The following is a 72089-nucleotide window of genomic DNA, read 5'->3' as shown; positions in this document are numbered from 1 at the left end:
ATAAAAATACAAATCAATAACGTTAATTGTTTTATGTAGTTCACAGTGCATCAAGTAATGTTAACAGATACAACTTTTAATTAAAACAAATGTGTTATTAAAAGATGATTACTATAGAAGTATTGTTCATTTTTAGTTCATTTTTTATTTTTTTAACAAATGAACGTTTATTGTAAAGTTTCACCCATAAGTCTTCATTATGTGTGAACAGTTTAGTGTTCTATAGCAGTGGATCTTACACTCTTTTCATTTGAAATGGCCTCACTTTCACCAGTGCATAAATTTGCAAGCCTATTCAGATCTTTATTTTAATTATCCAATCAAGTCACAATGATTTGTAGACCACAGATGAGAGCCACTACTTTACAGACTATTAGTATTTTTATCAAGCATGCCGCTGGACTTTTTGCTCTTGTAATTTACTATTTTGCATCTTGTTGCTGTGTGTTTTTAGACCCTAAACCACAGTGAATGTAATTTTAGTCTTTTTTAGTCTTGTGAAAAAGAAGTGCAAAAAGTATATTTTTAAAAAGCTTTACTTGCAGATAATGGTATTAATGAAATAAAAGGCCATTTAAAGGGAGCAGACTTTAATGGCCGTTTCTTAATCCACTTAAGTACACCTTTAAAGTGCATTTTGTAATAATGTCAGATTAATTTTTACTTTAAAGTTCATTTAAATTATGTTTTAATGATCATTTGCCATGCTTTAAAGTACATATGTTGACTAACATACATACTAAAGCACATATAAAGTACTTGATTATAATTTTAGTGTGTTACTTTTAAAGTTATTAAAGTTACAATTTAGTACATTTTAAATGTACTTAATTGCAATTTCTTAATTTCAAAGTGCTCTTTTTAAAAAGTAAACTTCATTTTTCATAATAATATATATCTGTTTAGACTCCTTTCTTATTAACATGAGTAAAATGTTGGCTATTGTTATATTGCATAATGCAAAAGGAACAACCTTTTTTTTCTTTTTCAAGTGCATCTGTATTAGTAAGTGGCGTTTGCAAGTCAAGCATCACTATTACTATTACTCATAGTGTTCTGAACAAACTGCTGCATGTAACTCATTCTGCAATATGTCAAAACGTGAAGATGAAAACATCCGATGAAACAACAGGCCCGGGGAATGCAAATGTGCCGAAGGTTCAAACGCTTCTGAGACGCTGCAGCCGAGCGGCCGTCTGTTTGCAATGAAGCCTGTTGGAGGATTGTGGAAACAAATGGGTAAACAAACCCAGATGCCCCTGAATAAATGCCACCTGATTTATCAAGGCGGGTTCTGATAGTTCAGTGGTAACAGCAAAAGTAGGGCAACAGCCGCTTTGAGGCTGGTGCAACAAGCAGGAAACCGGACAAAGACAACTTAGGACTTCTGTTGGTGTACTGTATTTGAACTTCATAACATGAAGCATGCAGATTCATGCTTGGAATCAGACTGGTTTAACTGTGTCTTTTTCAGCCAGCTGTGACCATGGCGGACCCTCCAACAGGCCAACCTGAGGATCTAAACAAAATCAGCTTCTGGATGGTAAGAAAAACGCTGTTCCACTGCCTAGTGAGCTGCCTTGCTGGGACAGAACCTCAGAAGTGACTGATTTGGATCGCACTACATAGGATGTGCCTCACAAAATAGCGCTTCTCATGGGACACTCCCACGAGACTTCATTTTGGTGTTTCTAAGCTAACAATGCAATGCAGAATGCATGCAGAACCTTCAACATCAATGGAACCTTTTAACTGCACAAAAAGGTTCTTCAGATTATTAAAATATTTTTCTTACTAAGAAAAAAAAAAAATCTTGTAAGAACTGTTTACTGAAAGGTTCTTTGGGAAACCAAAAATGGCATCACAGTGAAAAAAGTGTAGCACACAAAAATATCTTTTTTACTATTAAATATTTATTCAATATTCATACTCCCTAATTCATATTTTTTCCCTTTCTAAAAAAGCCTATTGCTTATATAGCTTCGTGTTGGATATTATGCAAAAGTGTTAAAGGGATAGTTCCCCCAAAAATGTAAATGCTGTCATCATTTACCCACCCTCAAGTTGTTCCAAACCTGTATAAATGTCTTTGTTCTGCTGTACACAAAGGAAGATATTTGGAAGAATGTTTGTAACCAAGCAGGAACAACTTGAGGGTGGGTAAATGATGACAGAATTAAAATTTTTGGGTGAACTATCCCTTTAATGTCCGACAGCCTCTGTAGTCCCATTTAAGCACTTTTTGTTAGCAACCACCTTTTTCAAGAAAAGTAGCTTTATCACAAGGGGGTTTTACTGATGTATTTTAGAATAAAACAAAAATATCTTGAGCTTTTGTTCACCACAGACCTTATTTCAGGCATTTAAAAAAAAAACAAAAAAACATCCACTTTAGGACGATGGAACCGGAAGTGCTAAAATGCTTGTTTCTGGGTTTTGGCCTACATAAATACGTCACCTATTTCCTTCTGTTCTTGTCTCTTAGCCAGGAAATTATGTGCGGACCGTGCAGAGGACACCAGAGTCGTACCAAGCTTGTAAAGACATCATAGCATGTATGAAGGACCGGGCTCATGTAGAGCGACAGTACGCCCGTCAGCTGACTGAATGGAGCAGCAAGTGGAAATCGATCACCGAGACTCGTGAGTGCTACGGTCTGACCTGTCACTTATCATCAATAAGTCATTGGTTTTTAACACAGAGTAGCTCCGGTCACAGTGAAATCTCATTGGTCCAAAATCCTGCTCCACATTGCACTATTTTCAGAAGCGTCACACCCACTGAAACTTCCGTAGCCTTATGGAATCTTTGCAAAAACTTTTGTAATTTTTTTGTGGAATTTATGAGTTTTTGTATTTGATATCTTTGTCAGACAGTTTACGCCCTTATTATTTGCTTTAATCTGAAGATTATCTACACAGCCTTATTTTGTTGCTCTTGTACATACCAGGGTTATTATAGTTAACTAAAACCAATTAAAAAACTTTTCCGTTACATATATGGCGCTCTCTCTCTCTCAGGGCCGCTGTACGGGTCCCTCTTGCGGGCATGGCAGTGCTTTTTCTCGTCCACCGAGCGTCTGTCTGCCCTTCACACGTCAATCTCCCAGTCTCTGGTTTCAGAAGATGGAGAACGCATTCGTTCGTGGCAGAAGGAGACGTTCCCGCGGAAAATGTTCTGCGGCTTCAGGGAGTCACATGACCTCGGGACGGCTTTCTCACGTGCTCAGAAACCCTGGGTGAAAAGATTAAAGAAGGTGATAGTACTGACGATGATATAATCGCCAACTATTTCAAATTAAAGGGTTAGTTCGCCCAAAAATGAAATTTCTGTCATTTATTATTCACCCTCATGTCGTTCCATACCCGTAAGACCTTTGTTCATCTTCAGAACACAAATTAAGATATTTTTGATGAAATCCGAGAGGTTTTTATCCCCCATAGAAAGCAACGAAATTACCACATTCAAGATCCAGAAAAGTAGTAAAGACATTGTTAAAATAGTAAACGTGACTACAGTGGTTCAACATTAATGTTATGAAGCGACGAGAATACTTTCTGTGCGCAAAAACAAAACGTATTTCATCAAAAATATCTTAATTTGTGTTCTGAAGATGAACGAAGGTCTTACAGATGTGGAACGACATGAGTAATACATGACAGAAATGTCATTTTTGGGTGAACTAACACTTTAATAGGTGTTAACCAAATAAACTTTTTGGTTCAAAATCTGACTCAGTATTTTCAGTATATTAAAGCAAGATAAAAGAAAAACCAGGGTCAATTTGGAGATTTCAGGCTATTTTGCTTACATGTCTTCTTTCAGACTAGTGGAAGGAAAACATCCAAAATACACATTTATTACACTTTATCTGTTTGCTTAGATTACACAATACATATCATTGAAGGCTGAGTTTTTTCTCCACCACCAAATTTTACAGTTTTATTCATATCTATATTCTGAAGGTTTTTATAGAAAAGTTTGTTGAATATCATTTGCCTAATTTTAAACAATAATTTATTTCTATAAATATTTTTTTTCTGTCTGTTGACAGTATTTTTTAGTTTATGGGGTGATAAAAATAGATATCCAAAACCCCCTCTGTAAAAACCTTCAACTCTAATATGTCAATAACGGGAAAAATTTATTTTTCAGATTTCATTTCTGGAAATGTATGTGCATAGACAGCATATTTAAACAACATTTCGAGAAACTTGTCATTCAGAAACAATTGTCTTAATATAGTGTAGAAATATCTATTAGTTCACATTTTTATGTTAATATTGCCTGCATTTATTTCCTTTCATACAGTATTCAGCTTTTAGTGAGGAAAACAATATTACTTGTCATTGGAAACATCCCAGTTAGAGAGAGAAGATGACATAGTTGTATTCCCAATGTGAATATAACTTAAGTTTTTAATAATAAGTTTTTGTGTATCCATTAGCTGGAAAAGGCCCGTGCGGCGTATCATAAGTCATGTCAGAGGGAGCAGATCGCTCAGGAAAAAGAGAATCAAGCCAAACACAACACCAACCTGAGCGAGAGCAAACTGTCCAAGATTCAGCAGACGAGAGAGAAAGCCACACAGGAACACAGCAAGGTCAATGAGCATTGAGACTTTCTACACAAATACTGCAGTTAAAAACTATTATGTATGAATCATTTACGGCTGTTTTCGCAGGCACGTGATCGTTATGAGAAGGTTCTAGAGGACGTCACTGGATTTGCGCCGCGATACATGGAGGAAATGGAGTCTGTGTTCGACCAATCACAGGAGGAGGAGAGGAAGAGGATCAGCTTCCTGAAACAGACCTTCCTGTCCATTCACAGACACCTCGACATTACCAACAATGAGAGGTTTAAAACGGCAACACGCATTTCATTAAAATATCGCGTTAGACCTGTTAAGAAGGGTTTCTGTATTCTGCATTGCTTCCCGTTCGTGTCTTTTGTATGTGCTTCATTAAATATAAAACCTATTAACTGCAGTGATGTTCAAAGCCTGAGAGTTTTTGTATGTGTATTGCGTGTTTCAGTATAAAAGCAGTGTACGGTGAACTACATCACTCGCTCATGTCCATCAGTGAGCCTGATGATCTCCGCTGGTGGAAGAACAACCATGGGCCAGGCATGCCTACTGACTGGCCCAAACTAGAGGTGTGTGTCATCATGTGCATTCAGATATTGTGAGGGAAACTATTATACATTTATTTTTATGTCAAAAACACTCGTAATTTAGTGTTTTACGGCTCTCTGAGTTTTAAAATGACTGCAGGACCCATTTGATTCTACTTTCTTATTGTTGGCTTTGTGTGTTTTGGGTGAAGGAATGGAATCCTCCGATTAAAAAGCAGAAACCAGGAAAGAAACCAAAAGCACACAGAGGAACTGAGGAGAAAGGGTGAGCTCACTACACACACACACACACACACACACACACACAGGCAAGAAAATGTCTATAAGTGTTTATTTTTAAGGATCAATTCACTTTTCCTGATAATTTACTCACCCCGTCATCCAAGATGTTGGATGACAAAGGTTTTTGAGGAAAACATTTCAGGATTTTTCTCCATATAGTGGACTTCACTGGTTGAAGGTCCAAATGTCAGTTTCAGTGCAGCTTCAAAGAGCTCTACATGATCCCAGACGAGGAATAAGAGTCTTATCTAGAGAAACCATTGGTCATTTTCTAAAAAAGTAAAAATCTATACACTTTTTAACCACAAATGCTCGTTTTGCACTGTTATGCGCCACGCATTACGTAATCATGCTGGAAAGGTCACGCGTCTTTTTTTTCTCCAACTTCAAAATCGTACGACATCGTTGTTTTGCCTTTTTTTGTAAAGGTCGTTTGACTTAGTCTTTGCACATTCACTTTGTAAACACTTGCATGGTACTTGCGCCTACGTCACGCGTGACCTTTCCAACGTGACTGCGTAATGCGTGGCACATCGCAGAGCAGTACAAGATGAGAACTTGTGGATAAAAAGTATATACATTTTTACTTTTTTAGAAAATGACCGATTGTTTCACTAGATAAGACCCTTATTCCTCGTCTGGGATCGTGTAGAGCTCTTTGAAGCTGCACTGAAACTGACATTTGGAATAAACTTCAGTGTCACTTACATACACCAAACTTTTTTCTGGCTGTTGACAGTGTTTTCTGATTTATGGAGTGATAAAAAGAGATATTCAAAATGCTCTTTGTAAAAACCTTTAGCTCTAATATGTCAACAAAATGAAGAAACCTGGCGTTATCCAGTGTTCACATTTGTGAATACATGCAAATTAGTGAATATTTAATTAGATAATGTTTTATTTAAACATAATATAAAAAAAAAAAAACTTGTAATAAATAACAGCTGTCTTGATGTAGTGTGATTAATCAACTAGGGAAAGTATGGTATCTACATTTTTACCCTATTCATCTGTCTTGCCTTAACTGAGAGTTTTTGCACGCGACATGCTCTATTATAATGTCAGGTAATATTAATTAAATCAAGTTAATTAGAAAATGAATCAGATTACGAAATGAAATGCGTAAGTATTGAGCAGCGCAGCAATTAGAGCGGCGAGTCTCTTTGGGTTTCCTTCTGTCAGTGTTTCAAATCCTTCTGGGTAGACTGATTCAGGCTGGATGAGGACTGATTGTGAACTGCAGTCACAAAGGTGAAGTGTGTCTTTTGCCAAAATGTGCAGTATATTGTGTGCATTACTGTGGTGTGTGATGCAGGGCGCTCAGCTTGACCTTGATGAATGAACTGGAGCTGATTTCATCTGATCAGCCTTCAAAAGAGTGAAGTAATGTTTTTACTTTTTACACACCATGCATCAAAAATGCAATTTTTTGTTTCTAGCATGATAATGAGACGGCATTCACTGAATTAAACATGAGGTCATGTGAAAACAGTGTAGCATACTACTTGTAAATATGCTCATTGTTGCACAATGCATACTTTTAAAAATAGTATGTAGTGCATGCATTATGCAGTAAACAGTCTGTGAACATTCCATTCTTTTTTCTTTTATGATGTTCAAAAATAATGATGTATATAGAATGGAATGTCATAGAATTTCTAACCCGAAAATGGTCACATTTAAATGACCTGGTTTTATTCAAGTCAAAAATATTATTGAACATCACTGAATCGACCTAAATACATACATTTATACCAACAAAACACATTTTTATGGGTTAAATCAGGTAGAAATAGTTATTTTCGTTGTCACACCATGTTTTGGTTTCAAACCTCTATAGTTTACTTTCTGTATTGTGTATCAGGTATCAGGACATTGTCCCGCTGCAGGACATAATATTTTAAATTGTCCCTATTATGCCATTTTTAAATGTTACTAATTTTGTTTTGGAGCGTCCTACAATAGTTTTACATGCATAAAAGGTCAAAAACTATAATTGTCTCATTATATACAATGCAGCATCAGCTCTTTTCTCAAAGAGTCTGAAAAAAGTTTGTTTTAACATTCAGTCTCTCTAAACCCCTGCATGCAACAACCAGCTACAACTACAGCGTTTGAGAGTGGGGCAAAGGAGACATTGTTCGAAGGCAGCCAATGAAGACCATAGGCTAGCATTATGAAAATTTGTAGGCATTTTACATTCTCAAATAGCTATATTATACAAGTGAATAAAAAAAATGAAATAGGGGCAGCCAGTCAGGTGCTTTGTGGATTGCAATGTGACTTTTCCTCCAAGATTTTGTGTGTTCCGCTCCTTTATGAGTTTTGTAGTCCCTTCCTCAGAAACGCATCTATAAAACATGCTGCTGTCACTAATGTTTCACTGCAGGGACGCTGTGTGTTCATTGTGATGTGCTGACAATCTGTAGCACTTAAGCGTGAAGGCTCAAATGTTGGTTTTGTCATCTTCTTCCAGTGTGCTTTTGGCTGAGCTCTTATTTTTGTGAACTGTTGTCTGGTGCCTTTTTTCTACCATGAGGACTGTAACTCCTTTAGGCATGATTGTCTCCCTTAAAACAGCTTCTCTTATGCTGTGGACACATTGTTTTGGAGGGCAGCCAGCCCTGGGCAGATTCACACTTGTGAATGTCACCTTTTTAATGATGGTGTTCGGTGTGCTTTAAGGTATATTCAATGTTAATGACTGTAAGTTGTGTTTAGTGGGCTGAATGGATGTTTTTGGGGAAGAACTAATCAGTGTTGGCGAGGACGCATTTAGTGTTGTTTCAAGGCATTTAGTAGCAAGTAAGATTCATGCATTTGAATTGCATATAACATTTCCATCTGTTTGGATTACACTGCATATAATATAATAGTATACACTAAGTATAATATTAAAATAGCACTAGCTTCCAAACCATTTAGGACACCTCAGGAGCTCAGATCTCTCTCCCATCTTCTCCCGCAGGGTCATGATCGGAGGCGTGCGTGTGCGAGCGCTGTACAACTACACCGGAGAGGAACCCGATGAACTGTCCTTCAGAGCAGGTGATCCTCTGACCGTTCTGCAGTTAAAGGATCAGTTCACTTCAGAATGAACATTTCCTGATAATTTACTCACTCCCATGTCATCCAAGATGTTTATGAGTTTCTTTCTTCAGTCAAAAAAAAAAAAAAGGTTTTTAAAGGAAACAATTCCAGGATTTTTCTCCATAAGAAAAAAGAAATGAAGGTTTTTGAGGTTTTTTCTCCATATAGTGGACATCACTGGGGTTCAGCGGGCTGAAGGTCCAAATGTCAGTTTCATTGCAGATTCAAAGAGCTCTACATGATCCCAGACGAGGAATAAGAGTCTAATCTAGAGAAACCATTGTTCATTTTCGGGAGAAAAAAAAATAAAATTATATACTTTTTCACCACACATAATCACGTTGGACGCGAAAAACTCATCTCATTTTCTCCTCCAACTTCAAATTTACCTTTTACCTTTACCTTTTTCTTAAAGTGTGTTTGACTTAGTCTTTGCACGTTTGCTTTGTAAACACTGAATCGGTACTTCCCCGTGTGACCTTTCCAACATGATTGCGTAATGCGTGGCACATCGCAGAGCAGTGAAAAAGTGCTTAAAAAGTATATAATAGTTATTGTTTTTAGAAAATAATTGATTTTTTTGGTTAGATAAGACTCTTATTCCTCGTCTGGGATCATGTAGAGCTCTTTGAAGCTGCACTGAAACTGACATTTTGACCTTCAACCTGTTGAACCCCAGTGAAGTCCACTATATGGAGAAAAAACCTCAAAAACCTTCATTTCTTTTTTCGACTGAAGACATAAACATCTTGGATGACATGGGGGTGAGTAAATGATCAGGAAATTTTCATTGTGAAGTGCGCTGATCCTTTAAACGGTGAATCTCACTGATGTGCTGTCGCTCTGTCTCACAGGTGAAGAGTTCCTCAAGGTTGAGGAAGAGGACGATCAGGGCTGGTGCTGGGGGGTGAAGGAGGGCGGAGTCGAAGGATTTTATCCGGCCAATTACGTGTTGCCTGTGAAATGACATCCGGAATCATTGCTGAGGCACAACTATACTTATGGAACACATTTATACGGTGGCCATCAAAAAGTATATAAATGTCTGAATATCATTTCATTACAACTAACTTTTTCAACACTATATCTATCGTTTTGTCATGTAAAACTGTCTTAAAGTCTTTGAGATTTTTTTTTCTTCTTGACAAGTGTTTTATTTTCTGTAAATGAACTGCTACTTAGTTTGATATTTCATCTAATGCAGTGACATTCAAATATGTTTAAGTGTCCAAATACTTCCACCGTATGAATGGCAAAGAATTAAGTTGTGTGTTCATCGGAAAACAACTACAACCAGTGTTACAGACCAAAATGAAAATAAAATATTAATTCTCTTTCATGAATGGAACCTTTACCTCTTTATTTAATAATATGGGATGTCATTAATTTTAATTAAGACATTTCTGCTTTTGGAAAACCTCCAAGAGTGCCAGAGACCTGCAAACGATTCATGCAGAGTCAAGAAACGGCCTCTTTGTAATTTATATATTGCTTAATGAGGGGTTGTACAAAAACCAGTAGGAGCTTGTTAGAAAGATTACGGTGCACTGGAGAAAAAGCCTCTATTATCATCAGAGCCAAATCCATATTATATTTCACCTACAGGCATTCACACCTGACAAAGTGGAAGGAATAAAACTAACATTTCTGTGCATTGAAAGCTTGACTATCAGCTCTGAAACACTCCAGGACCGAACGAGCAAAGGAGGGATTTTAACAGGTAACTGGATAAACATCAAGGAACAGGTGCGTAACTATAGCAACCAGTCATTAATCCTGGAATGACAGGGACCTCTGGTGGTCGATCTGAAATCACATCTCTCCATGTGTTTTAATGTTGTTTCCAGGTGTTTTCTGGAGAGAAGTTAAGGTTCAAAGCTTGTTTGTTAATCTGAATATTATTTTGCGCATATGAATTATTGTAAATGCAGTTTAAAAGTTTTTGAAAGAAGTCTCTTATGCTCTTTTAAGGTTGCATTTATTTGATCAAAAATACAGTGAAAAACAGTAAAAATGTGAAATATTATTACCATTTAAAATGACTGTTTTCTATGTGAATATATTTTAAAATATAATTTATTCCTGTGATCAAAGCTGAATTTTCAGCATCATTACTCCAGTCTTCAGTGTCACATGATCCTTCAGAAATCATTCTAATATGATGATTTGCTGCTCAAAAAAACATTTCTGATTGCTTAAAATTTTGTGGAAACCTTCAGAAATCCTTTTTTACATTATAAATGTATGTCAATGCGTCAATGCTGAATAAAAGTATTGAATTCGTTAAAAAAAAATTAAAAATACTGACCCCAAATTTTTGTTTGAAAATGTTATTTCATAACCGCATTGACTGCATTTTCTTAGCATATAAATAAATAATTAAATCTGTGAACACAAACTTCAAAAAAATTTGAAGCATCTTTAGTTCACTAACAAACTGTTTTTAATTGCAAATCATTTATAAGTCTCTTGTGTAGCAAGTTGGTGCCACTTTTTTTTAATTTATTCAGGCCCAGAACTGCCCACAAACACAACAATAAACTGACCTATTGTTAGATAAAATTATGGACCTCAGCAATAAAGTCAAATGTTGTCTGCAGAACAGAGTAGAAGGCTGGCGAAGAATGACACAAACGCGGGAAGTGCTGTTTATTCGAAGCCAAAATTTATTGAGCTAACTGTAACTTATATAGCAAAGTCTGGGGCGTTAAATGGAACAGTGTGGCTCCTATAGGAAATAAGACATTTATCACAGGTGCGCGTGAACAAATTAAAAACTGGAAAAGAGAACTTCAAATCAGGAGAAGAGAGCAAGGACAAAAGAAGCAAAACACATCCTTTCTAACTCCCAGCATTCGTGTCTGCGCTTACGTACTTGTGTTGATTATGTGTCTGGCCTATATTACAGCCTAAAAGTTCATTATCTTACTGCTGGGTTAAAAACAACCCAAGTTGGGTTGAAAGTGGACAAATCCAGTGGTAGGGTTAAATGTTTGCCCAACATGCTAGGTAGTTTTATTTAACTCAACTATTGTTTAAAAATGACTGTATTGCTTGTTTAAAATGATCCCAAAGTATGTTGGAAATTAACATTTGTTAATGTTTATTAAATGAACATTTATTAATAAGTGTAATGATTAATATTTAAACAATAAACATTTATTAAATTGCTTACACTCTAAAAATGCTGGGTTGTTTCAACTCAATTTTGGGTAAAATATTAAACTGTTGGGTTAAAAAAATTAATTTAGAGATTTAATCCAATGGTTGGGTTTGTCCATATTTGACCCAAAATTGGGTTGAAACAACCCAGCATTTTTTAGAGTGTATTAATAAATGTTCATCTTTCGGTTATTATTGTTGCCTCTAATAATTATGTGTCTGATTTTTAATTTCCAACCTATTTTGGGTTCATATTAAGCCAGACATGCAGTCATTTTTAAATTTAAATAAAACCGTCCAGCACGTTGGGCAAACATTTAACCCAACCGCTGGGTTAAAAACAACCCAATTGCTGTCCATTTTCAACCCAACTTGGGTTGTTTTTAACCCAGCATTTTTTAGAGTGTAGTAATGGGAAAGTTTGGAGTTAGTAAACCGTGATAACACCAAAACCCTTCGTAATGCACGTTTGGATGTAAACATAAGCATCTATAGCTAAATCCATTACATTACAATTAATTCATGTGATTAAATTTTCATTTAAAACCAGAAATAGTACCTTTAGATATATTATTTTCAACATGTTCCAGTCTTGCATTGGCTACTATTTAGGACACATAGCAACTGAACGGGGATGCAGTGCAATTTTTGATATAATTGTTGAGATTATAATGACTAATAGGATCAACGTCTTGCATATAAAGTGTCCAGTCCATATGTAGCAGGCCATAGCGTCAGTATTAGTAACAGAAGCACATAGCGTGTCAGTGAGGCAGATACAGAGAACTCATTCACACACAAACACAGTCCTCCACATGCACGCACGCACACACACACACACACACATACATACGTGAAAACCCTTACATACACAATAATACACCACAAGATGTTGAGGCACATATGCACTGGAAGAAAAACGAACGCGCAGAAAGACTGAGGATCATATACGCGCAGCCGTGCGCCGTGACATTGTGAGGGCAGAAACCTACCGCACGACAGCTGCGTTTAAGACATCAACAAAACTGATGACACAGCTCGAGCTTAAACGAGAGGGAGTGATATAGATGCCGCCAAACCGGGGACTTGTTTATTGTTTGTTTGTTTATATTTGTGTGCGCTCGCGTCTGTGCGTGTTGTACGGAACGGAGTGAGGTGAGGGGAGGCAGAATATCCACTGCACCACTGTGTGACTGGATTCTTAATGGGAGGGGGGATGGAGAAAGAGAGAGAGGGAGGTAGATGGCTTATCATTAAGTCATAATACATACTGGAGGACACAAGTGTGTGGGACGCAGACAGAGTTCAACACAGAACCACAGGAGAGATCAAACAGGGCCGCTAATGTGAACTAACTACCACAAGCATGTTCAACATGCAGGCCGAGCACCATTACGACAGCTAGATCTGGTCAAGACGCCCTGTTTATTCATTTATTCCTTTTGCCGAGAGAATCAGCATTTTTAGCGGCCATCAGCATTTACCAGGGCCTGCAAATGTAATAAAAAAGAAAAAATGTTTAAGCTGAAATTGCATGTAGCTAAGCATCAGCGTAGAAGTACACTCAAAATGCTGGGTTAAAAACAACCCAAGTTGGGTTGAAAATTGACTGATTGGGTTGTTTTAACCCAGTGGTTGGGTTAAATGTGCTAGACAGTTTTATTTATCTCAACTATTGTTTAAAAATAACTATATGGCAGGCTTAAAGTGAACCCAAAATTGGTTGGAAATTAAAAATCAGACACATAATTACTAGAGGCAACAATAATAATCAAAAGGTGAACATTTATTAAAAAGCAATTTACTACATGTTTATAGTATAATTACACTCTATAAAATGCTGGGTTAAAAACAACCCGAGTTGGGTTGAAAATGGACAAACCCAGCAATTGGGTTGTTTTAACCCAGCGGTAGGGTTAAATGTTTGCCCAACCTGCTGGGTAGTTTTATTTAACTCAACTATTGTTTAAAAATGACTGTATTGCTTAATTAAAATGAACCCAAATATGTTGGAAATGAACATTTATTAATGTTCAATGAATAATTATTAAACAATAAACATTTATTAAATTGCTTATTAATACATTTATATTAATAAACTATTAAACTATTACATTTATATTAATAAAATATTAAAGCTTATTAATAAACATTCACCTTTTGTCTATTATTGTTGTCTCTAATTGCATCTGGTTTTGAATTTCCCAACAATTTTGGGTTCATTTTAAACATTTAACCCAACCGCTGGGTTAAAACAACCCAATCGCTGGGTTTGTCTATTTTCAACCCAAATTGGGTTGTTTTTAACCCAGCATTTTATAGAGTGTATCATTCATTACACATATTAATAAATGTTCATTTCCCACATTCTTTGGGTTCATTTTAAGAAAGCAATACAGTCATTTTTAAACAATAGTTGAGTTTAATAAAACTACCCAGCAGGTTGGGCAAGCATTTAACACAACTTCTGGGTTTGTCCATTTTCAACCCAACCTGGTTTGTTTTTAACCCTGCATGAGTGTGTGTTTTGGGCACGCCTGTGAATTCATCTGATGTGTTTTGCACACAAAAATGTCGAGAACTGCTTTCCTGGTTATATTTTAAAAAGAACTTGAACATATATTGTGCTCTTACTTCATATTTAACTCATTCATTCATTCATTCATTCATTCATTCTTAAAACTAAAGGTTCATTTTTGGCATCAATGGTTCCACGAAGATTGCACAAAATGTTCTTTATGAACATGAAAAGAAGTTCTTCAGTGTTCTTTATACTAGGAAAAATGGTTCTTTTAAGGAGTGATTCACTGAAAGGTTCTTTGGGGACCATCTTCTATGGCATCACTTCGAAAACCTGCTTTTGAAACATTTATTTTAAAGAGTGCTTGCGTTTAATGTTGCATGTTTAGAAATACATTTTGTATATACATGCCCTATATAAGTAATATATTTTTATGACTGTCCAGGACCTTCATGGACCAAACCCTGAAGCTGAAACTACACTGTAAAAAAATTGGTTGGTCTAACTTAAAAAAACATAAAAATGTTGAGTTCATTGAAATTAAAAACTGGAGTTAAAGGATTAGCCCACTTTCAAATAATTTCCTGACAATTTACTCACCCCCATGTCATCCAAGATGTTCATGTCTTTCTTTCTTCAGTTGAAAAGAAATGAAGGTTTTTGATGAAAACATTCCAGGATTTTTCTCCATATAGTGGACTTCACTGGAGCCCAAACGGTTGAAGGTCAAAATGACAGAGCTTTGAACGATACCAGAATAAAGGTCTTATCTAGCAAAACAATCACTCATTTTCTAAAAAAAATTTAAAAATTACATATGTTTTAACCATAGGCTTGTCTTGAACTAGCTCTCTTCTTCTTCTCTATTAGAATTCCGGCAGTGTAGACTTTTTTTTTTTTTATTTAAATAGTGGATCGGTATGAGGCGCCGAGTGTGACCTGATTGATTTTGCGGTCAAAATTAATTTGAATTTTCATGCCAAAACTATAAAGCACAAGAAAGACAAAAGCCATTTTGTGAACAAAATATTAATTCTGTGAATGTGATATTTATTTCGCCAACAATCATGAAACTCATTTAGTCTATTAAATAGCCAGGTCACGCTTGGCACCCCATTAATAGGTTGCAGGCTGTTCTAACAAACAGTAGAGTCATGGATTCGACATGAATGTTAAAACTATTCTACAGTAACTACAAAAGTAAATGGGGGTGCTTTTTTGCCATTGAGATGACTGGGGAAAATTTACTTGTGTAGTTAGAACTGTTTTTACATTCATGTCCACGACACTATCAGAACATTACATTTTACACTAAAACACGCTGGGTTAAAAACAACCCGAGTTGGGTTGAAAATGGACAACCCCAGCAATTGGGTTGTTTTAACCCAGCAGTTGGGTTAAATGTTTGCCTAACCTCCTGGGTAGTTTTATTTAACCCAACTATTGTTTAAAAATGACTGTATTGCTTGTTTAAAATTAACCCAAAATATGTTGGAAATTAACATTAAGTGTTTATTAAATGAACATTTATTAATAAGTGTAATGATTAATAATTAAATGATAAACATTTATGTTAAATGCTCACTTTTTGATTATTATTGTTGCCTCTAGTAATTATTTTTCTGATTTTTAATTTCCAACATATTTTGGGTTCATTTTAAGCCAACCTTATAGTCATTGTTAAACAATAGTTGGGTTAAATAAAAGTACAAACATTTAACCCAACTGCTGGGTTAAAACATCCCAATCGCTGGGTTAAAACAACCCAATCGCTGGGTTAAAACATCCCATTCACTGGGTTAAAACAACCCAATCGCTGGGTTAAAACAACCCAATCGCTGGGTTAAAACATCCCATTCACTGGGTTAAAACATCGCATTCGCTGGGTTAAAACAACCCAATTGCTGGGTTAAAACATCCCATTCACTGGGTTAAAACATTGCATTCGCTGGGTTAAAACAACCCAATCGCTGGGTTAAAACATCCCATTCACTGGGTTAAAACATCGCATTCGCTGGGTTAAAACAACCCAATCGCTGGGTTAAAACATCGCATTCGCTGGGTTAAAACAACCCAATCGCTGGGTTAAAACATCCCATTCACTGGGTTAAAACATCGCATTCGCTGGGTTAAAACAACCCAATCGCTGGGTTAAAACATCCCATTCACTGGGTTAAAACATCCCATTCGCTGGGTTAAAACAACCCAATTGCTGGGTTAAAACAACCCAATCGCTGGGTTAAAACATCCCAGTCGCTAGGTTAAAACAACCCAATCGCTGGGTTAAAACAACCCATTTCCTGGGTTAAAACAACCCGGTCGCTGGGTTTGTCCATTTTCAACCCAGCATTTTTTTTTTTGTACTTTACATTTATGCAATCAACCTGAACTCACCCCTATACACTCTAAAAATTCTGGGTTAAATATGGACAAAACCAGGGATTGGGTTGTTTTCATCCAGCCATTTTTTTTAACCAATTTTGTATAGATTTTTTTAGCCAGCAATATAGTAATACAGTAAAAGGCATGTTTTTGCTCACCCCAAAATTTGTGGGGTATTTTAAGCTGAAAGAGAGACCAGAGACTTACATTACATCTTGTGAAAGAGGGCATAATAGACGCCCTTTAACCCAACCTGCTGGGTTTCTCCATATTTAACCCAACTTGGGTTGTTTTTAACCCAGCATTTTTTAGAGTGTATAATCAGTAAATATAAACCAGTAAACATGCATAAGAAGAGAAAACACTTGTCGTGTATCCAGTCCAACTCTATATTGGTGAAGATTTATCTGTCATTTATCTGTCATCCTCAAAAACCATCAATAAAACTACTCAAGGTACAAGACAATATGACCCAGATGACATTAAATAGAAGTTCACTAGCTGTGAGCATAAACCAACAAAAAACAATATTGTCCGTTTTCCTATCGTACTACTAATTTTGAATATTTTTGGGTTTATGCACTCAAGGTAATACTAACACATTTCATTCTTTTATTTCCTTTTGCAAGATAAGTTTTATGTGTTTGAACTGAAGCAAATGCAGCTCAGAACCACAGCTTTGCCATTTTAAATATCTATTTTAAGCAGTAGAGGTATATAATTACAATCTCAGAGCCTAAATGACCTGACATTCATCCTACACATTCGTCCATGCATATTAAACAGTGGGATGATGCATGAATGCATGGACTGATGTGAGTATGCATGGATGTATGGAAACAGGCTAGAGCAGGTGTGTTTTGTGCATGTCTCAGTGGCCCGTTCTTCAGTTGGTCGCTGTATTCAGGACCGTCGCTACGGACTTTACGTAAGATGTTGCGCTGGGTGCAGCATCCGTCCCTCTGTACGGCCACGACGCGCACGAGCTGCCTGCATACACTTACAGAAATGCGCCAGTAGGTTTGTACGCCTCATACCCCGGATAATCAAATTACATTCGATTTTTACACTTTACAGCGAGTGATTGCGTCGTTTTTTTTTTTTTTTTTCTTCAGCGGTGGTATGATCTGTTAACTGTTCACCGTTATTCACCGTGTCCGCGCGCACTGGCGCGCTCCGGATCTGTGAGAGACACCGAATCAACGGGGGGAAAATCATTAGAAGAAGATTCGTCGAGTCGGCGCGAGGATAAAGGAAAAGGTACAACGTGCATTTGATCAGATGAATGATCTCGAATAACTGCTCTGTAGGTTTGGTTATGATTCATGCTGTGGGATTGACGGGAAATGATTTGGTTTAATAGGTTTCCTCATGGTTACCATGAATCTTTAGAAGAGGATCCGGAGGATGTGATGGATGTATGAGAGGACACGGTAAGATCTTTCATTCAGCATTCGTTATTTATTTATTTAATTATTTATTTAGCTATTCAGTTTATTCATTTAAAATATTTATTGATAGAAATGAATGTGACCATTGGAGTTGTGATGATTTCGCTGTCGGCGATGTAAATGATGGCTTGGCTTGATTTGCATTTTTCTTTCTCATTATCCGTGAATTACACAGACACCCGTGTGCCATTTTGTTGCGCGTCTTCGAGCGAGCGAGGGAGCGCGCGCGCGCGTGTGTGTCGGGGCCTCACTTGTGTATTTCACGCGCGTACGGCGGTCTCCGTTAAGACGCCGCAGTCACTAACGCATTCAGATGCACCGATTTTCTCTCACATAAGAGCATCAGACCCACTGCAGTCTCTGTCATGATGCAGATCACTGCATCTGATGTCTTGTGAAGGTTAATTAATGATCAATATAATGGCTTACGAAATAGATGTTTAATTTATGTATTCGACTCGTTTTTTGGCCTGTGGCTGGTTTTAACGAAGCCGTAGTGCAAACAGAGCGCCGCCACCCAACCGGATTCCGACATCCAGCATCTGCAAATCAATTTAGCGTTGTCATGGTTACAGTGAAGCTGCACCACCGCACCTGTGACACACACACGCGCGCGCGCGCACACACACACACACACACACACACACACACAGAAGAGATGCGCCTGCGTGTGATGGACGAAGATGTTAGAGCCATATTAGAACAAAATGTTATATTGTATTTTGCATTTTGTAGGAGTCTTTGGATGAATTTCCTGATGTAAGACAATGAGTGTGTTTATAAGCACAATCTCACTATTTTATTTAGAAATTGGCAAACATGCTCTGTTATCAGTTGGACTTTTGAAACAGCCCTGATTGGCATTAGTTTCCAGTTTTGCTCTGCATGTAAATACCCTTACCAGCGCTTATTCAGTGTGCGCATGTGTTCTGCGCATGTCTCACGTCAAACTGGATAAAAACTTGATCATTTCAAATCTCAGCGAACATATTTTTCTTGTGCCTTGGGTTTGTACTGGATGATTTTTGATAGTTTAATGAGTGCATGATCTTACACTGATTAAAGTTCATGTAAGCACCTTAAAATATTATGTTTTATTGGGTAAATGTCACAGTTTAAAGTAATTATTTTTGTTGCCCATAATAACCCAATTTTGCTTTGCATTTAAAAACGTTTACTGGTGTTTCGAAAATTTTCTGTCAGTATTTTCAAATATCATGTAAACTTGTTGGTGTCAGTGACTTTCAATGGCCCATCTTAAAGCTAAATGAATACTGTTTTTGAGTGTGAAGAATTTGTTTACATATAGAGCATTTACTGACATTCCTGCATATTTTCAGTGTTTTTTTACCATTCTGCTGCCTAAATGTTTAGTTGTAAAACTGTTTATACAGACATATACAAACACGCTGCTATTGCATTACTGTTTATTCTCTGTTTATTCATTGTAAACATCAGTGTTCAGACATGAGAGATGTTTACCTCTTCAGTTGTAGAGCTTGTATGCACACACACATTTCTTTGTACAGTGATGTCTGTATTTTCATTTACATAAGTAATCATGTGAATATTGTATTATTGTACTTGTTTCTCGTTATTCTATCTTTTATGTTTACAGAACCACACATCTATGCACATTTAATAAAGAATACTAATTTGCAAATATAATTTTAGAGCTAGACATGTTCTGACTGGACAACCTGTTGCCTTCGACCATCAAAATAAACTTTAAACCTCAAACATTTTCAGTCAAGGCCAGACCAATCCAAGTCTGGAAGGTTGAAAAAGAAAGACTTTGTGTTATTGGCTACAGTTGTGCTGCTCAGTGTTTAAAAATAATGAAAGAATAAGTGGAAATGAATTGAAATTACAATTCGGCTTTGGCTGGTCTAGAGGTCACAGCCTTTAGTTGCACAGGTCACAGTTTTTATTTGCTGATGTACTGACCCTCACACCCTTAGCTATATGAAATACGATAAGCTGTACATATATGCAGTTTTTGACCTCCCTCGTCCTCTCTCTCGTTCCCGTCCCGTGTTTTTTCTTCCAGTAAGCAAGGCCAGTGCTGACTGTGATGATTGTGATGGCAAGCAGAAGACTCCCATAGCAGCATCCAGTGCTGTTGACAACTGTGTGGATTACACTTTGATGCCACAAGATACCTGATTCCACAAGTTAATCGTAAAAAAAGTTAATTCTCCTTCTTGTTTTGTGGATCTTGTTATTCGAAATACACTTCCATATTTATTATTTTTCATCAAATGAACATTTAAGAAGTTTTGAGGGTTTTGGTGCTCACTCTTTGCCTTTTTTTTCCTTTTTTTTTTAGGAAAGGGGCAGGACATGATTCAGTTGCCATGCAGGCTGCTATCGTAACAGGCCTTTTCAGCCCCTCCCCCCTTATCTGGTTGGTCCAGCTGTTGTTGTGGCCACACCTCCTTGGACCTAGATTGGCCGAAGCCAGTCCCGCCTGTCCTGCTCCCTGTAGCTGTTCCAATCAAGCCAGTCGAGTGATCTGTACCAGAAAAGGCTTAAATGAAGTTCCACAGAGTATCTCCTCCAATACACGATACCTCAACCTCCAGGAGAACTCCATACAGGTAACCTCCTTGATAGCTTAAATATAAGTTTTCACCATAAGATCTGCATGCCGAAATGAAAACAACCATGCTATATCGAACCTCGCCAGCACTTAACTGTTAGAAATGGGAGAAATGGTCAAGATTATAATCAAATAAGAATCAATGATAGGGTCAGTTTATTCCAGGTGTCCCAAAAAACAGTTAACACTTTCACTGATGTGCTGCTCCTAAAACTTATCTATCAAGCAAAATCAACCAGTGGGTTTTGTTCAAGTACCCAAATATCGAAGATATTCATTGAAATGAATGTAATTAAAGCCATATTGTTGATTCCATTCAAAATGAAACACAAATAACATGCACAGGCATAGAATTTTTGGAGAAGTTGATGGATTTCTTGCTGAGCCTTAGTGCTAAAGAAACTTGGTTAGAATTTGTTTACAAGCTCTGTTAGTTAGACCATCCAATGCTACAACGTCAGGCATTGGAAATCAGTCATCTCCAGTCACAGAGTGACAGATGGTCACGCATACGCACATACTGAAATAGAACAAATAATAAAGATCCCACTTTCGTGGCTATGCATACTAACACAAAAGGCGTACGTTGATCTGTCACTCAGACTTCTGCAGAACAGGCTAAACTTTAACAACATAGGTTCAGAAGATGCAGTAACCCAGTTCCCAATATTTCGGCTGTTATAACTAACTATATTCTTGTCCTCTGTTCTTATTCTGCAGGTGATCAGGTCAGACACCTTCAAGCACCTAAATCATCTGGAAATTTTACAGTTGTCTAAGAACCAGATTCGTCAGATAGAAGTGGGAGCATTCAATGGCCTTCCCAATCTTATCACCCTGGAGCTTTTTGACAACAGACTCCCACTGGTACCATCACAGGCGTTTGAGTACCTGAGTAAGCTGCGTGAACTCTGGCTAAGGAACAACCCCATAGAGACACTCCCAGCATACGCCTTCCACCGTGTGCCGTCACTGCGGCGGTTAGACCTCGGCGAGTTGCGCAAACTCAGTTTCATCTCGGAGGCCGCTTTCGAAGGGCTGCTGAACCTTCGTTTCCTGAATCTGGGCATGTGCGGGCTTAAGGATGTACCCAACTTGACGCCTCTCGTGCGGCTAGAGGAACTGGAGCTGTCAGGAAACCAGCTGGGCGTGGTGCGTCCTGGATCATTCCAAGGCCTGGTGTCTCTACGCAAACTGTGGCTCATGCACTCTCGGATCTCTGTCATTGAGAGGAATGCCTTTGATGACCTCAAGAACCTGGAGGAGCTCAATCTGTCCCATAACTCTCTGCATTCATTGCCCCATGATCTCTTCACTCCACTGCAGCAGTTAGAGCGTGTCCATCTGAACCACAATCCTTGGGTTTGCAACTGTGACGTTCTGTGGTTGAGCTGGTGGCTTAAAGAAACTGTACCTGATAACTCCACTTGTTGTGCACGTTGCCATGCCCCACCAGGTACTAAGGGCAGGTACATTGGTGACCTTGACCAGAGAGACTTCACCTGCTATGCGCCTGTGATTGTGGAGCCACCAACGGACCTGAACGTGACAGAGGGAATGGCAGCGGAGCTGAAATGCCGCACCGGGACGTCCATGACTTCTGTTAATTGGTTGACCCCCAATGGGACCTTGATGACCCATGGAGCGTACAAGGTCCGGATCTCTGTCCTGCATGATGGAACCTTGAATTTCACCAACGTGACCATGCAAGACACTGGACCATACACCTGTATGGTCACCAACTCTGCTGGCAACACCACAGCAACTGCTGTGTTGAACGTCTCTGCACCCGACCCAGGCAATGGTTACAGCTACTTCACAACTGTTACTGTCGAAACCGTAGAGACGGGGCAAGATGGACACGATTCAGCTCGGCAGTTCGTCAACGAGACGTTTATTAGCTTTCCGGGACCAACGGCTGCAACTGCATCAGCAGGTCCCACTGGTTCGATGCTGTCCTCCTTGTCACCGCGAGCTACGCGTGCACCCGATCGCCCGTTCACGGTCTCCATCACGGACGTCGCCAACCTGTCGGGTCTCGAGGATGTAATGAAGACGACCAAGATCATCATCGGCTGCTTTGTGGCCATCACCTTCATGGCGGCTGTGATGCTGGTCGTCTTCTACAAGCTTCGCAAGCAGCACCAACTGCACAAACACCACGGCCCAGCACGTGCCATTGAGATCATCAACGTGGAAGATGAGATCGGATCTGCGGGAGGAGCTAGTGGCATCACGGGAGGGGGCACTGTCCACGCCGGAGCAGGATCTGGTGGAGGAAGCGGGCAGAGTCCAAGGATTCACGACCCTGAGATCATGACCCTGCCGAGCGTTGGGCAAGCAGATCACCTGAACCACTACTACAAAACGCACCACTTTAACAACAATGTGCTAAGCTTAAACATGGCCACTGGAATGCTCAACAACAAACCCCATCCTTCCTCCCAAAACCAGGCTTCGACCATGAAAATAGGGACTTCCGGTGACCCCTCCAACCCCGGCTCGACCTCACCTCCCCTGCCAATTCCCATCCCAATGGCAATGACTTTCCACGGAACTCTGAAAGGCCTTAGTCACGTTCCCAATGTGCAGACTGAGCCACTGTTGCTATCGAATGGCTCCAAGGAGAGCGTTCAGGAGACCCAGATCTGATTACTCGCATACACGTGCACATGCAGGAAGGGAAGTAGACTGGTTTTTATGCCAGTGCGACTGTCAAGTCTTTGACATTATGGAACTCCATCCCTTTCCGACAGGTTCTATGGAATATTCCGTTCAGTGAACAGAGACAGGCTTTTACTGGACATGGCGCTATTGAGTACACATGTGCCAAAGCAAGCGTCTTTTTTGCAGTTCTTTTTGAGTTGTGTCCGCGTATAAAAAAATATAGTCTATATTAAAGTAGTGTAATTACTTAAGTGTTGGTTTGCCACAGTCCAGCGACACCGACTACACACACCGATGTACAGCAGCTAACAGACCTGTATAAAAGCATACACACATTTACACTTCCCGGAGGTTGACATCATTATTCATCGTACTCACCTCGGTAGGTAGTGTACCTGTGTGTGTGTGTGTGTGTGTGTGTATGTGTGTGAGTGTGTGTGTAAGGGACAGTATTAACTGAGACTAATTCAGAAATAAAGACTTAAACTGCTGTGATCCAGAACTCTGCTTCATGATGACATTCTGAATCTAGCACAAGTGAGGATCAGTTCATAAGCTCAGAAATCTGAACTCGAAAAGACACCAGTTTCAGGGTGACATACGTCATACCTAGAGGAGAGGGCAGAGAGAAGAAGCCTTTCCATGTGAACAATAAGAGTACTTGGCTGCTGTCCTCAGCAAAGGTACCATAGTACCTCCCAACAAGCCGCCATAGTGCAAACTCTCTGTGCATTTCTACGTTTGAAGAGATCTTGAGTGTCATGTTTGTCTTTTCGCCTGTCAGCGCTGAAATGAAGAGTAACAGCAGTGTGTAAGGGCTATTTCACTGGCATTGGGTGTTTTTGATGTGCGCAGAAAGTATCTGGACTTAAAGCTGACATGAAACGCCATTCGCAACCCATTTAACTTCTGTAGTATTTCATGGATGCAGGGCGGGACGTGACTTTATTCATCAGGAATTGATTGGATCGTGAAAAGTGGGTGTACCAGAATGGAGCCAGGAGGGATGGAAAGTCATTTCAGAGGCGGAGCAGGTTACATTTTGATAAAAGATTCTGAAGATTTTTTTTTTTTTTTGACTTGGCATAACGTGCACAGTTGAATCGTGCACAATAAGGCCAGGAATGTGTGTTAGGAAAGTAAATAGTGTCCATTTTGAGTTCATGTTGACTTTAAAACAAGCTGTATTAAAGCTTTGAAATACTATACTGGGATACGCAGCACAGGAGAATTTCACCGACTTGAAAATTTTAGATTTTTAACAGAGAGAGAATGAAAGACATTGTGAAAATGTCCAGATTTTTCTGATGAAAGATTTTGCAATATGACATGTAATCTAATGTAAAGATTTTCAAGTATACTGTTTATAGACCAAATCAGTGGGTTTGGGTTCAAGGGGCTGGTTAAGCGTCAGGGTTCAGGGAATGGGAAAACCGCTCTTGGGCCACTTCAGATAAAACGTTAGCCATCCAGTTGGCGAAACTTGTATGCCTCACTTTCAGAGAGTATTTTCTTTGAAGGGATTTGACCAGTCCTTCGTGGGAGCCATACAACAACTGCTGACTACATGAAGCGATCTATCGATCAAGTTCCTCATTCTTGAATGGCTTTGAAGTTGTATAATAACAATGTGCAATGTGCCATTAACTGGAGTAGAGTACACATGCGTGTATTATTGTAATTGCTGCATTAAACTTTATTCGGTTTTTAATTTCCAATTCATCATCTTTTTATCAAATTGTTGTTGTTAAAACTGATTCATCCTTTTTGCAAATGCTGGGAACTTTTATTAATCAAGCTGGACTTAATTTGACAAATTGGGCAATTGTTTTCTCCATTGAATCTAGTTGGACATATTTCATTTTTGTTGAAGTGCTATACATAGCTCAGCAACCTGAGGACATTATATCCCTCGATATTAACCCACCGGTCTCTCAAATGTCTCCCTGCTATTCTTCATAATGGAATTATAGGACAAACTCTATTTTTTTTTTTTTTTCTGTTTCTTTTATTGCTTTCCATATTTCTCCCTACAGTATGAAAGCTGATTGTGTTTGAATATCCAGTGGGGTTGCTTAGCAACAACATCATTGCCAGGAAATGCTCTTAAAAGCTTATTGTAGCACCTGACCCTCGTCGGCTGATGCAGAACATAGGTAGATCAGAATTACGTCAGTATCGCATAAGTAAAAGGTTAGTTAATGTGAGGACCGTGCGGGCTCTGCCTCGCTGTGTGTCCTTGACACTAAAAAAGACAAAAAACCTGCCAGATGAAATTGAAACGTGCACATTGAGCTTGGGAAGATATGAGATGATCTCATACACATGCAGTTTGTTTGCATTTATGACGGATCCAACGTTTGTATATCAGATTTGAACTTTTTAGCCTATTGAATGGCATTGAAAGTTTCCAAGCGCACCATAAACAGCCGGTTTCCACAACTGAATCATTAGCCATACTGGGTGAGAAAGATTCTCATTCTAGAAAACATAAAATTGACTGCAAGTTGAGTCATCAAGTCATAGTCTGTACATTTTAAATGCATATGATCATTTTGGAGATTCTGTAGGAGTACACCAGCATATAGCGAACATACATCAACTAAAAGTGTCTTTGCTCGAGTCAAGAGTCACAGACAGGCGTTATAGCCAGCAAACCTCACCTTTAACCTTTCCATACCTCTATTTTATCACACAAACTTGTGAAATGCAAAATGGCTAAACCCTCACCTGCCCCAGACCAGTGTGTCAGAGTTCAGACGTGTGTGTGTTGTCCCGTAGCAGGTTGTTCTTCTCCTCTATGCATCCTCTCTGCGGCCAGCAAAATCACATTACCCTTACGGCTACTGAGAGACAATTCATCTATAAACCTTTCCCCATTTCAGAAAGCTGCTCTAAGCTGATTTGACTGGCTGTGAGATGAAGACACTGAGGCTGAGACCCATGTTGCAGTGTATTTTAAGACGAAGCACGGAAGCTGTTTCTGAATCAGCACAGAAAGATTGTATTATGAAGCAGTTTCATCACTGTAGACTCTTGATGTGGTGGGTCTTTCTCTCTCTCCGTCTCTCTCTGTCTATCACGTTCTCACACTGACCATGTGTTCATATAATGCCATGTATATAATCTAAAGATGTAAATATTCTCTATTTTTTGACTTACCATTAGCAGAACACGCGTTCTTCAGGATTTGAAACAGAACAAAGCTTTTTGGAAACTATCTGCATTTCTCTCTCCTTCTATTTATGGGTGAATCTCATGAAAACAGGTCATATTTCAGCACAGTATCAAATGAGCAAAATTAGATTGTGCTTAGAGACAAATATTTTTTTTTTTGCTTCGTGACATTTGCAAGCTCATTTTATCGTAAATTATTATTACTGCTGTAACATCTGGATATTTTGTTTGTAATTCCTAATTTTCTCTGTGTTGATTCTCATTACTGTAATACATAAAAATAACTTTAAAAAATGAAAATATAAAATTACTATAATCAAACACAACAATCTTTTTTGCAACGTTGAGAATTTTTCTTCTGAGAAATTGATTTTTTTTTCTGTTATGAAAATGTCACATGACAAAAAAACTTATGAGTTTTATTTTTACTATTATTAAACAAAATAAGTTTGGGGGGTGAAATTTCACCCGAAACCAGTTCTTAGCACGTTTTGTGAGATTCACTCATATATTTCTCTCTTATTCTGTCTTTAGAACAACACACTCCTCAAGAAAAAAGAAAAAAAAAAAAAAAACGTAAAATTAATCTTTTTTGCATTTAAAAAAATACAATTCCGCTGATATCGGCTGTGTTACATTTAGCTCTGTTCTTCATCTGTTTACCTATTTATTTGTACTGAGTATTTTTAGTTCATTTGGTTTCTTCTCTATGTTGATGCTGTGTGGTGCGGCTGTGGAGAGCTAAAGTTGATTGGCCATCAGTTCCGGGTCAAAGGTTGTGGCAAATGCTTAACTGTGCGTGTGAGCCTCTGCACTATGCCATCCGCTACACAGACGCTCTTTACCAATAAAACATGGACATTTTGGCTTTAGATCTCTGACTGTGTGTCTTTATGCTCAACTTTAATTAAAGGTGCTGTAAACAATACATAAACAGAGATATTTTGAAAGCGTAGCCTACACCAGAAGAAAGGGGAGCGGCTTGTGCCTTCTTTTTAGCCAATCAGTAATGCTGTCTGGATATGACTCATGTCTTTGGAGGGCGGGGTTTTGGAGAGAGGGCGTGGTCTGATTCAACAGCAGTCTGGTGGAAGTTAAGATATGATAAAATTGCTTACAGCACTAGTTCTTTAATTATTTCTTTCTAGATGAGTAAATCATTGGTTCTCAGCTGGTTTTTATTCAAGACCCAGAACCAATGACAACAATTATTTATCGTACAAAACTGTCCTTAAAACCAAAATCTGAAATGAATATATATTGCCATGAAATGCACAGGCTTAAAAATACTGGAAAAGGACACAGGCTGAATAAGAAAACTGACTTTTATTATGTCTTAATTGTGTCCGGTTTCTCTTGAATTTGCACAGTTTCATGCTTTCGCCAACACAAAACACATTGTGTACAAACCATGTTTTTCCTCATTGCAATAGGCTCATTTCGCTATCCCAACTATGCATGTTTATATTTAGTTGCATTTTATTATTTGCATTTAACAAATGTTACTGTGATCTTCCGACCCACCAGTTGGGAACCACATCAAGCCTCTGATTCTAAATCACGCACTTTTGTATGTTACATAAAACATAAAATGTTACAAAAAATATCCCAAAAATGATCCCACTTATTACACGGCTACTAAATAAATCTATATGAACTACTGATAAGAGTGTAATGTAGCATCATTATACAAGAATATCTGACAGCAGAATGCCGTGATTGATAAAAAAAAACAAAAAACAAAACAAGGAATTTAGAATGTGACATTTACAAAGTTTGAAATAATTATGATTATTTTATGCTCACCAAGACTGCATTTATTTGGTCAAAAATACAGTAAAAAATGTGAAATATTTTTACACATTAAAATAACCTTTTTTTTTTTTTATTTGAATATATTTTAACTTGTAATGTACTTCTATGATGCAAAGCTTCATTCAGCATCATTACTCCAGTCTTCAGTGTCACATGATCCTTCAGAAATCATTCAAATGTGCTGATTTGCTGCTCAAGAAACATTTCTGATTATTATCAGTATTGAAAACGGTTGTTCTGCTTCATATTTTACTGGAAACTGTGAAACATTTTGGTTTTCAGGATTCTATGATGAATAAAAAGTTCAAAAGAACAGCATAGAAATCTTTTGTAACATTATAAATGTCGCTTTGATCAATTTAATGCATCATTGCTTAATAAAAGTATTAATTTCTTTATTTCGTTCTTAAATCGTACTTTACTGTTTTTTACATTGATAATAATCAGAAATGTTTCTTGAGCAGCAAATCATCATATTTGAATGATTTCTGAAGGATCATGTGACACTGAAGACTGGAGTAATGATGCTGAAAATTCACAATAATAACATTTTACAATATATTCACATAGAAAACAGCTATTTTAAATTGTAAAACTATTTCCGATTTTTACTGTTTTCATCAAATAAAGGCAGCCTTGGTGAGCAGAAGAGACTTTGTAATTATTCCAAACTTTTGACCAGTAATGTAATGCTACTGGATCAGTATCCACGTCGCTGCCGTTCACCTCAGTCTTCCCGCGGCCTCACCTATACACCACACACTTCCTGCATACACTCCCTGCTCTCGTTGCAGCGTTTCCATAGCAACTGTGAAATGTGGGAAACCCTCTGTCCTTCAGAGAGGAGTGAGGGGGTGCTGGTAATCAAGAGATTGAAAACAGTGATGGAGCATCAGCATATAGTGTTTTCACTCGTGGAAATCATCTGCAGCGATACCGCTGACTGTATGCTTTACTGTATCTCTCCACTGTCTTATTTCCGACAGACAGATGCTTTTTGACTACGTCTACATCAGTGCAAAATGCATCTCTGGGATGCTTTATTCAACCTGAGATGTTTGGGCGACTGCAGTTGAGCAGTTGTCATTGGTTTCTAAAGGTCTGTGCTGGTTAAGGTCACAGTGTTAATGTTGGCTTGTTATATTTGATATATATCGGATAGTTATCGCCAGTTGTTGTTAATCAGATTCAAGTGCCGAGCATCTGTGAGCACTGAACGTCTGCATCAGTAGCGAGGCCTCTGTTTCCATGACAACCACGGGCTGAAAATAGCCCGCTCTCTCTCTCTTTCTAACATGCATGTATTTATTGTCTCTGAAGACATGCCAGTGTTTTTTTTCCTCCTTTTCCCTGCTGTCTGACTCTCCCCTCCACTCCCCTCATTGGCTTTCCCCTCCCCTTTGCTTTCCAAAGCTCACCTCTCTGCTCCCCTCCTCTCCTCCGCTGTTCTCCCCTCCATCTCGGCAGATATATAGTGGCTCAGTTGCCATGGAAACCTGTAGAAACTATGGTGACGGGTCTTACAGCATTGCCTCGGCAGCACCAAGTGGCTGAGCACAACTGCATGCAATGATTTATGCAAATTAATACAGTAAATTGCCCAAGTCAAACTAAAATGACAATGTTTTGTTTGCATTATGATTTTTTTGTCAATATTTGATTACAATTAATAGTTGAAATATATATATATATAAATATATATATATATATATATATATAATTTTTGTAATTAATTTTATATAAATATTTTTTTTATATTTCTTGTAATTATACATATACATCCATATATATATATATATATATATATATATATATATATATATATATATATACACACACACACACACACACATTTACACACACATATATATATATAAATAAATGTTACACAATTTTTGTAATTAATTTTATATAAATAACTTTTATATTTTTCTGTAATTATTTAAACATATATATATATATATATATATATATATATATATATATATATATATATATATATATATGAATTGTAGTTAATTTTACATAAATTACCTATAATTATTTATATATATATATATATATATATATATATATATATATATATATATATATATATATATATATATATATATACACACAAAAACGTTAAGACTTCATCAACATTATTTGTTAAAAAGAAAACATCCCAATCAATACTGGGTGATAAAATCCTGTTTACATTTTAACACGTTGTCTTGGCCATCAAAACATTATTATATATATTACATATTATATTATATATATTATATTATATTATATATTATACATATTATTGTAATTTATATATTCAGTGCCATTAATGGCCTTTTTTTAATTTGGGTAAACTATATTATAAACTGATGAATGGATCTATTATATTGTGGAAAATAAGTACATATTATGCACAAATTTTTAAAGCTTGCTCATATTTTCCACAATATTTGAAAATTTGTGCGTAATATGCACTTGATGTGTTTGGGTGTGTGCTTGATCTTACTCTGCAGATGTGTTGTGAAATCAGTGATGGTGCAGTTGTCATAAAACAGTTTATTTTCTCTTCTGCAACACAACAAATGCAGATACAAGTTACAGAGCAGTTTTGAGTGCAGATATTGTAGCAAAATGAAAACACAATTCCATTAGATGTAATTCATTTCATACAGCATTAAGGTATGCTATAATCAATAATAACTTAGATCTGCAAGACCGGGCTAATCGGTCACCTGTTCTAACCTAAAATCATTCAAGAGGATACATGTTGAAAGGAAGGGTCTGTGTTTTCAGTCCCTATTAAAGCCATTGTTTTTGAACATGCATAATTGCACAACGTCATCGGTTGCTATAGTTTTGATAAAAATACTTCTCACTGGGGCTTAATGCGGTCAACCGAGCGTTTATTCAAAGCCTTTATAGCTACAAAACCAGAGCGAGAGTTTAAGAACACGTGAGCCGCCGTTAGTCATTCCATTCACACGGGGAGCCTGGCAAACACGAATGACTTTAAAACATAAGTTTGGGGCAGATCATACTCAGTTGATGTCATCTCCAATCCATTTCATCTCTGCTGTTGACGCTGCTTCCGTTCATCCTAGTCCCTCTTCTCTGTCGGTGTGGCTGAGAGAGAGAGAAAGAGAGAGAGAAAGTATTTGTGTGAGAAGATATGACACATGATATGGCGTCACCCAAAACCTTGCAACAAAAACATTAAAATCTATATATATAATGTTACATATATCATTTTTTTGTAATTTATTTTATATAAAAAACTTTTTATATTTTTTGTAATTATTTATACATATGCATATATAATATATCATTTTATTTATGTATGTAAGTATATATATAAAATAGCAAGTTAAAAACAGTTGTATACATCATCTGTTACACTGAATTTAATTTATGCTGATTTTAAGAAAACAAATGTGTCTGGATAGGAAGATTTTATAGACTAATTAGAATATTTTTTTTTTTGCATTACAGTAATGAGAATTTGAATATTGAATATATTGAAATTTAATTTTTTATATTTTTAATTTTTCATACATTCAAACTTAATTTATTTAATTGTCATGAAAATAATATTATTTTTTATATATTTTTGTATTTTTTTAATACATATTTTCCTTTTATTTTGGAGAACTAATATGACCTGGACCTCAGCAATATCTGTCAAAAAACAAACAAACAAACAAACAAAAAAAAACATTCCAATTAATACCAAGTGACAAAATTCTAATTTTCCCATCACATTTTAATACACATCTTAGCCATAAAGCAGGTAAATTAATGTTTTTTAATTTATCTAATTAATGCCATTAATGGCCCTTTTTTTATTTGGCTAAACTATTTATATTATAAACTACTTCACGGATCTATAACATTATGGAAGTTAGAGGCCTATGAATATCTAATTGTGATGATTAGTGGACGGAATGAGCAGGAAATGTGGATAATACCTTGTTTATGTGTTCTGCATACTGAATTCAAATGTTGCACTATGATAATGTGCTGTTTTGAATGTTCCACATTATGCCAGCCAGTGGCATTACTAAAAAGAGACATGTGAAATTAAGTATGACTTTCCCGCTTTAATTATCTTTCTGTAACATGTTGCGCAGGAGGAAATCCATAAAGCATCCAGTTGTTTCCTGCAGCTTGTTTGAATCCTGTGTGCAGTCAGTATGACACATATGCATTAAATCACCTTAAATGTATTCATCATCCTCCGGCAACGACTTGAAATCTGAATTGCCTGAGAAACGTTAGCTTCCGTAGCTTCGTTGTTTGTTCATATTCTTTGTCTGTGTCATGTAACTTTCCAGCTGAATGTTGTCTGATGACATATTCTGATGTTTTACAGAGTTTTCCCAGTAATAGTGTTTAACTGGTGACACAAGCATGTCAGAAAACATGACACAGCAGTTTAATTAAAGAAGCACTGAAGGCTGCCCATACTACATGCGCCCTCTAGTGAAATACTGAGGTACTGCTTTTAAAACAATCACAGGCCTGTTTATCATGCTGGGGACTTTTCATTGAATTATATGGGTTTTATACTGAGCTAATAATATTTTCTAGCACCTAACCCCACCCATAAACCTGTTATATTTTTATTAAGGCATTATTTAGTATGTTTATTTGTTTTTATTACCTCTGACCACTTCCAATTTGCACTCCACCTCATCTTCTCCGAGCGCATTCACAGCCTTGCAAGAGTACTTTCCACTGTCAAAAGTGCTGGGTTTGCGGATGTTGAGTGTCAAAACTCCCTGGTTATTCTGCATCAGGAACTTTGGATCGTCACCTATTATCATCTTGTTCTTCATCCAGATAATCTTGGGCTGGACAGAAACACAATGAGGTCAAGCTGTAATATATACAATTACTTTGCTCAGAATTGAAGTTAAATATTTATTTATTAACTAAATACATCTCCTGATGTCATAAAGAACACTGTTGCACGACTGATAACAGCAAAAACAACACATCCCAGTGCCAGATCACCTCCTATTTAACTCTAACTAATTGCTAATCAACTAGGATGTTTCTTTTGTATTAGACTCATCCATGCTGTGACGTGTTTCAAAAAGTGGTGGGGACAATATGGACCCAGGCAAAAAGTGATGGCGACACGTCCCACCCGTCCCAACTGCAAATTATGCCTATGCACTCTCCATTTACTCACTAGATTTATAGCAGTGGCCAATCTGGGCCAAAAATCACAACTCTGCCACACCTACATTTTTATAATTATTTGTTTTTTTTTGTTGTTTTTTTTTGTTAAGTTTATGAAAAAGTAATTTAAAGTTAGCTGAATTCTGTCTGAAATGTTCAGAGCAATCATAAGAATACTGAATTTAGTTCAATTTCTGAAGTTAAGCCTTTGATAAAAAATGATGAGGTTGCTGTCACAAAAAGTGCCCATTTCAGGCTTTAGTATAGCAAAAGTGTGAGATTTTATGTAACTTTTATATTTGCAATTACTGAATTAGTGTGAGGGGCATCTGATTAATAGGAAAATGTTGATTTTATCACAAATACATTTTATAATAATATTCAGATAGCTGCCATAGTCTCCATAACTTAAAATAATGACCTATAATAATAGGGATTTGATGCCTGAGATGGGAAAATATGTTTTTCTAGAAGTTAAATATGTCATTTATGTTGTGGGGTGTTCAGAAAAGTAATAAATTTTGGTAAAAAAAAAAAAAAAAAACTTCAAAAGGTGAATATTTAATTTAAAAAAAAGAGTGCTGCATGTTGCAATGTCTGCTTGCGCAACAGCGCTTCAAACTGCTTCTCAGTCAATGAATAGCGCACATTTATGCCAAGCAATTGCTAATAAACTCAAACTGATAAATTATGACAATATCTACTTTATGGTCTTTATATAATATGTTTTAGACGGTTGTGAGAATGCATATTTTATCTCTTTCATCCGAAGGATCAGCCCAATAGTATAGGCATTTCAAAATAAGAGTCCTGGTGTATTTTGGGCTTTTTTTATAATTAAGTCACATGCTGAGTTTCTTTTTCTTCTGGGCATTATTGGTATTTTGGTTATACAATAAATACCTAATTTAAATGGATTTCCATTTAATTCATAGTAAACTACTGTAGTCTCTAGATGGGATGCTCACAGGAAGAAAAGAACATTTTTTGACACACATTATTTAATATTTACATTTTACTAGTGTCCCACTCACTGAGAGAGACACTATATGACAAAGCAAGGACAACTCTACCATTTAAATGCTGTAATTTTGCATAATTTACAAAGCATTATAATGCATAATATTAGTATTTAATTAAATGTAATAGAAGCCTATGTAATTAAAGTTAAATTCAGTAAATATAAATATTGTTAAAAACCACACATTATTTGTTGTTTGTCACATGTAGTTGATCATTTTTGTGCCATGGATGATAGGAGGATTTTCAAAGCACTGGAAGCACTCTAAAAAAAAAACAACCCAAGTTGGGTTAAATATGGAGAAACCCAGCAGGTTGGGTTAAAGGACACCTATTATGCCCTCTTTCACAAGATGTAATATAAGTCTCTGGTCTGGTCAAGTTTCAGCTTAAAATCCCCCACAAATTTGACCCTATTTGGGGTGAGCAAAAACATGCCTTTTACTATATTACTATATTGCTGGCTAAAAAATAAATCCAAAATTGGTTGAAAAAAAAATGGCTGGGTGAAAACAACCCAATCCCTGGTTTTGTCCATATTTAACCCAGCAGTTTTTAGAGTGGATGTTTACAGTATGTATGTTATTGATAAGCATTGTGTCTTACCTTAGGGAAGCCCCTGACTGCGCAGCTGATGGCGGTGCTGTAGCCTATAGTTACAGATCTATTGACGAGGGGTGCGGTGAACTTGGGAGGAGATGTCATATCCTTTTCCTTGTAAGGAGGACGTTTACATGCCAAATCTGACAGTGTGACATTGAGAAAAATGACATCAAAATCTATAAACTCCACAAAATCTATCAGTGCACTAAAATTACACATAATAAACACAATCCTGACAACGTGATATGTTTGTTTGAATATATTACTGTATTAGTTACAGGGCTGCGCGATTAGTGGAAATAAAACTGAAATCATAATAGACCTTTATCACACTTCCTATATCGCTACTTCTGGTCCCATCGCAACGCAACGTTACTGCAGCAATCAGGTGACTTCTAATTCTTACCTTAGATTTCATGATTTCCCGACACAACAAGAATTGAGGAAAACGTGGGAGAGACTGATATGGTGGGATGAAGGTCCTTCTTTTAAAATACGTGGACGCTTGGCCTATGCATTTCCAAACTTGAGGATTTTTTCTCATATCTTCAACCTGCTGAAATGTTCCCTTCCAAATGTGCGTTCTGAATTATAAATACATTTATTTCCCAAATAACTTGTCACAGTCCAGTGCTCATCTTCTCATTAAAGGTGCACTATGTAATATTTTCTGCCGCTAGAGGTCGCTAGAGGCCTATTCAAAGCAAAGGCGTAGCTTGATGACGCCAAGTTTGAGCGCGGAATCTTGGGACATGTGGTCTTCACCTCAACGATTGTGGAAAAGAATTGGGATAGGACCAGGGACAAATCATGTTCATGGATGGGATTACTAATTACTGTAGTGTGAAGCAGAGCAGGAGCGAATGTTGTGGAGCTGAACGAGGAGCTGGAGCGATTGCGCAACACATGCCTCACGAGCAGCGGGACTTTTATTGCTTCCGCTTTTCCGGTAATGAGTATGAGGTAACGCAGCTCTGTTTATCATATTAGATATATATGAGTGTTGAAAATAATGTAATAACGTTACTCTGTGAGACACTGTTACACACTGCAGTAAGATAGATCGATTTTACAATATCAGATTAAATGCTGGATGGCTTGTGTTGATAAATGGCATGCAATTAATTTTAAAACGTATTGTATGATGGAGAAAATGCTGTATTACTGTTATTAAAAATAAAGCTGCATCTGATTATGCATGTTAGCTACTTCACAAAATAGTGTTTTTCTCTGAGGCATGGTAAAGCATGCAAAAAATCAAGAAAATTAGATTTAAACAATAAGACTAAACTTGCTGAGCTACATACAATAATTAGTTTTCTGCCTATAAACGTACCCAAACAGTTGTTCCCTTGTCTAAATATTAAAGCATCTTTGATGTTTCCATGGTTTCTACAAAATTAAACCTGAAACCGAGGGTAACGCGGGTATGACGCCATTGACAGGCGACTCCTCAACACCCTTATGAAAATGAATCATGGTTTTATAATAGTAAATGTGTAGTATAAATTTTTTTTCACGGATTGATTACCATTTGTATTACCACAGTTTTACTACAAATACCATGGTTAAAATATGGTTAACTACAGTAACCATGTTTTTTGGTTTTATTTGTAGTAAAACCATTAATTTTTTGTAAAACAGATGACTCGTTGACAGCGTGACGACTTTGAATAATAATTAAGAATTTTGGCATAAATGTGTGAATCACAGTGAAATGAGTGTCAATGAAAAATGACACAGAATAATGACTAAAATATTTAATATGTTGATTCTGATCCTGTTCGTCAGGTCTCACACACTGCAGCATCGCTTGCGGTCACTATTTAGACATTTGCTCTGACATTGTGTGGTGTAACAATCACGTATGTTTACAAGCCACGGATTTCTCAGATTGGCGTATGTTGATTTAAACTACAATTTCCATTGAGTTCTGTACACATTTATAATCAGAATATCTCTTCTCCTCTCTCTAAAAGAAAACGTCTGGATTTTGAAATCATCCTCATTTTAAGAGGCGTTTATTCAACTAGGTGATTACAGCGCACTGAAAATATACATAACCGGAAGAATCGATCCACTGCTTCGCCGAGCACTTCCGGTAATCAATTCCGCTGTGATAAAGGTCTATTTTCACATCACAAAGACTGTGATTTAAATTTGAAGCACGGCACACATCAAGAAAGTCAGACACCCATAAATATTAGAAATTTTAGTTTTTCAATTTTTCAATGAAGAGTAATATTTCTTATTTTGTTTTTATTTTTATATTTTTATTTAATTGTGATGATAATAATAATTTAATCATATAAAATAGCTTTATTTTTTATTATTATAATATTGATATATAACAAAAATTGTGCAGCCCACCAAACAAGCCGAGTAAATCTGGATTTTTAAGTCAAATAACTAAGCTTCATTTTTATTGCGAAATCTTCCTGACATTTACTCCGTTCCCCACACTGACCAGTCTTGGCAATGACGGCGGTGTTCTTGCTCATACAGGGATCTTCACTGAGACCGCAGAGGTTCTCGCTGTAGACGCGGAACAAGTACTCGTTCCCGATGACGAGGTCAGAGACGGTGCAGTTGGTGCGGCGATTGTGCTCGTACACCGTAAACCACTCCTGCAGGGTGAGAAGAGGATTACAAATGATGGATTGATCGAAAAAGGGAGTCGTTCAGCCAAAAATAAAAGTTCTACCATCATGTATCACCATAACAGTAGCCAGTGACTTGACCCAAATGAAGGTTTGGAAAGACACTGTGACAGAATGTTCATTTTTGGATGAACGATACCTTTAATGAGTGATTTAGTGGATAAATGGAAACCAGATCTCTCACCTTGGTTTTCTTGTCTGCTTTCTGGATCGTGTATCCAGTGATATCACAGTTGCCGTCATCTTTGGGTGGTTTCCACTCCAGCGCTGCATTGAAACCCCAGACGTCGGTCACATGCACCTGAGTCGGAGGGCCGGGTTTATCTGGGAAAAGAGTTGGAGTGTCAGGGACTAAAGTTGAGGAGTGTCTCTGGAGTAAAAAAATCAGCGCTCAGTGTGTGAGTGATGAGACCGAGAGAGATTTTAGGGCTGTCAGTTTAACACAGAATTTGTTGATCATAATTGATTGATCATAAATAAATAAGTTATAAAATGTAAAATTAAATAATTTTAGAATGATTTTATTTACATAAATAATTTAATTAATTAAATGGAAAATGATTAAAAAAATAATCAAATCAAAAAATTTAAAATTATTTATTTTTACATAAATAATTACAATATAGTAATTAAATTATAAAATGATAAAAAATAAATCAAAAATGTAAAATTAAAATAAATATATAATCAAAAAAATATATTTACATAAATAATTACATTTTTATTAATTCAATTATAAAATGTCAAAGAAAAATAAATACATAACTTTAAAATTATTTATATTTACATAACTAATAAATAAAAAATATATATTAATTATTTAATAATTAAATTACTAATAAATAAATCCAAATATTAAATATAATTGTTTTACGATATATCACTTAATGATAATTAAATCATTAAAATGTCAAATTAAAATAAATAAATGATTTTAAAATAAAACCATTCAAAATAAATATATTTATTTCATCACCTGCATGTCATGTGACCGAAATTAGAGAACCGTGAACACGCAAATCTGTTATTAAAATCTCAGGGGTAAGTTCATATTTTATTTTAAAGGGGTAGTTAAAAAATAACTTTATTTGTTATTTGTTATTATTAAATTGCATTATATGTCTATTATTTCACCACCGTGCTTTTTATATATCAGTATCGGTATCAAACTCTGAAAAATCATCATTGGTCGACCATTAGTATTAATGATATTCATAAGTAAGTAATGCATGTTGAATAAAACAGTATATACACGTCTTTTTTTTTGTGTCTTACCTACAACTCGGATTTCTATGGTGGCTGAATCCTCCATGTTTTCAATTTTCAAGACGAGTGTGTATTTTCCAGAGTGGTCTCTCTCAGCAGAACGAATGAAAAGGATGGAGTCGACATTTGAGTTCCTGATACCCACTTTCTTTTCATCCACTGGCTGCCCGTCCTTCAGCCATGTAACGACAGGACGAGGTTTGCCCTAAAAACACACGTATACTTGTTATTTTGTGAAACGACATGGATTTAGTTAATTTGTTTTATAACATGCACACCTGGAAGGGGATGACAAGGTTGACTTTCTCTCCGACTCTCTTGATGTATTTGGTTCTGAGTTCACGAGGCAGACGGATCTTAGGATGCTCTGAAGCGGGTGGAGAACATCACGGTGAAGGAACAGACTAGAGACACACCTCATGTTTCATGAATCTTACTTTGTCCTTACCCATAATCTCTCTGACAGTGACTGGTTGCTCGAGCAATGCAGGAGGGCTCTGGCCTGCAATGTTTACCGCAACCACACGGAAATTCACCTTCTCTCCAGTGGGAAGGTTTTTCACCGTGAAACTCTGACGCCCAACAAGATCCGTGTTAGCAGGATGCCACTCCGTTTCTGACACAGAGAGACAATGAAGGGAAAAAAGAAGGATTATTAATAACAATTAAATGTAAAATTAAAATAAATTAATATATTTTTTTAATAATTTATATTTACACACAAAACTGAATTAACAATAATTAAATCATGTAAATGTCAAATTAAAATCATTGTAAAATGAGAACGTTTTGAAAAAAAGTTGAAATATTTTATTGTTAAAATAAATACATTTTATCATTAATTTATTGGGGCATATGACTGGGCTGGATGATATATTGAATATTCACCATATATTTGCAATGATTTCGCATGCAAAAGAAAATGAAGCACTAAGAACACTAAGTCTGATTCAATGACACTGAATGATTCAATGATTTGTTCACATTATCACTCAGAAGGACTATATTAGTTAAAATATACACAGGTAAATATTGCTGTTTATAACTAGATCAGCAATCTAGTTATAAACTGCAACTAGATTGCAGGTAAAAAATGGCAAGAAGATAAAAATTATGAATCCTATGATTCAAATTTAAATCAGATTGTACATTTGAACCATTTTAGAGCATAAATATCAAGACATACTCAAAACAGTCTCGTTTTAATATAATTGAAATACTATTATAGTTTTTATTGATTTTTTTATTTTAATTTAGTTACATTTTTAGTAATTTTGTTGAGTGTTTTTGTAATTTCTTTTACAAATATATATATATATATATATATATATATATATATATATATATATATATTTGATGCATTTTAGTGATGCATTTAGTGATGCATTTAGTAGTACTTCATATTAAATTAAATGAAAATTAGAAATGTTGCCTTGAAAAATAGCTGAAAAAGTTATTTATTTTGTAATTTTTACTTGTTTTTGTTTGAAATATGTCTATATAGTTTTAATTATTATTATATTATATTATTATATTATATTTAATTATTATTATATTATATTATATTATATTATATTATATTATATTATATTATATTATATTATATTATATTATATTATATTATATTATATTATATTATATTATATATTTTTTCCCAGTTAATCTTTACTTTATTTCAACTAACGAACATGTTTTTTTTTTTTGTTTTTGTTTTTTTATATAATTTTGCTTTATTTAATGATGATAACCCAAAATCAACAGACTGAAATAAAAAATAAAATAAATAAATATATATATATATATATATATATATATATATATATATATATATATATATATATATATATATATATATATATATATATTGCTATATCACCCAGCCCTATTATTCAACAGATGTTACAGTTTCTATTAATCCATGTATAGTGTGATAATATTCTTGTAGAAACCTTGCCCAAGTGCACAGTAGTGAACTTGGTTCCACTATGCTTCCACTGGCCCTGTGTAGAGTTAGTTTAGGTCTGGAAAAAGATGACTCACCTCCTTCCTTGCAGTATTCTATGAGGTACCCATCCAGCCCTCCAGCTCCGATCTTCTCCGGAGCCAACCACTTCAGTGAGCACGTAGTATCCGTGACGTCCTCAACGGTCAGCTTTGTGGGCTCACTGGTGGGGGCTGAGAGAAAGAGAAAGGAAAAACAAGAGTTAAAACAGAAGATGTCAAAAACACACAGCAAGAAAATAGCAAAACGTTCTCACCGATTGGCATGAATGGTTTGGAGTTGAGACTGGGAGCCGACATTCCGATTCCATTGACCGCGAAAACTCTCATCTCGTACAGAATGCCTTCAATCATGCGCTTGGCCTCGTATGTTGTGTTCTCATAAATGTCAAAGTTAAGTTTCGTCCATCTAGAAGATCCTTTCTTCTTCCTCTCCATCAGATAGCCTATAGGAAAACAGAAGCAGAACAGGTTCCTGTTGTGACTTCTTCCAAGTGAGTTAAATAGGCTGTTTTTGGGATGGACAACGCATTTACTTACAGGTGTGAGTTTGGTTATATAATTCAGTTGTCATTCCAGTAAATAAATGAACTGTGTTTGAACGTAACTGTATTTAAATACAGGACTGTATTCTGCTGCTGTGTGAATGTGGCCATAATGCCTTGGTATCTAAATAAGTAGGGCTGAATTTCCTGTAACAGTGTGTGTTACCCTTTAAAGGTGCTCCTCCATCATACTTTGGAGGCTCCCAGATAATAGTGGCACAGTCTTCTCCTACTCCAGTACACTTCACGTTTTCTGGAGGATCAGGAACATCTGCAAAAGTGGAGAGACTTTAGGAACATCTACAACGGCATGGGTTTGATTCTCAGGGAATACATGAACCTTGAACACAAAGTAAGATGCTTTGGATAAATGCATACATTTTTATTTAGACCCAAAGTGCATGCACACTAACGATGATTCAATCATTAGAGGCTGTGTAGTGTTTGTTGCTAGTAGATGTTGAACTACTTGAAATTTGCTTCAGTTTTGGTCATAACCACAGTGCCATCTGCAGGGAGAAAGAGGCAGTGCTGGAAACGCACCTACGATTTTGATGAAGAGGTTGGCTTTGTCCTCGCCTGCAGGGTTGGTGACAGAGATGGTGTAGTTCGATTCATCTTCTCGCTCTGCTCCTTCAATGACTAAACTGCTTAGATCTTTCCTGTTTTCCACACGCACACGTCCCTCTGATTCTGTCAGAGCCTGTAATACACAGACAGCAGTTTCATTTATTTGTTTAGCAAAATATTAAACACTATTTTGCATTGTCTCTTATGTTCACTAAAATTTATATCAGTAAAAACAGAAATATTATTACAATTTTAAAAACGTTCTACATGCCTATATATTCAAATGTAATTTATTCCTGTGATTCAAAGCTGAATTTTCAGCATCATTACTCCAGTCTTTAGTGTCACATGATCAATCATTCTAATATGCTGATTTACTGCTCCTTTACATAAATTTAATGTTTTATGAAAATTATAGCATGAGTCCTATTATTTTTTCTTGGTCTACTTACAGTATTATTCAACACAAATAAAATAAAATGTTCACTCTGTTTTTTTTTTTTCTTCATGGTGCACACACATTTTTTAATAACAATATTGATGATAATAACAAATTATATTTCAATTTTACGGAGCCCCACGCATTATGTGCAGGGAAGAGAATATGTATATCTTGACCACAAATTTATACTAAGTTCCCATGACTTTTTGCTAATTCGTTTTACTAATTCGTTCCCTTGTTTTAAGTAAATCATGTGCACGACATAATAATTTGTTTCATTGATGAAGTTAAATCAAAACAAAAGAACAAATTAGTTCAACATGGCCACGATTTACTAAACAAATGAAGAAATTAATAAAAAAGTGGAAACAAATTCTTAATTTGTGGCCACAGTTTATTTAAAACAATTGTACGAATTAGTAAATTGTTGCCACGATTTACTAAAATGAGACAAATTCTTATTTTTTTTTTTTTTCTGTATATCATGTGTGAGGCTCCATACCATTTAACTTTAATATATATATATACACACACACCAATGCTTAATTTATTTAATTAAAAATACAGTAAAAACAATAATATTGTGAAAAATTATTACAATTTAAAATAACTGTTTTTTATTTGAATATATTTTACAAAGTAATTTATTCTTGTGTTGGCAAAGCTGAATTTTCAGCATCATTACTGTGTCACATGATCCTTCAGAAATCATTCTAATATGATGATTAGTTCCTCAAGAAATATTTGTTATTTTCAATGTTGAAAACAGTTGTGTACTTTTTTTTTTTCAGGATTCCTTGATGAATAGACAGTTCAGAAGAACAGCATTTATCTGAAACACAAAGCTTCTGTAGCATTATACACTACCGTTCAAAAGTTTGGGGTCAGTAAGAATTTTTATTTCTATTTTTTTTTTAAAGAAATTAAAGAAATGAATACTTTTATACAGCAAGGATGCATTAAATCAATCAAAAGTGACAGTAAAGACATTTATAATGTTACAAAAGATTAGCTTTCAGATAAACACTGTTCTTTTGAACTTTCTATTCATCAAATAATCCTCGTACAAAAAAATTCGTACACAAATATTTTGTACAATTTTACACATTAAATGTTTCTTGAGTAGCAAATCAGCATATTAGAATGATTTCTGAAGGATCATGTGACACTGAAGACTGGAGTAATGATGCTGAAAATTCAGCTTTGAACACAGAAATAAATTACATTTTAAAATATTTTCAAATAGAAAACAATCATTTTAAATTGTAATAATATTTCACAATATTACTGTTTTTACTGTATTTTTAATTAAATAAATGCAGCCTTGGTGAGCAGACAAAACTTCTTTTAAAGACATTAAAAATCTTACTGATCCCAAACTTTTGAGCGGTAGTGTATGTGTAATCTGTACGTATTTTTTTCTGTAGTTGTCCTTGTTTTGCATTATTGGTGCATCCCTAGTTGGAGCATGTTCATTACCCACTTGGCCATGTTTCAAATAAGTAACTTCAAATATTTTATGAATTATTTAAAAATAACATAATAGAGAGTCAGCAACCTATGGAGGTATAATCAATGGCACATGGTGTTTGTATTTAATTTAAATAAAGTCCTCGAACTGGCATACAGAGGTGCTACAAATACTATACTGGGTGGTTGTTCTGCTTGGCTTTTAAACAGACTACAGTTGGTCCAAAATGCGGCAGCTAGAGTTCTTACTAGAACCAGAAAGTATGACCATATTAGCCCAGTTCTGTCAACATTACATTGGCTCCCTATTAAACATCGTATAGATTTTAAAATCTTGCTACTTACTTATAAAGCTCTAAATGGTTTAGCTCCCCAGTACCTAAGTGAGCTCTTAATGCATTATAGTCCTTCACGTTTATTGCGATCTCAGAATTCAAGGCCAGTTGATAATACCCAGAATATCAAAATCAACTGAAGGCGGCAGATCCTTTTCCTATTTAGCACCTAAACTCTGGAACAATCTTCCTAGCATTGTTTGTGAAGCAGACACACTCTGTCAGTTTAAATCTAGACTAAAAACACATCTCTTTGCTCTTGCATACACATAACACATTATCAATACATTAACATTTTTCAAATCCGTTAAAGGATTGTTACGCTGCAATAATTAGGTCGGCCGGAACCGAGAACATTTCCTATAACACTAGATATACCTGTACATCAGAACAAGAATGGCATCTCCGCTAATATCTGTCTCTCTGCTTATCCTGAGGTTTGCCGGGTGCTGGATCCAGGCCGTATCCAGATCAGATGGAGAACCTGCGTCTGGACCTGACTACAATGTAGCCCAGGAGACAATGGGCCTACAGACCCAGTTCTGGCTGCATCTATAATTCTGATTTTTAATCCCTGTATCCGCTTACATATATTCATATATAATCTATTTTTAATCACTATAATAAAAATGTATAATTCAGATTTTGATCTCCATATCCATTTACATATATTATATATATCTTCCAAGGGGTTTTTTCCATCCTAGGACTTTTTTCCCAGTGTTAGCACGCTGGGTTTTTCTCCTAGGGTTTTTTTTCCACCCCTGGGAGTCAGCCAACATTGGCTTAATGTAGCACCATCTTGTATATGTTACATATTACCACGGTTGGTTGTACAGTTTTAACCACTTCCCTTTTTCTGTGCTTCTAATATGTAAAGCTGCTTTGAAACAATTACCAATTGTAAAAGCGCTATATAAATAAATTTGACTTGACTTGACTTGACTTGACTTGACTATAAGGCCTGGTTTCACAGACAGGCTAAGCAGGAATTAGGCCTTAGTTCAATTAGGACATTTAAATAGCTTTTATAAACGTGCCTTTTATAGGCTTTAGCCGTGAAACCGGGCATACAAGTGTGAGATTTTAACAAACCATTCTGTGATTTTCCCTCCGTATGCCATGAGGTTGCCGACCACTGTATTAGAGTATTTATTAATTATTTAACCATGTAGTAAGACATGTAGTAAGTAGTAAGATATGTAGACAACCATGTTGTCATCAAAGTTATGTGAGCGTATGTGTACCTTATCCCCCTTCATCCAGCAGACGGTGGGAGCGGGCTCTCCTGTGATCTCCACATCCAGACGCAGCTTGTTACCAGCAACAACAATGATGGTGTTTTGAGAAACCATATTACCAGCCACATCCAAATGGATCTTAGGGGGATCTGAAAAGGAGCAAAACAAAGTAAACGGATGCAAGCAAGTGCGGTAAATAAAACTAAAATAACACGGGTCCTACCTTGCCTGGGAACATAGTCGATCTTGATTTCTGTAAGAAAAAGAACGATCTGATCATGTACCGTCACAACAGATCAACAAATCTTGCACGCTATAGAGTTTCCTTCTCACCCAGGAAGTTGAGTTTAGCAGAGAGTGAAAGCGCATAACCGTCTGGGATAAAAGTGTAATCTCCAGCATCCCCTGGCTTGACGTCATCGATTGTTAAACGATGAACCCTGGAATTAATGAACATGCACCATACTTAAAACATGTATAAGAAGAAGCGAACACGTGTGCATGACTCTGAATGCTGACCTGCCGATATGGGCGATCTTGATACGGTCGCTGGGCTTAACTTCCACGCCATCCTTAAACCATTTCCCTGTGACCTTCTCGTCAGACACCTCACACTTGAACACAGCTTGCTCTGCCGATTTGACCGTAAGATCTGCGATACTTTGCAACACCTCCAGTTCCTTCTCTGGGGTTGAATTCGACAAAGAAAAAAGATTTACAACTTTGGTGTGCAAAACCACGGTCTGTAAATAAAAGGATGGTTGTACGGAGAGATCAGATGTTACCCTCAACGATGAGCTCTCCCTTCGATTGGCCTCCATTGGTGTGAACATAGTACATTCCGTTGTCCTCTATTGTCGCCTCTTGAATAATAAGACAGTGGCGTTTCCCATCCTTTTTAAATCGATACTTTGAACTTTTATCATCCCGAGACAGCTCCACATCTCCAAACATCCTACGATTACATGAGCATTCATATATTATATAGTTAATATATCGTGTTATATGTCAGTTATTCACACCCAAAAATGACTATGAATGAAGTAGAGAATACTACTACTGATGTCTCTATTAAATTGATTATTTCTCAATTTCTGGGGATTAAATAATTATAGCCATTCGACTTTATAGTACAATTGAAACAACCATTTAACCATCTTAAAAATGTTTAAAACTATTGCCTGTTTGAAGTTTGATTATGTGTGTTTTTACCAAATGACGTGTGCTCCCTCCTCAGACACTTCTATCTCAAACTCCACTCTTTCTCCAACCAAAACTTGATAGTCGTCCAGCAGTTTAGTGATGGTGATCGGTGGCTCTGCAATGCACAAATTTGATGTGTAAACATTGTACCAGATAAAGAAAGTGTTATTACATTGCCTTGTACTATCTCAAGATAAAATACATTTTAATATAAGACTTCAGAATGCTAAAGGGGTGGACAGTTTTACAGTTTACTCTGACATTAGTTCATGTCATGAAACTGCAATGTGATTCTTAGAAGGAGAATTTTATTCTAATTAGATTTCACTTCAGTTATCTGGGCTGATATTTTAAGGTCGCCCCCTACTGACAAAATATGAAATTAACTGAGAAAAAAAGAAGAGACTGCATTTTCTTGACTTCTTTAAAGGATAATATGACCATTATAATAATGTTTTTTGGTAGAATGAATAGTTCAATATTTTAAAAAGGGAAAACTATTACAGTAATAGGGTTGATTCATAATCCTAGTCTTTGTAGTAATTATGTCAACTAAAATCTAAAAAAAATAAATGTCTTTTTTATATAAAAAGGTGGAAATAGTCCAAAAGCAGGCAAGTTCATGTCAATAAATAAATAAATATTAATATTAAAAAGTAAAATGTTACTGAAAAGTTACAAAGTTTTTTTTTTTTTTTTTGGTAATTGATTTACACACACCTTTCACAAAAACTTCAGTGAAGCATTTATCAGTCCCGACCACACATTCATACGCTGCATCATCTGCCAGACTGCATTTGTTGATCGTGAGGGTTCGAATGTTTCCATCGGACTCCATGATGTATCTGCCACACAAAGAGATGGTTAAAAAATATAGTTATTTTTGCCATTTTGCTTGGTGCATTAATGACACACTTCACTTTTAAAGTTCAAAACATTAAAAACTGGATCATGATCTTCAATAATCCTGGCAATAACAGTTTTTTTGACTGGGTTTCCTATGAATGTGTCTTTGAAGTTTAATGTATGTCAAAGTACACTCTAAAAACTAATTCAGGGGACCTTTAGTTATTACTTAAATATATATTGTTGTGAAATAAAAAATCAAGTTCTGAAATGCTGTTAAGACTTTTTACTTGTAATTGTTATTTTATTGAGCTTGGATGACATAAATTATGCCTATTGATTCGATATATTATCATGACTTGTCATAGTTTAACATTTTCAGTCATTCAAAAATTTAATTTTAAGTTCTGTTAATGTAAAATACATTCTGATGACGTGTAAACGTGTTTCATTGTTTTGAGTTGTATGAACACTTTTAATTTAGATGAACTTAAGTTAAGTGAAACTGGGCTGGGATTTATATTTCCCATCATGCTTTGCCCATGGCACTTGAAAGGGAGAGGAAATGCTAAAATTAAGTGTTATATACTGTTTTTTGCACAAGATTAATGGTAAGAAAGATTTAGCAGTAATTAGTGTTTTGTTATGCTAATTTAGAAGAGTTTCTGTGAATGTGGGTTTTTGGAGATTTACCATCATGGTGACAAGCGGTGCTTAGAAATGCGTTTTATTGTGTCCAAAAAGCGTCTTTACCTTACTTAAAACATTATGTTGGATCAACTTAAATAGTTGCATTCATGTTGACAATTTTTAAGTTCATGTTACTTAGAAATGCGTTTTATTGTGTCCAAAAAGCATATTCACCTTACTTAAAACATTATGTTGGATCAACTTAAATAGTTGCATTCATGTTGACAATTTTTAAGTTCATGTTACTTAGAAATGCGTTTTATTGTGTCCAAAAAGCGTCTTCACCTTACTTAAAACATTATGTTGGATCAACTTAAATAGTTGCATTCATTTTGACAATTTTTAAGTTCATGTTACTTAGAAATGTGTTTTTTTGTATTTTTTGTTGTTGTTGAACCAATGTTTTATTTTTTAGAGTGTATTTTCTGGTTTCTCACTTGGCAGAAGGTTTGATCTCTTGGCCGTTCTTGAGCCATTTGATCTCAGCATTAGGGTCAGCCACCTCCACAGACAAGACTATCTTCTTTCCCTTATTTACGGAGTACGCTGACTCCAGTCGTCTCAGGAATGCTGCGGAAACATCCCACACATGATCACACAGAAGCTAAAAAACTTCAATTTGTATTTATCTCTCTTTCTCGTACCCTCGCTAGCTTTGGGCTCCACAGCCTTCATCTTCTTGAGTCGTTTCAACATTCCACGTAGGTCAGTGATGCCGTACTGAAATGCAATCTTCTCATACTCGCTGGGATGAGCGTTTTTCAGAAGCTCCCAAACGTCAATCTCCACCTCAGGCTCTGGTTTCTTCTTCCTGTGAACGTGACGTGAACAATGAAAGTTAGCGAGCGGTTAGAGGAGATGGAGTGTGGTTTTAAAGGACAGCGTGAACACTTACTTTTTAGCAGCTTTGAGAAGAGCACTGAAGTCCAGCTCTCCTTCATCCTCCCCAGCATCACTGTACAAGAATTTACAAAACATGCATTTCACGCAATAAGCTGTACGTACTTGTAAAAAGAACAGTTTATGAGTTTAATGTATATACTATGTATGTATATTGTGTGATTCACAAGTGTACATTCATTTGAGTACCTGAATCGAGGGAAAAGATCCATTTTTATAAGTCATTCCCAGATAACAAGCAATGACCAAAATAATTTAAAATCAATGTTAATGTGTCAACGTTAATCTCATTGAATCAATATCACTTTTGCACCCTCAATTAATGTTGAAAAAATGTTGATATTTCAATTGAATCAATGTTTGCACTCTCAGAAAATGAAACAGCCTGAAATCAACTGAAAATAAAAGAAGATGATAAATCTCTCAAGATCTCAGCAGAAGTTCTTTCTGAGACTTAATAGAGGGTTAGATGCTGTTTTATTGAAAATGTTAGGTCACCATTTGGGTGATCGGTGTTTCTTTTAGTTGGCCAGTTTGACTCTTGGCTTTTTGTGTGAAAAAACATATAATTTGTTGCAAAGAAAACCAGAAACAAAATGATCAAGTGATATTGTTTTCTGCCTCACATTATTTCAATCATTGCTACCATATACACACATTTAAATTAGATTTAGATTCACTGTTAACCAATATGTGTTCTTTAATAGTTGATTCAATTATTGCATTTAGTCCTGTTCAGTCATCATTTGTGAGAAATATATTCTGTCACGTCTGTCTGTCTGTCTACTCAGACTTACGCTCTTTTGAAGGCAGACAAAATATCTGCTTGCTCCTCTTGTTCAGCAGCTACAGAAAAGGAAGAATGATAAATATAGAACAGTCATTTACAGATTTATGCCGAGAGATAAAGCGTGTAAGTGTTATTTTTGTTGTGTTTGATTGTGTGTGAAAGACACACTAACCCTCCACACTGATCTCAAAGGTGCAGCTGTCACATTTGTCTTTGGCAGTCACTTCACACCTGTATCCACCTGCGTCTCCTGGGACCACCTTGACGATCTTCATCTCGTATGTGTAGATCTGGGAGAGAACGTGCGAGTGAAAGAAGTGTGCCACATTTAAGGATGATGTTTAATAAATCGCATATCACGAATTCATTTCATTTAATCAATCTATATATCAATCTATATTCTGTTCTGTTGACAAAATGCCATTCAAATGATTTAAAGAATTTAAAGGTACAGTCAGTGTATACATTTTAGCGGCATCTAGCAGTGAGGTTGCAAATTGCAATATAGAGAAGCTACGGTGGCCAACACAGGACAAATATGTCATTATGCAAGACAGCATAGAGTAGCTAGTCAATCAAATGCAGTCTGTAGAGCAGTTTGTCCGTTTAGGGCTACTGTAGAAACATGCCGGCACAAAATGGCAACAACATGTAAGAGGACCCGCGGGTATGTGGATACAAATGGCTCATTCTAAAGTAATAAAAACATAACGGTTCATTATGTAAGGTCTTTATCAGGGGCGGTTTCTTCATTAGGGCAATTGTGCGACGCACCACCAAAAGTGAGAAAGGGACGGATTTTTTCAATCACATTCAACCACAGACGAGTTACGCTAGCTGTCACTGCTAGGCTGTTTGTTCTGCCTCTAGATGTAGTCCAATCAGCGTCGAGTCACGCTCTGTGGAGTACCGCCTCTTTTTGGGCATTTCAGTCTGGCGGAGATTTGCCCCGAGTGCTCCCCATAGACAGTAAAAGAAATGGACACAGCGACCCCACTGGAACTCAATTGAGACAAGTGAAGCCCATTTTTAGCAATTTTTTGCACTTCCGTTTCTGACGCGCAGACTCAAACTAAGCTTGATGACGTCCGCAACCTGTCTGACAGATGTAAATCTTCTAGTAGCTGTGCGTGCAAACTGCCATCGTTAATCTTGCAGAGACGGCGAGCTTGAGCGGGGAGTTCTTTGGCGTGAGTGAGCAGGAGTAAGTATTCTGATTAATTATTTTGTATAGTATTTTAAAATGTAACGCCAGTACGCCATATTAAGTTAATGCATACTATTGCCTGCGAGCTTCTCCTCCTGTCTGTACGGTAATTTCTGTACTGTGCGACAGAGAGTCGAGTGGTTATGACGCAATCGTTAGCCTATTTTTACAAAAACTGTTTCTACGGGGCCATAATGTAACATAGAAGGTAATGGAGCCCTTTATACATTGTTGTGTATGTTTAGAAATAAATAATGGAAAAATGGAGTCTTTAAACACCTCGGATGTAAAGTTATTCGCTGTCAAAGTGACGCCAAAATGAATGGGAGTCAATGGGGTGCTAACGCAAGTGAAGTTGTGCTACAAGATGGCGGCACGCGGCCGACTTCAACTTCCGGTCGACTTCCTTGGGCACTGCTGCTCCCATAGACTTCCATTCAAAGAACTTTTTTTTCGAACTGCAGGCACTGCAATGCAATCTCTATGGGTTCCGGGAGGGCTCGCACTAACGTGCCTTCGTCATCATACGTAACCTTAACTTGTGCAGCGATTGGTGGAAACGAACATACCTCTATTAATTTTTTTTTTTTAAGCTGAAGTGACATCCAATAATTTCCTCAGTGCATAACTTACATTTCACAGACATATTCTCCATCTGTAAATATTAGAAAGTCGAGAAAATATTTCCATTTTGCAGTCAGGCGTGGACGAGCTTCAGCAAGCACAAACTTCCGTGAACGAGCGCCGCCACGCGCATGCGCGCCAAACAAACATACGGAGTTCAATCTGAGTAAAATACATTTTGTTAAAAATATTTGTTGAAAATTTTTATTTATTTTTATTTTTTTGGCGAACATAATAATTATGCCATATGTAGAATTTCGAACCTACAACTAAGTGTATTTGTACGATAGCAGTAAATGTGTAAAGTGACTGTTGTAGAGTAATCAAAATAGCCTAATAATTAGTCTGTTCTTTTGTTTTTATTTAATTTCATTTTTAGTTTAGTGTATTTAACTTCTGCTTTAAAAAAAACATTTAAAATTTTAGAATATAGCCTAGGCCTAATGTGATTTGACCCCTTTTTTGCACATAATATAGCATATAGTGTACAAGGTTACATTCATGTTTGTTTTTAAAGCCTTCAATATGAACATTGTTTCAAGGACAATATTGGGCAGGATGTGAAATAACAGTTTTTTTTTAATTAAATACAGATTTTTTTTTTTTTTAGATCCCAGCCCTATGTCATGCTTTAAATACTGAATTTACCCTGTTTTAGATAAGCAGTAATGATACATTATTATATCACTTGTTAAGTGGTTATTCAACAATTAGCCTATTCATTCCTGCATTTCTAAATGTTTTTTTTTTTTTTGCGCCCCCCTAATAATTTTTTGCACCAGCCGCCACTGGTCTTTATACTGAAAATGTATGTATATTATATTGCATTTCTGTCAATAGATCCTCTTAAAATTTCACGTCAAAGCTTTAAGGTTTGTAATCATTACAGTTTTGTCTTTGAAAAATAAACAAATCCCTCACTAAGATCAATACACCACTTATTCATCAAATCAGTGGCCTGTTGCATAAACTGCTTAGACTTGTCTTACAAGTTGGCCATCATATATTTTCTTTAAGACAGGTCAAATTTTTTTAATTCAGCTACATAAAAAGGTAGATTGGTCTCATTTGAATCATTTGAAGTTCTAGTTGGTAAGACTAATTCTTAATGGCCGGTACAACAAACTGACGTCAAAGAACTAGCAGCGACGAAAGCCAAAGGTGGTGTTGGCTCACATCGGCTGCGTCTGGGCAAAAACTAGTAATCTAAATATAAGTGCAAAAATACCTCATCAGATTGTCCTACAAGAATAAAATAAACAGTTAGGATGATCTGACAGTGCACAATAATTCATCAGATTGTCCTACCGGTATAAAATAAACAGGTACCATGATTTGACAGTGTAAAATACCTTGTTTAGTGTGACAAAAAAGTGCATGCACAGTAAGCCCTGGTAGGACAATCTGATGCATAGGATAAAATGTCAGGACACCTGTTCAAAGCCGATGTGCAGAAAAACTATCCCGACTGACGCTCACAGACTGCCCGACTGTCGTTGTTTACGACATTTGCAACTGAATTTCGAAATCCTTTTACATTATATAGAATTTTAATATTAAACGTGACAATATATTCCCCTCTAACCTTAGTGTTTCTGTCATAGGTCTCTTTTATCTGGATGTGTTTTCCCGCTTTGCTGCCAAGGTCCATCCACTTCCCCTTTAGCCACTTCATGGTGGGTTTACGTGTGAGGTTGGTGGAGTCCACCTTAACCACAAATGATACATCTTTACCTGTGTAGAAAACATCAATATCTTAACATAGCATTCATCCTATAATCCCCAGCGATGGCTGTTTTGTTATGGTGCTTGAATAATGTGTGTGTGTCTGTTTTTATACCTGCGATGGCTACCACACTTTGTGGCTTCTCCACAAAAAGTCCTGTCAGCTCGGTTCGTTCTGCAAGTATGGAACAGTTATGTTATATTAATACAAAAATACACACACACATGCAGACTGACTTGGATATTCACAGATAGGGATCCTGTAAATAAGTCCTGGTAACAAGAAGCACGCTCTGTTTCCATTTTAAATATTCATTGCAAATATTTAAAACATACTGTGGCAAGAAAAAGTATGTGAACCACTTGCAGAATCTGTGAAAATGTGAATAATTTTAATAAAATAAGAGAGATCATACAAAATGCATGTCATTTTTATTTAGCTAATAAATCACAAAAAAACGTTTGAATTCAAATATCAAGGTAAATTGTACTTAATTGTTGAAAATATGAAAAATGTTCAAAAGTTTTCACCCCCCCAGCTCTTAATGCATCGTGTTTCCTTCTGGAGCATCAGTGAATGTTTGAACCTTTTTTAATAGTTCAGTTTGAGTCCCTCAGTTGTCCTCAGTGTGAAAAGATGAATCTCAAATCTCAAAATCATTCAGTCACTGCTGGAAAGGGTTCAAATATGCAAAAACTGAAGAATCTGCAGGAGCTGGAGGATTTTTCTGAAGAACAGAGCTCAGTTTAACTGCTCAGGACAAACAAGAGACTCATGAACAACCATCACAAAACATAAAAACAGTCGTGGATCATCAGGTAACCACACACAGTATTGAGAATCAATGCTTCACATACTTATGAATGGTGTTATTTTAATAAATTCAGCTTTTGTTTTGTCTTGTGAACTAAATGCAAACATCTTTTATATCTTACTCAGGACAGTACTAAATAAAAAAAATAAGCATTTTATATGATCTCTCTTATTTCATTAAAATTATTCACATTTTCACAGATTCTGCAAGTTGTACACATACTTTCCTGACACTGTATAATTTCAAACATAAAACAGTAATACAGTTGGCTGTGGTCTAAAATTAACAATGAACTACGTTAATGATAGTATCACCGAAATAACTTAATTCTGGGTGAGCTTCATGCACAAGGTAAGAGTCAACAATTCTTTCCTTTTCTCACATTTTTTGCATTCATTTTAATTTAAAAAGTATTTCCATATTAGGGCAAGCTAATACATACACCTCAACGTAAATATAATTGGAATTGTTGCAAATTATATAGAGTCATGTCATGCAAACTGGCTTAGAACTCTAAAAGAAGTTCTAAGTGACTCGTTTATATAGTTAGTATGTGGTTTAAATAAGGATTATACAATATAAGGAAGTTGCTAATGGGTTTTTATAACCATTCAGAATTATTACCATACTCTCCTGAAGCTTCTGCAGATGAAAGAACAACATTAAACTAAAGAAACTTACTGTATGCATAGCGTTATAGTTTTTAAATGGTTACATACTCTTGTCACTTGGAATGCAAGCTAAGGATGTCACTTACCCTCTGCTTTTACCTCTGTGGGAAGAAAGGAGAAAAAGCGAATGTTAAAATTATACAGATTAGGATGTACATGTAGGATTTACTTTGAAACAATTTTCACTCAAAAATGAAAAGAAATGGCAAGTTACACATTGAATTAAATGTGAACTTTTTTTACAATGTAATATTATATTTATGTTTTAATGACGCAACAAATGGCATGTTTTCAAATATATGCATGCAATAAATTAATTCAATCAAATGTTCAAACTGTGGACCTGATGACCGAATGCCACCACCAGCTAAGTTACTATGTAACCATTCTGACATCATCTGTCCTGATGATAAATATATTCCAGACCTCTGAGTAGTAAGCTGATATGTTTTAGTAATCCTCAGGCAGTCGGCCACATGGAAGCTTTACAATCCTATAAATATGACACCAGAAAAATAGGTGGAATAAACCAACTTTCTTCTGTATATTTTTACACGCACCTATATTTTGTATTTTTAGGGGATTTTATGATACTAAAATATATTTATGGAATAGTTATGATTCATTAATTAATTACCTGTTAAGTTTTTATAGCTGAAAATGAAATTTCCAACTTAAACTGTTATAAATCTTGAATGCTTTGGAGCATAGACTTACGTTTGGTCTCTTTTTAAAGATAACACTTGGCAGATTGTTGCTGAAGTTTAAAAAAAATTGAAACTAAAAAAAGTTATAGAAGTTTAAATTTATTATTATGAAAAATCTTATATGAAACATATATTTTCCAAAACATGTTTAAATTTACTCTAAAACTGTGAGAAAATTAAAGCCATAAATCTAAACAAGTTGTGCTCCAAATTTGAGGTTGATATCTCAAAAAATGAGCTTTCAGTAAGATTTTGTTTGGGTGCAGTACCAAACATATGATAAAACAACTATACTGTGTAAAAAATCAAAAGTTGAGAAAACTTAAAAGTTTAAGGCAACAAACTTCAGCTGGTTTTTGAGTTTTCTCAACTTGTTATATTCAGTTTATATAACAAAAAGTTGAGAAAACTCAAAAATCTCCTACAAAAAAAGTTGAGAAAACACAAAAATCTGCTGAAGTTTGTTGCCTTAAACTTTTAAGCTTTTTTTTTTTATTTTTTACAGTGAGATGAACAATACAAGTGTGACTGTTTTTTTCAGGACCATTTAACTTTTTCAAATCATATCCATGATTTTTTTTTGTGTGTGTTCATATAGCAAGTGCCAAAATCTTTACCACGTTTCATTCCATTCAAATGAAGTAAAAAAATTCTAAAAAAAACAAAATGAATTTTTTTTTTCAATGGGGTGAAAAAGGGGGAATTTTTGAATGAAATTTGAATAAGAAATGTTTAATTTCATAGTACATCTTCTTTGCTGATATATATACAGCTATGGAAAAAATTAAGAGACCACTTAACATTGATTTCTGAACTTGGCGTGGTCTCTTAATTTTTTCCATATATATATATATATATATATATATATATATATATATATATATATATATATATACTAGTTACATCAGCATCTGTGGTTGAAAAACCCATATAGAGTGCTAATTTCTTGGCAATTGAGGTGTTGATGCAACTTCATCAAGATGTTTCCATTCTGATGATGAGAAACTCTCTGTGATCATGTGGTCTGAAATAGCAGCATACCTAACATCCACCCACCTCATTCTCAGGAGGGCATGTTGTTGCCATGGTGCTTGTTAAAAGGCCATGATAACTAATAACCTCTCTTGTGTCAGGCCAGGAATCTAACGAGTGACCACACCGGTATCAAATAGTGCGGTCAGGCTCTTATGGTCATGCAAATAACTGTCAAGAATTACGGACCTCAAAGTATAATAAACCATAACCACAGATATGCAGCAATTTATTTTATGTTAAATAATCAGATGTGCCACACAGGATGTTATGATTTTACATAAACTAGACGACTCATTCCAGCTGAGTTATATTCTTTCAGTGCCCACAAGTAGGATGGATCAGTACAGCCCTGCTTCTTTTTGATGGATGTTGTTACTCTTTTAGGTCTCGATAAAATATGAACCCCAACCCATGAAGTCATTTGTCTGTCTTCCTCTGCCTCTTTTTTAAAGCACCATATCACATTTCAAACCACATACAAGTTAAAATAGTAAAGTTGAAAGTGCTAACAAACTCTACATTGTTGTCATAACATTTTTTCTTTTGTCAAATCAACTTAGATAATTAATGTGGTTTAGATAACATAATATATTCTGTTAATTAAACCAATCGCCTTCATTGTATTAACTCAAATTATTCATTTCAATGCACTCAAAATTTTACCATGTAACTTACTTTTTTAAGTTAAACCAGCAATTGATTTTTACTGTGACACCTTAGGTTCATAACATTCCATGTCATTCAACAAAAATAACAACACAGTGTACTCAGAAACTTTTCAGAATTTTGTCCCAGAACTGCAATAATTTCAGCATTGGCAGGAAGACAGTATGCGGTAACACAGTCACGTAAATGTAGATTTGTTAAAGTTGCTTCAAATTTTGTGCCATTTAAAAATTATTTGGATTTTTTATTTAAAAAAAAAAAAAATTCCTTAAAATTTCTTAAAAAATTACTTTCAATATATATATTGATTAAGCCACCCTTAAGTTTAATTTAAGTTATAGTTTGCTTTTATATAGTGCAGCATTTACTTTGTTATTTATTTGCTGCTTGGATTTATTGGGTTTAACATGGATAATGCTTGATTTGTTATTTGAAAAGATTTAAATGGACCTATAATGTCCCCTTCACAAGATGTAATATCAGTCTCTGGTGTCTCCAGAATGTGTCTGTGAAGTTTCAGCTCAAAATACTCCACAGATCATTTATTATAGCTTGTCAAATCTGCCCCAGTTGGATGTGAGCAAAAAACATGCCGTTTTGGTGTGTGTCCCTTTAAATGCAAATGAGCTGCTGCTCTCCTTTCCAGAAGAGGGCGGAGCTTTAACAGCTCAACAACAACAAAGCTGGAGAATCTCACGCAGCCAAAATGAGGATTGTCAGTAACGGTGTTCAGCCTTACATTGTTCAAACCGGAGTCGACACTGATGGAGAGACTCAGGAAGAAGTTACAACTTTTAGACGTTTCTGAATGGTTAGTGGATAAATTGATGTAGTTGCTGTGGAGTTGATTCAACTCATCGACTGGCATGTGCCGTCATGTCAACCTTTTGTGAAAAAAAAAATGGAATTGACCCTCTTTTGTGAAGCAGTCCGGTGTAAAATGACGGCATGTCAACAACACTCTACTACAACAACTCTTCCTCTTCTCTAAAGCAGCCCAACATGGCCCCGCCCCCTTTGTTGTGTGTTCTCGGGGGCGGGGTTTATGTTTTGTTTGTGATGTCACTAACTCGGGAAGAAGCATGTTGTAGTCCCTACCAGCCATTTGTTGTAGTCTTTAAAAAGCGATTTCTGTAAAAGAAAATATCTCTCTTTGCATTGAACTTTGAGTGTTGTAACTTTGCAGATGTTGTTTATGCTCAAACAGCAACATTACACACTAACTAAAGTTAAAAAAAGTGAAATCATAATCAACCACCCCTTTAATAAAGGTTAAACATATCTTTTAACTAGTGATTCTCTCATTTCTGTCACGTGACAAATGAACAAAAGACCTGGAACTCAGGACATGAACTAATCCTTATCATTTTCTGATCAATGGCTGCATTATAGTGATTTCCTAATTCAGAATATGATCAAAGATCACGTATGTGCACTAATTAAGGGAAATTGGCTATAGAAAATATAAATTTATAATACTATAAATTGTAATATCATATAATAATTTTCAGTATTTGCCATAATTGATTCATACTCTGATTTGACCCAGTACACTTCATTCTGCATTAGCCACTACAAATATAGCCTAAGTAAATAACTCCATAGAGAAGTGCTTTATATTTACTGTGTTTATGGTTTATACTTTATTTTAAGTATAAACACCTCACTGGTAAGAAACTTGGTCTTGATGATTGACCTCAGATGAATGAGAGTGTGTGTGTGTGTGTGTGTGTGTGTGTGTTTCAGAAGGATTGAGGTGATACTCAGTGTACTACACGGTGGATTTAGCACATTAGGACGGTAAGCTCCTGTCTTAGCACAATTCCAACCACAAGCACACAAATGGCTGCCCCCAGTAGTGCTGCTAAACCTCTATCTATCACTCGAGCAATTGAGAAGTTATTCAGATTATGTTATAAAAGCATCTGGTCACACTTTACCAAATCAGCAAATCTGGGTGGCAAATAATGCACCACGTAATGAAATGGTTCCGAGGTCGGCTGTCTATATTTGTGCACATAGACAGCTGATGGCGTTGTGAGCTCTCCAGGTCTGAGACACAATCTGTCAGCATTGTGCCCCTGAGCAAAGCACTTGATCCCAGGTCACTCAGTGGGAATGCAATAAGTGTGCTGGTTAACAACTGATTTTACTTCAGGACAAATTCATATTTATATGCATTTATCAGACTTTTTCTGTGGATATCAAGTTGCAGGTGTAACTATTTACTTTTGATCATGGTTTCTGAGGAAGAGAGCATGTCGTCGCAATGATTATCTTCTATCAAGTAACAGATTCCCAGCAAACAGGGAACGTTCTCAGAACTTTCTGGCAAGGTTCTCTCAAAGTTATGAACAAACATTCTTCCAGTAACATTATAGTTATCTCTTTAATCACGTTTAATTATGTTAGCACGAAAACATTATTTTTACATCGATAATGGAATGATTTTATTTGTGAAATGTTTTAGCACATTCGTCGAACGTTTTTTAAATGTTACTAGAGAACATTCAAAAGTAACGTTTCCATAATGTGTGCAAAATGATAAAATGGAATCTTCCCTTAACGTTTATATAAGCAAGAAAAAAAAAACTAGGTTTTGACCGTTTTTTTATATAACTTAATGGGAATGTTAGCAAAATATTCTTGTTAGTTCGGTTTAATTTATGATAACATTTGGATTGATTAGACATAATTATTCCACTTGAAATTTGATTTTGCTACCATTTTTCATGCATTTTATTATTTGCACTTGGCATTGTTTTTTTCACAGCTGTCCATTACCCATTACAAGTTTCCTTACATTACAAGTCCTTTACAAGAACTTGCATGATATGCAATGGATCTGACCTGTAAGGCAGATTGTATAATGTTCTGGCAGCTGCAGGGTCATAATAAATAACTGAATAGGTGATACAGTATCTCAGTCTTAGATTGTTGGCAAATGCAAACCGTTCTCAAGTTTCTAGCAAAGCATCAAGTGCTTTTCATTTGCATTTGTTGATTTATATCTTAAAAATTAGCAATCCAGAACACTGAAAATTGAAAATTTGTTTAATGTGTTTAGTGTTTAGTATTAAATTAGAATGCAAAATGTTAGAATTTTTGAACCACATTAAATTCTTTCTTAGTAACATATTACAGATTATTTTACATCTGCACTTTAAGTTTTTGGATTTTGTTTTGCACTGCTTGATATGGCATTTGTCTTGTACTGAGGCCTACCACTGTGAATGTACACTACCGTTCAAAGATTTTTAAAATTGCATCAAATTGTGGCAATAAAGACATTTATAATGTTACAGAACAGTTCTGTTTCAAATAAATGCCAGCAAAGAGTCCTGATAAATGTATCACAGTTTCCACAAAAATATAACCATTGATAACAATCAGAAATGTTTCTTGAGCAGCAAATCAACACATTAGAATGATTTCTGAAGGATCATGTGACACTGAAGACTGGAGTAATGATGCTGAAAATTCAGCTTTGATCTCAGGAATAAACTATATTTTACAATATATTAACATAGAAAAGAGCTGTTTTAAATTGTAATAATTTTTCACATTTTTACTGTATTTTTGATCAAATGAATGCAGCCTTGGTGAGCAGAAGAGACTTCTTTATTAAAAAAAAAAACATTAAAAAATAACATTAAACATTAACATTTATATTATATTTATATTATTAACATTAAACATTAACAAAATAACATTTAACATTGAACATTAAAACATTAAAAAATATTATCGAACCCGAACTTTTGAATGGTAGTATCCGCTGTGAGCCATGATTAATTTATTCCAAAAGCAAAAGTGACCAGTTACAGGACGGTCACATGACATAAGATCTCAGTATGTTAAGGTGGCTCCATTTAAAACAAATCAGCTTTAAATGAGGTCATTAGGATAGTCTTCATTTCACATGACCATTTTAAAACAAGTTATTCATGCCACCTTAAAATAGAAGACTCAGCTATAACTTTGCATTTGATGGTGGGAAACACTGTTAAATCTCAGCGTGTTCTTTCACACTTTAAAGTCTCTGGAACTGAAGTGCCGATTATAAGCATATGATGGTATTTTTAGAGCTTGTCTCTCCCCCGGGGATCTGTGGCATTACCATATCGGACAACAGCATCTGGAAGAACCCTTATAAGTGCGCGACGTTGTGTAAATCAACACTTCTGACAGGCTGCTGATCGGATTTACTGCCATCGGGATGCGTTTGTTGAAAAGTTGTGGTGAGGTAGCAGAGGTTACAATCAGAAATGGCAATGAAAAGGTCCGAAGGATTGATTTGATGAAGTGATATTGCATTGCTGTTTTGTCTGCCACATAATCGCATAACAATCTTTCTTAACAGTTGACTTCTGTTATTTGTTACTCAAGTCATGATTAATAATGTTGTCTAATAAACTGTGATTTACAGACCGGATGGTGAGGTGAAAATAGAAATGCCAAAGGTCATCATAAGATATTTATATCTTACTTTGGAGTGTGAACAAAAACGTTCATCAAATTCTGTTTAGGTTTTGTGGCATATGATATACTGGCTGTCATGTGGCCGTAGGCATGGATTTAGTGAAGGTCTCGAGGGTCACTCTTTTATTAGTATCTGAACTGTTAATTGGATCCCAGCAGGGACTTATACACTAGCTCCAAATGAAACAGCGCAGATAAAATGTGTCTCCACCAATGTGGCTCAAGGTTTCGGATTCTGTTTGTCTTAAATTAGGTGTCGCCTTTTTCCAATTTCTCAAAAACTTTTGACAGATGTTTAGTGTTTAAGATGAATGCATTTGAATTGCTTATGAAATTCCCATTTATGTGGATTACACAGGTTTAACATAACTAATAAACTTGCCAGTAAAGAAACCGGTCAGATTTATGTAAAATCTACTAATGTGTTTTAAATACACAATAAGATTTTTCATTAATAAATCCAGTTTCAATCGCATGCATTTTAACTAAATGAATATTTCTTGTCTCACAGCTAGCTGTATAAGTTTTGTTGTTTTCACATCTGAATAAATGCATAAAAAAAAAAAAAAAAGATTATTGAAATTAAGTCAAATGAGATGCAAATAGTTAAAAATAATCTATGCCTTTATTTTGGAATGCATTAATTTATGTTTGCCTGACAAATATGCATCACATAAAGTTTATTAGTTGATGTTAAAGCTGTGTAATCCAAATATGGTTAGAAAGTTTATTCAATTCAAATGCATAAATCTTAATTTTAGGCCTAAATATGTCAGGAGTGTAAATGAAGCTTTTACAGTTGAATATGACACATTTGATGAAGACATTATCAGGCTTGTAGTATGAATCATTTGTAAGCCTTTGGTCAGTGTGGAATTGTGCTAAGATCTGGAGATGAGCAGCCGACACGTTCATCTCTGTGCCATTCTTACACTATTCTCGTCTTACAGACTCAGTAGAGCAAGAGGGTTTAAAAAGATAAACTGACAGAAGAAAGAAACATATTTCACTACTGTATATCTGCAAATCACATCTGTCTGACAGCCCATACAGTTTTATGTGCGTCGCCTCAGGTTTACTGAACTGTTAATGGATAGTTTAGACTACAGACAGATAGTCGGCATTATTTACAGCTACATTTTTAAGGAAATTATGTTATGTGACTATCTTTCTATCTATCTATATCTTACTGTCTGTCTGTCTATCTATCTATCTATATCTGTCTGTCCGTCTGTCTGTCTGTCTGTCTATCTGTCTATATCTGTCTGTCTGTCTGTCTATCTATCTATCTGTCTGTATGCAGATGAAAGTTGTGACATTATGCATAGGCCTAATAATAAAAAAAACTTATGCATGGTGTGTGTGTGTGTGAGAGAGAGAGAGAGTGTGTGTGTGTGTGTGTGTTTAGGAGAAGTGGGTGTGTTCCAGATTTCCTCTGCCAGCTCTGGTCTGAAAGGTTTTGATTTTTCCATCTGTGCAACTTTATCATTCTGCCCTGACACATCTGCTGCACTCTTTCTCTTCACACTGACCCTTGATTCATTCATGAACAACCTCTCCTCCCCTACACAGTTTTCATCCCCTTGCATTGTTTATACTATTAATTTGAGATGCTCCAAGCACATTTAGAGACATTTACGTAAAGCTTCCCAACTAAAATAAGTGCATCAAAATATTGTGAAAAAATATTAGAAGCAATGACAAGAGGGAAAAAAACAGCACAATACACGCCAAATTACAATATATCTGTCATGTGTCAAAGAAAAAAAGACTGGATGTATCAATCTAACACTTCTAAATCAGCAAATGGCAGTTTTGTTGAAAAAAAATTAAAGTTTGATTCATCTCCTATCTGAGAATGTCAGCTGACAAATAAACAATAATATGAGCACAAAATACTAAATATTTTTGTGCTGATTTGCACAATTTCTTGTTTTGTAAAGTATTTCTGTTATTATATACTGTTGGTACTAAACATACCAGTTACTAATACTACTACTAAATGAACAGCAGAAGTAGCATAAATACTAAAAAGCCAGAAAAGAGATTAAGAATGAAGGGAAAGGAGAGATGTACCTTCTGTGGGCTCAGGCATGGTTGAGGCTACGTCTTGCTTGTCTTCCTTCGACTGACAGCTTGTGTCACTTTTTTTGCTTTTTATTTCACAGTCCCTCTGTTATTCAAAGCGTTCAGGGAACTCAAATTACCCACCAAGCAAGGAGAGAGTGGAAAGGAGGGAGACAAACCAGGGGGAGAGAAGAGAGAAGGACTGACACTTGAAACCCCACTTGGATTCTCCAAGTCTAACAACAAAGTTTGGAGGGATGGAGGGAGAGACAGGGATGAGGGACTGGACACGAGCGTTTGCTGACAGACGTGTGAAGGTGTTGTTATTTTACAGAGAGTTTTACACCAGCTAAACAGAATACCACGATACCGCACTTTCAACACCATTTCTCAAAAGCCCCGCAACCATCTGTCTTTGAGTAAATGTTTTAATTTTTTAGTTTTATAATATTTCATTTTCTGTGGTGATATTAAATATTATTTTGAAATAATATAATATACTGTAAAATTTACTAATACTGTATATTTAAAATATTTTTTCTGTGTATTTTTTGTGCTGATTTATGTATTATATATATATATATATATATATATATATATATATATATATATATATATATATATAAACACTGTATAATCTATTAATATACTGTATATTTAAAATATGAGTTTGCTAAATTGTAATTGTAATTTTTTTTATATTTATTAAAAATAAATGTTAAAAATATGTTTTTATTAGACATCTATTTTATTACACATTATTGCATCATTAATTATATAAAACATATTAAAATGTATACAACAGTTCTGTCAGGTTCTCGAATCTGATTGGCTGATAGCCATGCGATATTTCAGTGATATCAGCACTCCTCCTACCTTTTCACTATGCCTTTTCTCCGTTTGTATCACTCCGCTTGAAGTGACCGTCATGGCGGCCGATCAAATCAACCGTAATTTTTACAAATACTACTTGTTGTACCACAAACTCTTTAGGCGAGAATGTAGTTGTTTAGACCTGAATTATGTGACTTATATTTAATAATAGCGCCTATTTTACAATTTGTTTTGACGTTTTCGGAGATGCGAGCTCCAGTGCGTCAGCGGCCGTTCAGTGCTTGTGCACGCGCCCAGAACAGCTTCATCTCGGCCAGTGCTTCAGGGATTTACCGCTGGCTCTTATAGTGGTTAAACACGAGACATAACTCAATTTCGAGTACATAGAACGGGCAATCTTTGGTCTTATTAATCTATTATTTGTTCCAGAGCAAGTCGAATTGTGCTATGTTTAATTTGATAATAATTACCTTATCATAGCATATTGGCTACAACTAGACGGGACATATCAGATGAAGGCTGCGTCTGAAAACCTAGGTAGCTGTCTTGCTGCCTCGCTATCTTATAAGAGAATGACTTGTACGGCAGCATTTGTGCATGAAGGCACCTCACGAAATTGATTTCGGACAGACTTCTGAGGCAGTGTAACAGTTTAATGATCTACAGCAATATAGCGCGAGCTTTGGTGAGAACTAAACAAATATTTATTTACTACAGTAGTAATTTCTCGATAGAAATGATATCAAAATTGAAATATGTTGATCAAAATCGTACATTTATACACAAACTGAGCAGCAAACTCAACTTTCGAACGCCATCTTTATTTTTCTAGCTCAACTGTCACAAAATGGAAAGCACAGGATTGTGGGATAAAGGCAGCTAAGGATACATCTATGCTTCCTTCAAAAATCGATCTGAGGACGGTATCTCATGAGAGAGGAAGTGAAGTTAACATTGGATTCGGACATGCCTTGATGCCTTCCTACCTTGAAATGTGTCCTCGGAAGGCAGCATTTTCCAGTTTTCGGACGCAGCCGAAGACTCTTCTCCGCTTCCTCTTCTTGCTCCCTTTAAATACATACCCTTTATAGACATAGTGTTGTTTTGAGTAAAGAAAACGCTTTACAATTTTTTTTTTTAAAACAGCAGATCTTTATTTACCTTTGCATTGCATAGATGTCCAAACTGTGCGCACTTTATTCACTAGGTGAGGCGGATTTATGAGGTTTGAGGATCCAATGGAGTTACAATGTTTTGTCACAAGCTCTTTAAAATCCTTTTCATTCGTTAAATATTTGTAAAAACCCACATACAAGCTTAAAGGGTGACCTATATCATTGTTTTTTTTTTTAAATAATAAAACAAAAATTAGGAAATATAGAGATAGGCTACAAGGTGTAGCATTTATTTATTTGTTTATTTGGCATTTTGGTAATTATCCACGGCACACTTGACAACCGTCACGGGCACAGTAGTGCTTTATGTTTGACTGAACAGTTGTGTTTATTTGTTGTTCTATAAGTACATTATTTTATATAAATATGTCCATTAGTGCGTGATTGCGTGAAAGTTACATTAATACGCCATTAGATGGCAGCAACTACAGGTGAATGAGTCAGTGATGCACAAGAGACTTTTAAATTGAAAGGAACTTTTGCAAAGGAAGCTGTTTTAGCGCTGTGGTATGACGCATTTTTGTAGGCAAAACCCGGAAGCGAGTTAGCATTTTAGGACTTCCGGTTCCAACGTCGTCAAGTCTACGGGTTTTTTTTTTATGGGTTTTTGCTAAATCGCCTGAAATAAGGTCTGTGGTTAACAAAGCCTCTAAATACTTTCATGTTTTGATCTATGACATAAATCACACCGGTTATAACCCGCTTGTGATTTTTAAAATTTTTACTGTGTCTTAAAATTGGCGGTTGCTAACAAATTGCTAAAAGGGACTACTTCCTTTGGCGGGTACTTTAAACATCATTAAAAAGGGGACATTTGGACAGCATTTCTCATGAAAAAGTGGATAAGTATTCATAACAGCACAGATCATAATCAGTGAGCATGTTTTTAAATAAAGTTTTTTTTAAAATACAGTTTGAGGAAGCTTGGTGGTGACGACACTGATCTGCGACCATGGTGTGCTATAGTCCGTTTATAGCCTACTGTTAGCCTTTTATATCTGACGACTTTATTTAGGCTTCAAAATGTATAAATGTTGTGTTAACTTCTAAAGATTATCTTGGTAGACAAAACGTGTAAGTGTCATAACCCTTTGTTAAACACAGAGCTTATTTTCTGCAATTTTCCAAAAGTCTATGGGAAAAATGCATAGGCTTTCGATCAAGGGAACCCGTGCGCCGCCAACTACCGGGTTGGCCTACAAAAACGCGTCATCCCTGGGGCACTCTATGGACAAAGGACAAATACAAGATCGCTTTCCTCAGCGGACATTCAGACAGATTTTTATAATGATATAATAGTATGGAGTGGACGCGACTTGAAGAATGAACATTATGCAATATATCAGACAGGTAATAGCCTACTCTCAGGCGATCTCTCTATTTCTCTCTCTCTCTAATACTGTACAAAATTCAATGAGTTTCAATGAAGCGACTCTACTTTCCTTCGTTACTAGTTCTAAAGTGACGTTTTAGAATTAGCAACGGAGGCTTGGTCCAACTGTCAACTTGAGATTTGAATCCATGGCGGAAGGAAGTAGTTCTGCACAAAAGAGGGTTTGTTATTTCTTATTTATTTACACACTCGTTGAACTGTTGTATAAACGCTATTTCACACTTGTAGCCGTGCGATATGGCTGTATATCAGCACAGCTGTGATTCAGCCGAGGGTAAACAGTGTGTGCTGATATACAGCCATATCGCACGGCTACGAGTGTGAAATAGCGTTTATACAACAGTTCAACGAGTGTGTAAATAAATAAGAAATAACAAACCCTCTTTTGTGCAGAACTACTTCCTTTTTCATTGACGTTTTTCATTGTATTATGTATTGAGAGAGAAAGCCTGAGCGAGCATTACCTTTGTCTGATATAACATTCAATCTTCAGGTCATGTCCATAATATTATATCCATTATAAAAATCCATTTGAATGTCTGCTGAGGAAAGCAATTTTTGTATTTGTCCTTTTTACAGTTTACAGTTTCCATAACAGCATTAAAACAATGTCCTTTGTTTACAGAAGTCCCTTTCAATTTAAAAGTGCCTTGACTCATTCACTCTTAAAGTTTGCCGCCATCTAACGCCACACAATTCATACTATGCACTATTGGACCCTTTCTCAATACCAAACACAACATATTATTTATGTAAAATAATATTTATTGAACAACAATATTTAAATTAACAACAATAGCCATTATAAATGACAATAGGAAATAAACACAACTGTACAATTCAGTGAAATGTACAAAAGCAGTGCTCTTAATACCCTTAATATAAAATTATTACATTTAACATGGCCCAATTCGATTTGCTCATGAACATAGATTATGAGAGCTTGCATCTCCGATGAAAAAAAAAAAATAATTAAAAAAAAAAAAAAATGTAGATAGACGCTATGATTAAAAATGAGTCACATATTTCACATCTAAACAACTACATCCTCGCCTAAAAACTCTTAAAACTACATTTCGTGGTACAAGTGCAGTATTTGCAAAAATGACGGTGGATTTGCTTGCCCACCATTACAGTCGCTTCAAGCAGAGTGATAAACGGTGAAAAGATATATACAAAGTGGGTACGGAAAGTATTCAGACCCCCTTAAATTTTTCACTCTTTGTTATATTGCAGCCATTTGATAAAATCATTTAAATTCATTTTTTTCCTCATTAATGTACACACAGCACCCCATATTGAGAGAAAAACACAGAATTGTTGACATTTTTGGAGATTTATTAAAAAAGAAAAACTGAAATATCACATGGTCCTAAGTATTCAGACCCTTTGCTGTGACACTCATATATTTAACTCAGGTGCTGTCCATTTCTTCTCATCATCCTTGAGATGGTTCTACACCTTCATTTGAGTCCAGCTGTGTTTGATTATACTGATTGGACTTGATTAGGAAAGCCACACACCTGTCTATATAAGACCTTACAGCTCACAGTGCATGTCAGAGCAAATGAGAATCATGAGGTCAAAGGAACTGCCTGAAGACCTCAGAGGCAGAATTGAGCATCTCTGCAGAGACCTAAAAATGGCTGTCCACCAACGTTTACCATCCAACCTGACAGAACTGGAGAGGATCTTCACGGAGGAATGGCAGAGGATCCCCAAATCCAGGTGTGAAAAACTTGTTGCATCTTTCCCAAAAAGACTCATGGCTGTATTAGATCAAAAGGGTGCTTCTACTAAATACTGAGAAAAGGGTCTGAATACTTAGGATCCTAATCCCCAGTTAGTTTGATACTCATATTCCCAAGCTCATGCTGATTTTATTAATAGAGTTCTCATCTCATATCTGGTGTGTATCAGAGGATCAGTACACGTTGACTCTAGTCTGGAATGCCGGTGAAGAGAAACAATCTGAAGTATGTGTCTCATGCTTCTGATGACATCACTGTTTGTTGTACACACCGTGACGATATGAGTGGCAGTCATATTAAGTTGCAACTTGTAACCTATGATTTTTTTTTTATTTACGTTAATGACTTACATCAACATGCAATTTGGAAAAAAAAAAATCCCCATTTTTTTCCCCATTTTGTATTTATTTTATTTTTCTTTACAATCATATTACATCATTAATTGACTGATTAGCTATATTGTTGTTTATATTTATTGATTAATTGTACATGTTTTGTGTTTGCTACATTTTTTTTTTTTTTTGTAAGTCTCAATTAAATTACACATTCTATTTTTAATATTATGAACATTTTTAACCACATAATATGCATTGTATTTGATAAATATTTTCATAGTTGAAATTATTTTGTAGACATGTTTTGAATATAATGTTTGGGTGTTTTGTTTTGCTTTCTAATTTCATAAACAGCATTTTATGCATTATAGTACAAATATTACTATTTTTTTTCATGCTCTTTATTGTCTTCTTAAAAGTAGTGGCAAAATTCTTGGTCATGATGGAAATCAACTTTTTTTTTTAAACAATATGATCAATTATTTTGTTCACAATAAAAAAGCTTATTGTATGTTTCTGGTCACATTTACTTCCATAGTATATTTTTCATATAGTATGGAAGTAAATGGGGCCCAGCACATTCTTCAAAATATCTTCTTTTAAGTTCCAAAGAAACACATACAGGTTTAGAACAACTTGAAGGTGAGTAAATGATGATAGAATCTTTATTTTTGGGTGAACTATCCTTTTAATGATCTCATTAACACCAAGAATGGTCTTGGTTTTGCTCTGGGTCTTGGAGGTCTGGTCTTGACTACACCTCTACTGATGGCTGCCAATGCTGTTCTTTCTCAAATAGTAGCAGCCGAAAGCGCTAAATCCAGCCGTTGACCACAGGACCTCGTGGCGCAACGGTAGCGCGTCTGACTCCAGATCAGAAGGTTGCGTGTTCAAATCACGTCGGGGTCAAATCTTTCATCTTTACATTCACATCTTATGAAGTTGTTAAATTAACTGCATACATTATAGTCCGAGTACGATTAAGAAATTATGCCATATGTATTAACAGCTGCACTTGTTTTCAGTTGCTAAAAATAATAATTCTATAACAATGATTTAATTCTGAGATCAGTTAATCTTGGACTAGTCGAGAATATGTAAGTACATTCTAATTTAAGTCATTTGTCGATATTTTATTTTTATTATAATGTTATAACTGGGCAGATCAGAAGATGGCGCTACAACACAATGCATACACTCATGTAGAACTTACGTATCACCCTGAAATATGGCCAGCTTTCATCACAGACCTCGTGGCGCAACGGTAGCGCGTCTGACTCCAGGTCAGAAGGTTGCGTGTTCAAATCACGTCGGGGTCAAATATTTACTCTTTACACATAAAGTAAATATAATATATTTATAATACAATTACTTGAAGAAATGAATAGGAGAACGTAGATAATACCTCGTTCTGAATTCCAGAGAAATAAGTATACCTTTACACAAGTATGGGCCAGTTCATGTAGAGTTTAGGAATGGACAGTTGACCATGCATTACCAAAGAGACATTTAAAAAAAATAGTCTAGGAAAATATTGTATATGTAATGATAACAGATGAATCAAAAATATTTATTTTTTCCTTGCACGTATACTCTCCTGCAATAATACAGATATATCCTAGGGGTCAGTGTGTGCCAGCCAATGCTGTAACTGTGATTATGTTTACATGTAATTACAGCGCTTTATGTAATAATAAGCAGATAGCTTGTAAGCAGGAGCAGACTGGGACTAAAAAATGGCCGTGGACTTTCTGGCACATAGTGGCCAATTCACACACCAGCTCATTATGCACAGAGCAGTTTTTAACTTACACTTACTATATAACATAAAACTATAACTCAATTCAGAAATTTAATTTTTTTTTTTTTTTTGTTAATAAATAAAAAGTCTTTTTGTGCATGCTGGGTGCCAGCATAGTACAGAACTCCAGGGTCAGGGGATGTGATGATTGTGAGTATACTATTTTCTACCAGGGTACACCACTAATCTTTCTGAGTAAGACTCTGGGGTTTATATTAACCTCAGACGTGCCTTTTTAATACAGCACAGTTGAACACCGTACTGGACATCAGGACCCACTCAGACTACAGGATGAGCAGCACCCCCTGCTGGCATCAGCATATGAATCTCAACTATGGTGACAATGCATGCAGTAATGCATTCCGGGAATTATCATATAATAAAAATCAAGTATGGCTCCCAGAATGCATGAAGCATGAAACTGTTGTTGAGATTCAACCTTAATTAAACACATCTGAACCAGCTAATCAAGGCCTTCAGACTCACTACATTACCTCTGTTCAGAGTTTGAGTCTACACACAAGATTGTTAAATGAACACTGAAGCAGTGTTAAAGTTAATGATTAAGTGCTGATTGGGCATTCGTGATGAACACCTGTAGTTAACAAACAGACTCAATGAAGTAAAGTGTCACAATGTGTAAGTCATCATTGTGGTGATCAGTGTTTGCTTTAGTTGGGCTCTTGAAGAAGAGAAATTAAGCTTTTCAAAGCTTTGAATCAATTGAATCAGTTGCTTTGCAAAATGACTCATTGT

General features: G+C 35.8%; 3 protein-coding genes and 2 non-coding genes across 9 annotated transcripts in view; 4 read left to right on the top strand and 1 right to left on the bottom strand.

Moving 5' to 3' along the window:
* zgc:91999 (uncharacterized protein LOC445104 homolog) overlaps positions 1–9842 on the top strand; it is a 12646-nt gene extending 2804 nt beyond the window's left edge. The window contains exons 2-10 of one of the 2 annotated variants that reach the window (XM_067378210.1): positions 1479–1543; positions 2486–2642; positions 3021–3256; positions 4448–4603; positions 4685–4860; positions 5040–5160; positions 5331–5404; positions 8390–8469; positions 9366–9842. In XM_067378210.1, coding sequence (XP_067234311.1) covers positions 1487–1543; positions 2486–2642; positions 3021–3256; positions 4448–4603; positions 4685–4860; positions 5040–5160; positions 5331–5404; positions 8390–8469; positions 9366–9478 — 1170 coding nt within the window. In that variant the 5' untranslated portion in view covers positions 1479–1486 and the 3' untranslated portion in view covers positions 9479–9842. Of the gene's footprint in view, positions 1–1474; positions 1544–2485; positions 2643–3020; positions 3257–4447; positions 4604–4684; positions 4861–5039; positions 5161–5330; positions 5405–8389; positions 8470–9365 lie in introns of both variants that reach the window. The other variant, XM_067378209.1, reaches the window with a different exon arrangement.
* A 10542-nt stretch (positions 9843–20384) lies between these two features.
* Positions 20385–23281, top strand: lrrc4bb (leucine rich repeat containing 4Bb). Of its 4 annotated transcripts, none has more exons than XM_067378226.1 (3): positions 20385–20627; positions 21350–22843; positions 22919–23281. In XM_067378226.1, the coding sequence occupies exons 1-3, from the start codon at positions 20385–20387 to the stop codon at positions 23279–23281; spliced, it is 2100 nt and encodes a 699-aa protein (XP_067234327.1). The 4 variants fall into 4 exon arrangements, with proteins under 4 accessions (XP_067234327.1, XP_067234325.1, XP_067234326.1 ...); XM_067378224.1 differs by having other exon boundaries at positions 21350–22856; positions 22908–23281; XM_067378225.1 differs by having other exon boundaries at positions 21350–22891; positions 22943–23281.
* A 7553-nt stretch (positions 23282–30834) lies between these two features.
* On the bottom strand, positions 30835–64090 carry mybpc2b (myosin binding protein Cb). Its single transcript, XM_067377255.1, has 28 exons — positions 64054–64090; positions 55174–55188; positions 53717–53776; positions 53462–53610; positions 50218–50335; positions 50053–50101; positions 49251–49310; positions 49000–49166; positions 48793–48925; positions 47540–47664; positions 46829–46934; positions 46402–46571; positions 46136–46301; positions 45950–46056; positions 45840–45869; positions 45623–45765; positions 42102–42261; positions 41725–41829; positions 41271–41459; positions 41053–41187; positions 39461–39628; positions 39291–39379; positions 39022–39217; positions 37931–38070; positions 37554–37713; positions 35090–35226; positions 32940–33129; positions 30835–31402 (listed from the first exon to the last, which is right to left on the bottom strand). The coding sequence occupies exons 1-28, from the start codon at positions 64070–64072 to the stop codon at positions 31377–31379; spliced, it is 3312 nt and encodes a 1103-aa protein (XP_067233356.1). The 5' UTR covers positions 64073–64090; the 3' UTR covers positions 30835–31376.
* A 6279-nt stretch (positions 64091–70369) lies between these two features.
* Positions 70370–70441, top strand: trnaw-cca (transfer RNA tryptophan (anticodon CCA)). The gene has a single exon. It is a non-coding gene; the product is annotated as a tRNA-Trp (tRNA).
* A 338-nt stretch (positions 70442–70779) lies between these two features.
* trnaw-cca (transfer RNA tryptophan (anticodon CCA)) lies at positions 70780–70851 on the top strand. The gene has a single exon. It is a non-coding gene; the product is annotated as a tRNA-Trp (tRNA).
* The last annotated feature ends 1238 nt before the right edge of the window (positions 70852–72089 follow it).

This window comes from Chanodichthys erythropterus, chromosome 23, assembly GCF_024489055.1.
Source record: "Chanodichthys erythropterus isolate Z2021 chromosome 23, ASM2448905v1, whole genome shotgun sequence".
NCBI lineage: Eukaryota > Metazoa > Chordata > Actinopteri > Cypriniformes > Xenocyprididae > Chanodichthys > Chanodichthys erythropterus.
This window is presented reverse-complemented; position numbering and strand designations above follow the sequence as displayed.

Bases quoted from the DNA above. Each gene is read 5' to 3' on its own strand.
- lrrc4bb (XM_067378223.1), top strand. From the start codon at position 20,385: ATGCAGGCTGCTATCGTAACAGGCCTTTTCAGCCCCTCCCCCCTTATC. The intron at 20,628-21,349 runs GTAACCTCCTTG...CTTATTCTGCAG, and splicing joins TCCAGGAGAACTCCATACAG to GTGATCAGGTCAGACACCTT.
- mybpc2b (XM_067377255.1), bottom strand. The intron at 49,311-50,052 runs GTAAGTCTGAGT...ATTCTTGTACAG, and splicing joins TTGTCTGCCTTCAAAAGAGC to TGATGCTGGGGAGGATGAAG. The intron at 46,057-46,135 runs GTCAGCATTCAG...CATTAATTCCAG, and splicing joins AAGATCGCCCATATCGGCAG to GGTTCATCGTTTAACAATCG.